Source organism: Haliotis asinina, chromosome 13 (assembly GCF_037392515.1).
Source record: "Haliotis asinina isolate JCU_RB_2024 chromosome 13, JCU_Hal_asi_v2, whole genome shotgun sequence".
NCBI classification, from domain to species: domain Eukaryota; kingdom Metazoa; phylum Mollusca; class Gastropoda; order Lepetellida; family Haliotidae; genus Haliotis; species Haliotis asinina.
In genome coordinates, this window is record NC_090292.1 from 33,453,736 (window position 1) to 33,525,824 (window position 72,089).

Below are 72,089 nucleotides of genomic sequence, written 5' to 3' on the forward strand. Positions count from 1 at the left end.
AGGATATGGTGATGTTGCCAACTTCAGTTCCAAAGTTGAGACACTTAACAACTTGTACCAGGTCGTTTATATACATGGAGAATAGTGTTGGAGAAATTGAACATCCCTGCTTCACTGCCTTGGTTAAGTTGAAACTCGAACTTGTATAGTCATTCACTCTCACGGAGCAGCGTGCGTCCATGTATAGTCTTATGGACTTCTGGAGTGTGTTGTCTGTCAGAGAGAAGCCTGAGAATTGCTGCATGCAGGATTTTGGCATAAGCTGAACACATTCGGTAATGTGGACCTGGCTGACTCCTAAGATGTGTTGTTCCAAGCCGTAGGAGCAGTTTGTCTACAACTGCAGATTTCATCAGTTACTGGAGACCACAATCACAGGCTCGACAATCCTTCCATGGTTGGACTCTTGAGCACACAGAGGAAAATACCACGTAATAAGTCAACCCAAATAATTTGTGGACACGAAGTCGACCTTTTGGAATTTTACTATGGCCACAAAGTCGACCCGAAGTTAAGTTTGATGTTGAAGGTGTTGCTAGAGTGACATTTGTCCGTTAGTATATATCCGCATATAAATATTTATATGACCATGAGTTTCACAATGCTGACCGTATTTCATTCAGTTTGACCATTACATCAAGGAAAGAACTCGCGTAGATTGCGTTCATTTTCGAAATGGTAAATAAAAAGTCACATCAATGGCTTCTTCCAACACCTCGTGACCCGTGAAAGTCCCGGAGTAGAATAGGTCTTCAGCAACCCATGCTTGTCATAAAAGACGACTATACTTGTCGTAAGAGGCTACTAACGGAATCGGGTGGTCAGGCTCGCTGACTTGGTTGACACATGTCATCGGTTCCCAACTGCGCAGATTCATGCTCATGTTGTTGATCACTGGATTGTCTGGTCCAGACTCGATTATTTACAGACCACCGCCATATAGCTGGAATATTGCTGAGTGCGTCGTAAACCTAAACTCACTCACTCCCTTCTACACCTCGTTGATGGATTTATGTACCTAATGAAGAGAAATTTGATAGCACGTAAGTTCACAGAAAAGAAGCCTTATATCAGATAAAGTAGATCTATCAGACTTTAATCTTAACTGAACAGTGAAACTTCATCGAAGGGTGGACGGCTTGCGCAGACACCAACTCTAATGCCCCAGATCATCAATGAAGATCTCCCTTCTCAAAACCGGTATTGTCTATGTTAAAACAGTGTTCGTGTTTTAAACCCTAGAACTTGTGTATTGGGGGAATTAAGCTCGGGATTTCCACGCCTTCAAAAACAAACAGAGAGGGATCTCAGGCAAAGCAGGAATCTTTATTCTTTAGACAATCAATAAATCAATAAACCAATCAATCAATATACAGAACAATCAATGAATCAGGTCAATCAGTTGCAGTCACTGAATATTCGAGAATAACTAGGTAAGACATGTAATCAGCATCATAGGTGTTATGACGCAATACCTATAAATGACTGATTATAATTCACTGACGAACCTAAAGGATCAGTCATTAACTTTTACTTTAAGAATAAAGGTAACTCGAATACTTAATTGAACAGTGACAGCTATAACAATTTTATCATCGTCGACTATTAGAGTAAATAGAGTAAATGAGGGTCAATATTATGTAAATACTTCAACGTGATAATTTATTTGAAACATTCAGAGTTTCGATTTCCAAATGAAACGATAACTGGCATACATGACAATAACTAACGAAGCGGTTCACTTAAGTTTACAGTTGCCATGGTGACGATGAGGCTAAGCCTCACAATTTACATACTGCCCCGACGCCCCTGTGTGCGCCTGACCGAATATGTGTCTTATAACGAAAAGTGGATACTCTCTGATTATTTCATACTGAGACTGATAATAAGGAAACTTGCCTGTATATTTTGAACTATTCTAGACTACTACTACATCGCCGCAGCGTCTTGATTACATGAACATACATTTATAAGACATTGCCAGAATGTGCGCGTTTAGCTAGAAAAGTTTACATAAAGTATTATTATATTCTAGAAAAAACTGGATATGAACTTGAACGCAAGTATATGTAAGCTTCTGGCGTAACATGTCCTGACACTCATTTATTATTATGAAAACGAACATACATTGGAATGTTTTGAAACACATGGTAAAGTTTCACAAACATGTAAAATGTATCTGAAGACATTTTTTTAAACACAGGGCAACAAACACTTGAACAACAGCTTTCTACTACTAAGCTTCAAACGTAACCCGTGAAGATGTTGGTAGAATGTGGCTTAATGCGGATAAAACTACACTCACTCACTGTAAAGAGAAGAAAAAGGAGCACAGCTGTGACGCTTGTCAAATGATCTGTTTTTTGTAACGATTCTGTATTCAAAATTTGTGGAAACAACCTTTCCTTTAATCACCGGTTGTATTTATCCTACCGAACATCTCAATGTTTATTTTGAAATGTCTGAGGCACGGGTACAAAGCATTTTGTAGTCATCGCTAGATTTTACAGACAGGAAGAAATTCCATCGATTTGCATTCGCAAAACATAGGTAATGTCCGTACATCATACGTCATTCAATGTTATTCGAGATACTCCCAAGAAGTACTACAAAGAAATACCAAATGAGTTCGGCATTCCCAGCAGGGAACATAGAAATGTTATTCGCTTGAAAATAATAGAAGCGCGCGAGCGCGCAACCAATCAGAAAATGACATTTATGTGTGAGGTACGATAAACATTTCTGTTGCCCTCGAATTAGTCAATCTCAAATTCTCCCATGATCAGTAAGAAGGAATTTTTAATACAGTTACCAGAATTACATAGGTATATGTATCAATATTACATATTTCCTTGTTGCTTACTTAACCATTTGATCTCAACTAGCTAAAACTGATTCCACACCTTTTGGGATAAAAATTCTTCAGCCTACGCGAGAGCGATTTCAGGGAATATGTCTGAAATTTCATTGTTTAAGTGCATAACATTGTACTGACTGCACTTGTCATTAATTAATTAATTTACCCATTAATTCCTAACGCGACGACCAACAAGTGCCATATTTTAACGTCTTTTGGTATGTCGATTCCTCACATGGGTACAACGTATGGAGCCCATTTCTGACGTCCCCCGCCGTGATATTGCTGGAATATTGCTAAACCATTCTTACATTCGTTAGTAATATACATGAAATATTAAAGTTTGGCTGTATATGTAGACAGACTGGAGCCCATCGTTTGGCTGATATGTGCGTGGGATTGTAAGAAAGGACCAAGCTTGTTCCAGTTTTACAAACATCTCTCGTAGCATATTGACTTCGAGACAGAAACGTTAACATACATTTAACTATTATCTGAAACCAAACAAAGTGATTTTTCTCCGGAGGTTGTAACATTGTATTTGTAATATATATCACACAACTAACCATTATAAAACATATACCTTCATCTGAATCATATTGCTGACAAAATACAGATAACGTTAACTATACTGAGGGAAAAAAATAAGGTGTCATATAAAAACTCGAGTGTTCGTTTACGTTTTCCCAGGTTTCTTCACAAGCTATGAGATACACAAGCTTTTGAAAATCCTACAACAGAATATGGAACAATGTTGCTTTCATGCAATCCCTTATTTTTCCCCAGTATATGTATGTATGTGCCTATATGGGATTAAACAACACAAACAGAAACATGATAATATTGGCTGTTGCGATAACACCTTATCAACCGCTGGTGCACGGTTTCTTGTCCAGCGCTTTCAGAGCCCCAAGGTACTCTTGACCCAGCCACTTGGTGTAATCTTGTTTGGTTTCCGGTACAGGGGATAGGAACGATGTTGCGTCATCAAAGATGGCGTCCTTCCCTTCGTATGTCGCGAACATTTTAAATACGTCGCTGTCCCTCCCAAATTTGAGCTGAGCCTTTCTTAAGATGGTGGAGTAGTGACGTCTTTCCGACATTGCCTTCGTGCCACTTGTGACGACGGTGTGAGAAGGGACTTTAGCCAGGTTGCACTCTCGCCATTTATCCACTGGCTTCCGAGACCCGTCGGGACAAAGCAGTTCAAAGTCCGCAGAGTTAAGAGATCGCGCCCAGTCCTCGTTCAGCTTCCCATCTGTGTAGCTTTGAACTGTGGAATGTTTAACAAAAGCAACGTCGGCGTTCTTTTCAACCAAGCATCGGAAGGCTCCTTTGTAGCTGTAGTACTTGTTGGAACTGTCTCTCTGACAGAACTGTTTTCCCCCACACAGTTCACAGAGGCTACTAGGGTTCTTCCCTGTGGGGTTGTACTTGGGATCCAAAGCACCGGGGACACAGCTCTTGGAGAAGAAATTCCCCACCGCGTTAATGATGCCACACTGTGTGGACGAAGACGATATTGACCTCTTCTCAATCAAGGTTCCAACTGGAATGTTCCAGCCTGATGTCTTCATGATGCCCGTATGGCAGGAAGTCTTCCCTGAAACACACAGCACATTATAAACAAACAATCCATTGAAATAACCCAGATTTACATGATTGCAGATCAAGTCAAAACATTGACTACATAATAGTCTCGTTTCCTGTTGACAGGGTCCCGTTCTATTACGCAGCTTAGCGCAATAACCAGTCCAGAGTTTTCAACTGGATGCATAAATAGTAATGTGTATGATTTGATACATCTAAGCACTTGTATATTGCAACACTACCTGGAAACCTGGAAATCGTGGAAAGCTCAAAACGAGGCTGGAAACGTTTGGGGTCTGCTACGGAATTGATATTATACCAATCTCATATTAATCTCGTTACAGAACAACACTGAATAAGCGCAAATTTTTAAAAAAACCAAACACATATCATGTGTAACCAGTGAGCCAGATGTATTCTGAAGCATTTTACGACTTCATCAAAAAGGGGCAGTCTGTGACGTTTTAGTTCAGGTCATGCTGCCTAAACCTCGACATAAAATATAGAAATACGATGTTTTTAAATTTTAAAATTAAAATTTGTTTGTAAAGACCATTTTCTAATGAAACAAGGAATTGGAATTCAGTCTATCCAGAGTTGTTTGTGATGTCAGTTTTCACCTTCACACAAGAAAATTCGGATCGGCTGAACAGTAGGTCATTGTCTGAGTAGGTCTGAGACTCATGTTCCGGGTTGTAACGAATCACGAGTGAGGGAGTATGTTTTACGCCGTCTTGAGCAATATTCCAGCAATATGACGGCGAGGGACCCCACAAGTGGGTTTCACGTGGGGATTCAAACCCGGGTCTTCGACGTGACGAGCGAACACAATAACCTCAAGGCTACCTCCCCTCCTCCAACGAATCGTGGTGTGCAGAATTGTCGTAAATGACGGTAATGGCCAGAAACATGGGGTGTTCAGAACAAAGGGGGTTTGATCATACTTGTGGAAAAATATATTGAAGAGACCAAACCATGTCCAATTCCATCTCTAAAAGCATTTTAAATATTGTCCAAAAGGAACGATTATTTTAAAACATTTTTCAATATATTATTTAACGAAGTATTCCATTTTGCACCAAAACATACTTCCAAACGAAATGTATTCGATCGAAAAATGCAGGGACATTTGATCAACTAAGCAAATAACACTTTGCCAAAACGATGTCACGTCCCGTAGCACGAACCCCTTATCAAACCGTCAACTCGTTAATACGCTGGCACGTTTGGTTCACAGCAAAAAAAGCACACTGTCACTTTCTTTGCACACTTCCCTCGGAACAAATAGTGAGCGGCGTCAATATTGTAATGATAGTTTGTTACACAACTATTGTATGTTTAGGGCTTATATTCTGCAAAACATATCACAGAGTTTGTCTGATCGTTGATTATAATGAGTCATTCTTTGAGTATTTTATGTTTATTAGCTTTCCGGTTAGATAGCAATTCGTCGGTTCTCCACTGAGTCAAACAGACTGGAAATATAAAGAAGATGATGGGAAGAAAATGTACTTTTTGTTAAGTCACGAATCAAAGCAAATCAAAGAAAATTATATGTGTAAAATTCATATCATAGCAGCAATGTGTCAAACTTTTGGATTTTGTGTTTTTGGGGAAACCTGAGCAAGACTGACACTACGGACTGACACCAGAAGAATGGTCCCAAATGAACGTGAGCATTGGGGTAGCCTAGTGGGTAAAGCGGTCGCTCGTCACACCGAAGACCCGGGCTTGACTCCCCACATGGGTTAAGTACGTGAAGGTCATATCTGGTGTCCTCCGCCCTGATATTCCTGAAATATTGCTGAAAGTGGCAAGCAACAAAACTAACTCACTCCAAATAAATCTCCACTGTCAGGAATGGAGAGCTACATGAACGTTACCCTCCACATAACAAAGGAATGGCAGGATGAACGCAGCCCTAAGTAGGGATCGGGAGCACGCTTGAAGCGCCATACAATCCCACCTACGTGACCGTGATCAAGTTAGTTTTTCTCTATCGGCAATATTCCATCTATATGGTGGCGGTCTGTATATAATCGGGTCTGGACCAACACCTCCACTGATCAACAGTATGATCTATACAAAATTGGGAACCGATGACGTGTCAGCAAAGCCTGACCATCCGAACCCGTTAGTTGCCTCTTACGACAAGCATGGGTTGCTGCGGATCAGGTCCAACCTTGGTCTTCACGGGTGATAAATACAAGTACTCATGATCTTAAGTTTACCTTTCAGGTTGGTGAAGCTGACGCCAGTGTTGGACTTCTTGGCGACAGCTACAGCCCAGTAGCTAGCGTCGCTTGTGTCCGGGAAGTTCTCCGCCATCACGGGAACAAGCTTGTGATATCTAAAATAATTGATTGATTTCTTTTTAACGCCGCACTGTGCAATATTCCAGTTTTATGGCTGTAAATAGTCGAGTCTGGATTGACACTCCGGTGATCAACAGCATGAACATCAATTTATTCAATTGGGATGACTTTTGGCAACCAAGTAAGTGAACCTGACCGGCTGATCCCGTTAGCCTCTTACGACACGCATGGGTGGCCGCAGACCATTTCTAACCCGGATCTTCACGGGTCGAAGAGTGGGTGAGTGAATTAGGTGATAAACATACTGTGTTGGAAAATCAGAGGTATATAGCGAAATTATAATAGCTCTAAATCTGATTTAAAACCGAACACGTAGCGTGAGGTTTTAAATACAAAATTTAGAGCTATTTTAGAATATTTCTTAACGCCGTAACAGAGTGAGTGAGCTAATATTTAACGTCACGTTGAGCCTTATCGTGACAAGAGTAATCTATACATTAAACCTAAGTACATGAAGGCAATGAAACCAGCAATGAACAGTAAACAACCAGAGCATCACAGTTCGAATTAGAACCAGTGTGCAACACTAAAGTCTTGCGGTTGTTGACTTTCAGTAAGGTCTCAACCTTTTGCCACAATTCCAGCACTACCACGGCGAATGGCACAAGAAATGGATTCACACCTTCTACCCATGTTGGGAAGTGAGCCCGTGTCTTGGGCTTGAACTCTTTAGCCAGTAGTCTACCCCACCAGCCCTTTATCTGCTGGCGTCGACTGTAACAAAGACCAGTGCCTGCGAGTCGACGATGTATTTGGAGAATGTTTCAGCTTACGTCCACTCGTAACAGTTACCATGTGTGAAGTCCATTTCTGGTGTCCCCCGCCCCTACATTGCTGAAATATTGCTGAAATATTGCTAAAGGCGACGTAAACCTAACTCACTCACACGACATAGTGGATGAGGTGCGGGGGCACAGAGTCGCTGTCGATCGTGCTGAAGTTGCATAAAACCATACTCACTCACAGTTTATAGTTTCCTTTTATTTTTGACACAAATCCGACTGATCGTAAAGTCTGATAAACCTAACAGCATTATTGACCAACATGAATTTGTCCCAGTTTTAGTTGAAAGCGCCCAATGAAAGCCTAAAGTCATTAAAAGGTGGCCTTACTTGCCGGCCGTGTATACATCCCCTCCATCCAAGGTGACCAGGTCTGCGTCTCCAGCCTCAATCTTCTCCATACATTCCTTGTGTGACCCTGCACGCACACAGGTCATCTGGCTGGTGATCCGGCCAGCGGCGAACGCTGCACTCATTTGTAAACATTTGTGTGCTTCCGCGTCAGAGACCACGCACCACCTGTTTGTGTAGTCGCACTTTACGTAGTACTCCAGCGTGTTCAGGTACCCCTTCCCCGGAAACACGTAAAGTCCAGACTGCATTTACTAAATGTAAAGCTGAGATAAGGTGATGCACGGCGTGTAAAGTCAAGCGTAAACGTGTAAAGTCATCTGGGTAATTGTGATGTTGCACAACAAGTAAGGCCAACTATGTTATTGAAATATCATGCAAGATGTAAAGCCAGCTAAACTAACGAGCAAAAGAAAGTACACGGGTGTAATTGTTCCTTTAATCCCAAATTTGCGTTCTAGCTGGTAAAATTATTGACGAACACTGATTGTGTTGAACGCAACTATCATGTTCCATTTCCCAAAGTGCAACCCAAAAAAATTGTACCTGATTTGCATGAATTTTGCGAAATTATAATTATTGTCCCATGCACGATCAGTTTAAGTACAGAGGGTATACAACCTGTTTGTCTTGAAGAGTGAACAATCACTTGACAAACATATCACAAGAAAATACCGTTATCGACGAGAACGGACCACAGGAATGTCACAAGAGGGTGCTTCCAACAGCCATCTTGCAAGGACACTGGGTTGCGCAAGACAAACATTAATTCGGCTGTTCAACTGTTTCAATATGACAGACCAGACATCTAATCGTCCCAAAAGTGAACGTCCCAACAATCGCTATCTGCGGGATATTCATCTACGTAACCGGATGTTCATGGTGACGTCATCAGCCACCACGTTATTGGGTCATCGCGTGAGCCGATTCACAGTGGCAAGGCGACTTCGCGCTGCTGGCACATGGCCTACTGACCGTTGCGTAGAATGACCATGACTTTCCTGCATCGTAGGAACCGTCTGCAGTGTTCATAACTACATCACTGTTTACTATTATATTTTGATTTCGCTGATAAAGTAGGTGTGCTTCTACATACATTTTCCATTTGCTACTTTTGTTTTGTTATTTATATCTTATTGGAAGAAACACAACCTGTGTACTTTCATTTGCTCGCCAATTTATGTTATTGTGATGTTATGAAATCACCTGTCAGAGTCTGGGCCCATTCACCATTATCAAGTAGTTATTGGCACACGGAACCATAAGACAGAATATGTTGCGCGAAGGCCGGTAGTGTCACAAAGATTTTGTTTTTCTTTCTTCGAGACACTCGCACGTTTAGAACTGCTGACAAACAGGTAGCATGTGAAGGACGGAATCATATAAAACATAATTTCCGCTTAATGCGAAACACGGAGTGTTATAAGCAAGATACTGTTACAAAGACATTCGGGTACTTCGTTGTTGAATGTGGATAGACTCAGTTCTGTTTACTCACCTAAGTAACTTGCGTAGTTCGTTTCTCTAACTCCAAGTAGTCGTTTCGTTCCGTCTGTAAACAACAGATCAGATCCACCGGACGAACTAAACATGCTGAAAGATCCAGAGCCATTAAACTGTCTGGCGCCACTTTCAAAGATGTTCCGCAGTTCGTCTATTGTTGCCTGGGGTAACGTTGGTGACGTCATAATAGCGTCAGTAGGTCTGGTTGCCCATGAACAAATGTCCCACTCGTCCACAAGTGCAACTCGACCATCAGGGCAAAGAAGTCGGAAGTCATCCTTACGGATGGCCGTGTTTTCGCGAGCAAGTTCGTCTATGGTGGAGTGTTTGGCGAAAGCTACTTCACCTTTGTTCTGGAGGAGGCACTGCACTGCTCCAGCGTAGCCACTGTAGGTGTCGTTAGACGGGCACTTAGAATTGCCACATATCGCACACACTTTCTCCGGGTTGTCTCCTGTGAAGATACCAGTAAACCGTCAGTATATACACAGTATGAGAGGCGGAGGGGTACCCTAATGGTTAAAGCGTTCGCTGGTCACGCCGAAGACCTGGCCTCGATTTCCCAAAAGGGTATGTGTGAAGCCTGTTTATGGTGTTCCCCGAAGCGATATTGTAGGATTACTGCTAAAAGCGTCGCGAAACTTGTGTACTTTCTTTTGCTTGCCAAATTATGTTATTGTGATGTTATATATACAGCATGTAAAGTAATCTGGGTAAATGTGATGTTATATATACAGCATGTAAAGTAATCTGGGTAAATGTGATGTTATATATACAGCATGTAAAGTAATCTGGGTAAATGTGATGTTATATATACAGCATGTAAAGTAATCTGGGTAAATGTGATGTTATATATACAGCATGTAAAGTAATCTGGGTAAATGTGATGTTATATATACAGCATGTAAAGTAATCTGGGTAAATGTGATGTTATATATATAGCATGTAAAGTAATCTGGGTAAATGTGATGTTATATATACGTGTTCATTTCCGTTGTCATTTGGCCATTATAGTGATGCTGTGTAACATGTAAAATATTCCGGGTTATTGTGAATTTGTGATTGTTTGTATGAAAAAGAATACTTTTAAGTTCAGTTCTATTGATTCCTTGGTTCTCAAAGCATCATTTCAGTTTTTGTTTAAATTTTGGTCATTACACTGATGTTCTATAACATGTAAAGCATTCTGGGTAAATGTGGTGTTACATAACATGTAAAGTATTCTGGGTAAATGTGGCGTTATATAGCATGTAAAGTGATCTCACTCACTTATAATATGTTTGACACGACCAGGTGGAAACGAAGTGGGTGACTGTTGTGCACCGATTTCAGTGATATTCCAGCAAGATCTCGCCCTGCTGACACCGCACATCACAATCGAACCCAGGCGAGACGAGTGAACGCATTAACCACTGTGCTATACCGTCCATTACCCATGCGTAATGTATGACAGATTTATTATGGAAGAACATTTTGAAAAAAGATCAAAGATGTTTTTGTATAAACAATGCTTAAACAAATATATATACATACTGTTATCGAACACCGTTGTGGCAATTATAATCATTACCCTCCGTTTAAGTGCGTTTAGACTCATGAAGATCCGGGGCAGAATTAATCTTCAGTAACACATGCCCGTCGTAAGAGGAGACTAATCGGGATCGGGATCGCTGACTTGGTTGATAGGCGTCATCGTATCTCAGTTTTGTATAACGATGGTCATGTTGTTGATCACTGGATTGTCTGGTCATGGCTAGATTATTTACAGACTGCCGCCACAGAGTTGGAATACTGCCGAGTGCAGCGTAAAACTAAACTGACGCGCTTTTAAGAACTACTGTACAGTTCAAAAATATTCTCACGGTTACTTGCCTAATTTTAGTCCCTTCTTCTGTGACACAGGCTTCTGGGCTGAAGCCGAACCAAAAACCCAGTTTCGATTTCCATGTTGGTGCAATGTGTATTTGGAGAGGAATATGTCTGCATTAACGCCACTGTTTTATGCCACGTTCAGAAATATCCCAGAAATGTCATGTTTGTCTTGATATCGAGCCAAGACAAGTCGATCCACACAGACGGTGAATGATAATACACCTTCAACCAATAAAAACATCGTAGCCATCCAATTCTCTAAGTAGGTGCAACCTTTTACTTTGTCATGGATGACGTAATCTCTCCAACACATTCACTGTAGCCATCCGATTCTCTAGATAGGTTCAAACATCCCGCGTTGTCACAGAGGACGTAATCTCCCTCTCCTCCTCCGATAAGCATGGCACAGAGGACTTAATACTCCCCAACACATTCACCGTAGCCATCACTCACGTCTAACGTTGGCACAGAGGACTTAATACTCCCCAACGCATACACCGTAAACATCACTCACGTCAAACGTTGGCACAATGACTTAATACTCCCCAACACATTCACCATAGCTATCACTCACGTCAAACGTTGGCACAAGGACTTAATACTCCCCAAAACATTCACCGTAGCCATCACTCACGTCTAACGTTGGCACAGAGGACTTAATACTCCCCAACACATTCACCGTAGCCATCACTCACGTCTAACGTTGGCACAGAGGACTTAATACTCCCCAACACATTCACCGTAGCCATCACTCACGTCTAGTGTCGGTACAGATGACTTAATACTCCCCAACACATTCACCATAGTCATCATTCACGTCTAGTGTCGGCACAAAGGACTTAATACTCCCCAACACATACATCGTAGCCATTAGGGCTGGGACGAGTCCAAATTTTCTACCCGGGTTCCCCACCTCCTATTACTCTAACCTATCCTTATACCCGTTCTTTTAATTCCTGACATCAAATTTGCAGAGAAATTGCAATACATTCTTCAGCTCCGAGGCTAAAATTTCGAGATTTTAAATATCTTAACTATGCATTATATTAAAAAAAGTGACTGTAAATTATGCATAAATCTTCAATAACAATACAACCTTTTAATCATAAAAGAATAACATTGTTTCATCTATTAGTCATATGATCACACAGCGGGGTCCGGGCACTAAGACGGGTACCCGGGTCCTATTTATCCCATCCCGGGTATACCTGTTACCCCCTTCCAGCACCAATAGCAGTCTAATTCTTTAAATCGGTTCCAACGGCAAGCGTTGGCACAGAGGACTTAATTCCTTTCCAGATTTACCAAGATGTACATTACTTGCCCTCAAGATTATTTTTCTCTTCAAAAGCGCCAGGAGCGCAGCCCTGGCTGAAGAAGTTGGCCACGTTTTTCACAGTGTTGTCGCAGTCGCGGATTGAAACGATTCCTTTTGCCTGCATGTTGGATACAGGCACCGTCCACCCACCGTCCGGCCCACACCGGTGTGACATGACTTCTTCTGTCGCAGACCCTCCAGTGAGGTGATGCTGCTGTCCTTCCTGATGACGATCACAGCCTTGTACAGAAACAGACCGTCATTTGTATCTGAAACGACACCGACGTCACATCACAACAAACAAATAAACAATCAAAAAGAGATTAGACCACGAATCTTTAACTCATTGATATTTCGTTGATTTATATTTTAGGTTTGTAAATCCTCAATGCAACTACAGCAGTTGGTCACAAGTGAGTCATTACAGGTAAAAGTTAAATTAACTCTTGCAAGAATAATTCTTTTTAAATTTAATTTTGGTCCAACTGCTTTCAGTGCTCGTCTCATCTACACCCACAAAATTTCCAATCCCCCCCCCCCCCCCCCCCCCGATGATTATTAAGAAAATTGCTACTATTTAGACAAATTAGCCATACCAATTACGTGTAACACGGCTTCTGGTAAATTTGTACTTATTTATGATGCTTTATCAATTGTCATTTGATAACCAGTCAACCAGTCAACCAGTCAACCAGCCATCCGATAACGGAAAGATGAAAGAAAATTATATAGACGTAGCTAAGATGATTTCCAAGATGTTTGTCGAATCATGGCCAGTAAAACCAGTGGTTAACAGCATGAACAGCTGTCCGACTTACTAAGACTGTTGGATTCCTTGAGGATGGGGACCAGACCAAAATATTTCCCTGCTGCGTATATGTCCGTGTCGTCGACCGGCATGACTTCCGCCTCCCCGGCCTTCACCTTCTTAATACACTGGTACCGGCCTTCTGTCTGTGAAGGTAAGTTGGGAGCCAATATATAATCTTGAGCGCTCGATTCATTGTTAAGATAGATATCTACTCAAAAACATCAAAGTACTAACATGTTACGACCTCTGTTACAACCTGTTATGGCCTGTGTTATGGCCTGTGTTATGACCTGTGACCACTTGTGTTATGACCTGTGACGACCTGTGTTATGACCTGTGTTATGACTTGTGACGATCTGTGTTATGACCTGTGACGACCTGTGTTATGACCTGTGACCACTTGTGTTATGACCTGTGACCACTTGTGATATGATCTGCGTTAAGACTTGTTTTATGCCTGTGTTATGGATTGTCTTACGACTTGTGTTATGATCTGTATTGTATTAGTTACACGGTATTTTGACAGGGTGTGCGTGACTTAAAGTGCAGCCGAAGGAAATACGGAATTACGCCCACCCTTCCAAAACGCCATGTGACGAATTTATTATCTTTGAGATCTCTTAATTTAGCTTATCTTTAAACAACAACATTCAACCTTCGGCAGAGTGAGACACAAAATGTTTCGCCATGATGTTTTCTGAACAGTCATAAAGGGAGATAACTCGGGATGGCTTAGTTTATGGTAGAAATGATCAAATTTGAGGTTTGGTTAAACGACAAGTGAAATACAGAAACAGTTTATTTCTTGGATATAGTTATTGACACAAACAATAGGAAATTGTGGCAACAATTTTATTCCTCGGTTTATATTCATAATTGTATACGTCAACTCGTATACGTCAACATTTCGAAGAGATCAACCGTTGGCAACACTCCATCTAAGTCGAGGTCATTCGTACACCCTGGCAAATCCGCCTACCTGGTTTTGTATGCTTTGGCTGTTGACCAATCAGAATTCGACAGATAACAATAGTCTGTGTTATGCCTGTTTTCCTACCAGCGTTATCATCTGATTGTCTGTGTTGTGGTGTGTGTTACGACCTGTGGTATGGTCTGTGTTATGGCATGTGTTACGATCTGTGGTATGGTCTGTGTTATATCCTGTGTTATACCTAGGCTGGTGCTTCCGCTGTCTTTTGCATATCTGATGTTAATTAAAGGTCACATGCAACATAACGCATGCGTAGTCAGTAGGTTCACACAGCTTGAAACAGTATCCCTGCTCTGAGCAGTAGTCTAATTTTCGTTGTGTACAGAAACAAGTAAATAATCGTCTCGTTACATAAAAAATACCATGTCGAATGTGATAAGCAAACTCTGTCACAGAAAATACTCAATGTCTGGTTTATTGACGTCTATATGACTGCCTGCCTGTCTGCTGATAACAATAAGCAATGCAAAACTTCAATCAATGACCACATGCAATTTGAAATTAACACCTATCGGGTTTTTAAGTCATGAACAAAGAGCAGACTAAGCGTAACGACAAATGAATCAGTGGCAAATGACAAGGCGTCGTTACGCATGAGTGCACACCACCAGCCCTGACTGGGTTCGGTATCGTTTCAAGGTAGGTAAACCCAGGTACTAAATATTGCACTTTTGATTAGCAATTATACACTTATAAGTTTGTTTATTGTTTTTTTTTCACAGCCACCAATGCATTTTATATATCATGAAAAAGTGCAGTCTAAGTAAACTTGTCCTCAGTGTACTTTCGTTACACTCCACTATTGAGTCTAACAAAACCTAGTAGAGGTCGCGTCAGGTAACCTTTGAGGACATGACGTCAATCAAAGCACGAGCTTAACCAAATCGCGAAAGTGACAATCTGGCACGGATGACCTTTTGAACTTTTCAGGTCTCAAAAGATTCGTGTTTTGAAAATATTCAAGGATAAGTTATCTTGAGTCCGCATATAATACAGTTACTTGACCTGCAGTATATATGTTTTGTGGATTCTATTGGCATGGTTACCATTAGCTAATACTTCCTCAAGATAACATCCTTGAATATTTCCAAAAACACACGAATCTTTTCGAGATAAAAAGTTCAAAAGGTATGTGCGAATGTCCACTTTCGCGATTTGGTAAGCTGTGCTCTGATTGGTCAGTCTCAAAGGTTACCTGACGCGACCTCCCATAGGTTTTGTTAGACTCAATAGTGGAGTGTAACGAAAAGTACTGAGGAAAAGTTTACTTAGACTGTGAAAAAGTGATAACTGTGTTTTAATTATGTTTGATTTTTTGGTTGCATGTGACCTTTAAGGAAGAATTCTTTCATCAATGCTGAGTTCCAAACATAAATATATCAGGTTTGTCCACAGGCGGATTTCCACCCTCATCAGACACACACTAATTAAGGTAAATGTGATTTTGAGAAAGCAGGAGTATATCTAGAATGTATCTGCAGAAAGAAAGAAAACAAATCCACTATTTCTTACCAAAATGTCATCTTTGTGTAATTCTGTGTAAACAACTTCAGTGCCCAAATTTCAATTTATCCCCCCTGCTTTAGAAGCATTTGAAAAAATGTTCTCGAGAACACCACCGAGAAAACATGCATATGAGGTATTGATCATTTCAAAAAGGGAAATATAGTGCTTAATTTTGTCATTCGTTGTTTCCTGGAAAAGAGGAAAACATCATGCCACGACTAAGAACCGCCAATGGAAACATCGTCACGGATCGCCTTGAAGCTGGGGAGTCTGCAGCTTCCTGACATGTCAACGTTCACGAGAGCACCATATCCGGCCTTTGGCATCGTTTCCAGCAGACCAATTCTGCCCAAGATCGCCCGAAAAGCGGCCGTCCAAGAGTTATCACCCACGCCCAGGACCCCTACATCTGTGTTGCTCTCTTGCGTCATCGTCTTGCCACAGACGTGGAGACAGCACACCGCATCCCTGGTTTGAGAAGAATTTCCAACCAAAGTGTCAGGAATCGATTCGACCAGGAAGGACAGTTGTCGCCCCTGTGTTGAAAGCCTTTCATCAGTGCAGTCGCTTGCGGTGGTGTCGTAAGGTCGGGAAGTGGCACCTAAGAAACTGGAGGTGAGTCTGGTTCAGTGATCAATCAGACTTTATCCTTTAACGACGAGAAGGAAAACAGCGTGTTTATCATCGGAGAAGTGAATATTTCGCCCCTAATTGCATTCGACAGGTCTTTTCAGGTTCGACAGACAGAGTGTCATGCTGCTGGGTGCGATACCCAGCATTCACAGATCTGATTTAGTGGTGTTTCAGGGAAATTTGACAGCAAGTCGGTACATCAACGTAGTCCTTGCACGTCACATACTTCCAGTTATGGACCGATAGAGGGAGTTCTTCCAGAATGACAACGCTTCCTCACGTCACGGACCGCTACCTTGCCAGTTCTAACGTCAATGTCTTGCCATGACCTCCCCAATCACCAGGTCTAAATCCGACAGAACATCTATTGGGTGAACACGACCGAGGTGCACGTCAACGTCAAAACACGCCTCAGACACATCTACAACTGGCCATCGCACTGCTGTGTGGAAGAATTACATAGTTTGTGCCGAGACGGTGCCGAACAATAATTGCTGCCAATGAAGGTCATACAAATTACAAGAAGTGAGAAATGAATCATAATTTCTCGCAAATGTGAAAGGATTGAAATAATGTATAGTTTTCAGCAAAGGTTTAATCCGTGAATATTCGTGTAAGAATTTATCATCAGTAACCCATGCTTGTCGAAAGAGGCGACTAGCGGGGTCGAGTGGTCAGGTTCGCTGACTTGCTTGATGCATGTCATCGTATCTGAATTGTGTAAATCGATGTTCATGATGTTGATCACTGGATTGTCTGGTCCAAGCTAAAAGCGGAGTAAAACTAAACTCACTAATTTGCCCATCCAACCTTCACACAGCCGACCTGGCGCAGGCCAACTCCATCAAAGGCTGTCTTCATTGCATTACATTTTGCCATGGCTGGGTCGGACGTTACACAGAAACGGGCTGAAACAAATACACATACAGACATTCAGACACTATCGGCCACGTACGTTAATAAGTAGATGAGATGCCATCTCAACAGAGAAACCTGACCACGTCATGATGTCTCAGGTCCGAACACAGTAATGTTGTAATATGCTACACTACACCACACCACACCACACCACACTGTTCATCACACCACACCCCATAACCGCACCACACATCACTCCACACCATATAGCAACACCGTACATCACATCGCAGCGTACATTACACTACACCACATAACAACACTGTACACCACACCATGCAGTCACATTTTACACGAGACCACATCAACACCATACAGCACACCACACAACAACACTTTACATCATACCACACCACACAGCCACATCGCACATCACAGCACAATCACACATAACCACACCGTACACCACAGCACAACACACAGCCACACCATTCATCAAACCACACCACACAGCAACACCACGTAGCACATCACAGAGTCACACCATACACCACACCACACCACACCACACCATATAACCATATCGTACATCACATGACATCACATCACACCACACAGCAACACCACATAGCACAGCACAGAGTCACACCATACACCACACCACACCGCAATACACCACACCACACCACACCACACCATATAACCATATCGTACATCACATGACATCACATGACATCACACCTCACAGCCACACCATACATCCCTGAACACCACAAAGCCACACCGTACATCACAGTACACAACATTACCAAATGACCCAATATCAATACCAGCAATACCAGTCTTAATACTTGTCAACTGTACCGGCCCAGCAGAGACAGTAGATGAGTGTCAGATTAACAAGTGGCGAGGAATCAGTACATGACTCGGAAATGCTATTTTATCAGTATGTGTTTGGGAATGCTGGGTACTTTTGTCAGGCAAAACAAGTGTTTCAGTAAAATCGACTTTTTAACGAAGTAAGAATCAATTGTAGATGGACGTTATGTACATTTCTTACTCATTCATGCACATAACAAATCAAAGATACAATACTTGAGAAAAAAAACCGTTTCGAAGAATCGATCAACGATGTCGCCTGTTGAGCAAGCGTATGAAGTGTCAGCCTGTTTCCTGACATACTTTATTGCAAAACATGTTGTATCTATAAATGATCCGCGAAGCAAATTGCGTCCGGATGCCGCGGTACTATACCAGAAACCACTCAGAAAATATGACAGCAAATTGAATGTTCTTTTTTTATTTATTTATTTATTTTATTTTATTTAATTATTTTTTTGCATCTTCGATCATAACATTTTTGTTTTCAATTCTAAAGTGTAAGCACTTGCTTGTTTGTACTGCCCATCAGCTACGCCACTGCTGGATCCGGTATGACAACTTACACGATGCTCTGATGTGCATCTCAACTAGGTCAGGCTGCATTTTGAAATACAAAACCGGGCTTTTGTTAACTGCGCATTTCTTGGGTCCGTCACATGCATATATAGTTACTCCTTCTACGATCTGATTGTTGGATGGAGTGAGTAAGAGAGTAGGCGAGCAAGTCAATCGCGAATCAGGCACTAGATTCATTCAAGTGAAATGACATCTCCTGAAGGTATGTAGCAAAACAAATGATCTTATTTGGCGTGACAATTTGTGATTTCTATTCTAAGGCGCAAATCCAAAGCAGAGAGTCTACTAAACATACGTAATCGCTGGAATTGACATGCATTACCTCGAAAAATATGGTAAAATGTCACAAAACACTTCCTGAAACTGTAACAATCTTGGCTATCTAGCCTGAGAATGTGTGTTATTAGTTTAGAAAATGAACTTCATTCCATACTCGTATAAAAAACAAGCTAATAGCCATTGTAACAACCCGTGAAGATCCGGGTTAGAATTGATCTTCAGTAACCCATGCTTGTCGTTAGTGGCGACTAATGAGATCGGGTGGTCAGACTCGTTCCAATTGTGTAGATGTTCATGCTGTTGATCCCTGGATTGTCTGATCCAGACTCGATTATTTACAGACCGCTTCTATATAGCTGGAATATTGCTGAGTGCGGCGTTGAACATCCAACCAAACATTGTTCAGTTCTCATGTTAATGCATAGAGAATCACAACCGAGTGTCCTTTGATATCGACTATACCGCCAGTTTAACCACTAGGCTAACACTTAGTTTATGTAGTTACAAACAGTCGATGCTGGCCGAGGACATTTTACTTTTATCAACGAGTGTTGATATATTTGATATCAGAAGACACGAGGGTGATAATCTGTTTATCATTAAAAAAATCAGCCTTTATTAGTTTTCAATAAAAAGATGTACTTCTCTGAACTTGGAACTGCCATTAGATTTGCAGCGCTGCGATGCCATTGCATTGTGATGTCATCAGGTATTTTACGTCAGAGCATCGTGAGTCATGTAATTACATGAGTACACATAATGCTAGTTGCTTCTCAAAAAATGCCATTACCTATCTGTCCACAGACACAGGAGTAAATACCCAATTACTTGAAAAAATATCTGGAGCTCTATGGGTAAAAAATAATAATAGGTCTTACACAAGCAATATATCCCGTGGAACACAGTTTGGGGTCATGAAGAAAAACATTTACCATGTTTATTTCTGTTTTAGAAAGTTTGCCGTTCTGACAATGACAACATGAAGGATGAAGTTCATTGCTTAGGTAAAAACGTGTAATTCAAACACTGCAGTGCACAATACAGTGCAATTCAAACATGAACAAATATTGTCGGTGGCCTGGACCCGCTGATGAATATTAATGCTTTCTGTGCACTTAAGACCATTGTGCATTTCAGGGCACCACAAACGTCAACTTAGTAACACGAGACAGGACATACAGACCTTGCAGATCCAGCTACATTGTTGTATACAGGTCATAAACAAGCTCACTGTGATAAAGCAGACATTCAGAGCCATTAACAGCGTTCAGAATCCTCGCCTGGCCGACCACCAGGAACGGGGTATTTTCATCTCGGACTGTCTAATTTCAAAAGTAGCCTGTCCGGTGGTCTGTTAGACCGGACTGACAACGGCCATGCTGACTCCGATTATGAATCAGATCTCTCTCATTTTGACTGTGCGGCAGAAAATGCAACACATTTCTGGTTTTTAAAGAAATCCACGTAGCTTAGCCTTAACATTATCTAGTAATACATGCATTATAATATTACATTTTTTTATCTTTAGATTGTTGAAAATCAGACAGGAAACTTTGTATCCGGACTGGTATTTTGTTAAAGTTACTAATCCGGCCGTCTGGATTGGAATTTTGGGAGTTTTAAACACTGACATTAACCAGAATGTATTGCTTGTGCTAGGTCTTATGTATCCCACTGAGGTTGTTTTGTGTTGCATAAACCATCCAGACATTTCTGTGTAAATGGTATGGGTTGGGGCATCAAAATGCCTCCACTGTCCTACAAAACGACCGTAGACCTGTCATTGAAATTAAATTTTCTTTTCACAATGGTGGTATGTCGTTTTGTAATGATTTCGACTTGGTATGATTTCTTTTGCCTGTTAGTTTAACTCTAATGGACCTGCGTTCCAAGTGTATTCAGCATTATGAATATCTTAAGTGATAACAGATTGTATATAGTTGTAAACATGCTACACAGTAAAGGAATTACTTTGATATGACCTCCTTTGTCAACACAAAATGTCATCATGTACCTGTTGCAGCAGGGCATAACAGTGACGTCGCCACACCTCAGTGACGTCACCACACCTCAATGCGATTCAAAGCAGATAATAAACATGCAGAAGAAAATACAAGTTCATTTTATGCTCAAAACGTATTGCAAAACTGCCATTGTAGTAATGTCAAGACGACCTAGCTGTGTGAGATGTTGACAAGCGTCTCTGGGAAGGGTAACAGTTAATGAGGAATCACTCAGCCATGCAGTTTGTGCATTATTTAACAACAATGTGACAAAGTTTGGATTTAAAAAAAAATATTATCAAGACTGACACTATGGACTGACATTCTGACCTGAACCTGGGCTGTTTTGGTAGCCTCGTGGTTCAAGGGTTAAAGACCCGGGTTCGATTCATCATATGAGTACAATGTGTGAAGTCTTTGGATCTTTACACCAGTACCAACAAAGTTGTTTTGAAGCTTGTCTCAGATGGTCAAATGAACACCAACTCGAAAAGCCAAGAATGTATGGAAACGTGGCCGCAAGTCCTGTACATTAAAATAAAAAATGAAAAGTTGACTTTTTCCCCCAGGACTTTTTTGCCGGTACTGTTACCGAACACCTTATTTTTGAATTTTTGAGTCTACTCAACCTCAACCAGGAGAGGGAGAGAGAGAGAGAGAGAGAGAGAGAGAGAGAGAGAGAGAGAGAGAGAGAGAGAAGAGAGAGAGAGAGCGAGAGAGAGAGAGAGAGAGAGAGGCGTGGTTAGTGTAAATTGTTCACTCGGTACCGATTTTTGTACACGCAGGTGTTATAACACGAGTGTAGGAACATTGGATACAAGGTACTTACCAGTAACGTCAGCAGTTGCCAGGTAACCAACATTTAGGATGACGAGAGCGACTGTAATGGCGTGCATGTTGATGTAGCTCCAGACCGTGCCTCGGGTCGATCTACAACTGTGTACTGCCTTGTGCGGATACGTGATAAATGGTCTCCCCAAACCGGACGCTGTTGTTAGCTGACGGACAACAATTCTGAACGCTGCACGAAATGTTCAAATCGTGTTCAACACAACATTGCCGACTTAATCGACACAAAAGCAGAGGTTTATTTTTGTACGAAAAGTATTGAGAATTTTTATTACGAGCAACGTCCAACCAGTGGACTATTCACATAGCTAGAGCAGAAACATTGGGCCCAGATTAAGTATTCCTTTCTAAATGTTATCTCATCTAGCTGAATGTGTTTCGCTTGAGCGAATTGAGACATTTATTATTCTTACATAAGAAGTGTATGGTGTAGATTTGTCGCTGCTCTGAACTGCGTAATACCCATCTGCTTTTGCTGAGGCTACGTTACGTTCCCGGTGGCAGCCTCGTGTTGGCGAAACGTAGTTGAATAGGGACAAAGCGGGATTGATGTGAGACAACATTGGGTGACTGAATGAGTGACCCACACTCACACTCACACTCACACACACACTCTCTCTCTCTCTCTCTCACACACATACACACACACACACACACACACACACACACACACACACCGAAACGAAGTCATCGGGAGACCGAACCAAGTCATAGCGGGTGGATATGCACTCAAGTGTAACAGCGGCTTCTGATTGGCTGTTTCATTTGCTGATATGCTGAGGGTTCATTGTGTGTACAGAAAGATGATCTGTTTGATGGGCATTTTAGAAGTATAGCGAGTCACAACAAAGTAAGATTCTTTATGGATAACAACTTCTTTTTGTGTACTTGATGCGTCGTTTCAGTATGGATTCATACACAGTTATCAAACAAAATCATACACACTAAAAGAAGTCGTTATTCATGAAGAATGTATATAGAGATGTTGAGTTTTGAAAATGCATGTTCTCTGAATTTGCGCTCGATCCAATCAAAAATCATGTCAGTAGATATGGTATCAGCCACTCGTCCAAGTACAAAGCAGGACTTGAAACTGACAAGAGTTTGCACCAGTTTCCGTCAGATCCAGTCATCCGAAAAAAGTGAATATGTAGTTTGTTTGCAACCCACAGACATAAAATGTGTATCACACGTGCCTAATTACATAATGTGGCAGAGACGGGACTCGGGTGCACGAGTCATAAATCAACTTATTTTCTTTATGTCGTATAGTCTGATAGGTGTTAAGTTCAAATTGCACGTGGTCAATGATTGAAGCTGTGTACTGCATGCTGTCTTTAGCAGACAGGCAGACAGACATATAGGTGTGAATAAACAAGACACTAAGATTTCTCTGTGACAGAGACTGCTTACCACAATCAACAAGTTTATTTTACGTAACGAGTAGATTATTTACTTGCTTGTGTACACAACCAAGATTAGATTGCTGCTCACGACCTCAGACGCTGGGCATGCATACTGTTTCAAGCTCCGCGAACCTATTCACTGCGCATGCGTTATGGACGCAGCGCAGCACAGCTGTTGAAACCAGTTTTCCCCCCAGCGCTGGGGGGAATTTAGTGAAACGTTTGAACTCCGATTTCGCGGGCTTTTTTTCATCGCGTTTTTTTTTCAACTTTATAAGTTGAATTGGCATTTTTTATGATTTGTTTCGGTAAGTGCATACCGAAAGGTACCTTAATCTGCAAAGTTGTGTTTTACGTTGCATGTGACCTTTAAGAAATACACGTCCTTACAACCAAACCACATATACCTACAGCCACTTGCACACACTCACAGACACTCTCTCTTTCTCTCTCCGCTTCCCCTCCTCCCCTCACACACACACACACACACACACACACACGCACGCACGCACGCACGCACGCACGCACGAGCGCGCGCAACCTGATTCACTTACACAAGAGACACATTCACACACATTCAAAGAGACACAATGTATTGGGATGACTGAATGTGTTTAGGTTTACCACGCACTCAGCAATATTCCAGCTATATGGCGGTGGTCTGTAAATAACTGGGGCTGGACAATCCAGTGATCAACAACATGAGCATCGATCTGCGCAGTTGGGAACCAATGACATGAGTCAACCAGTTCAGCGAGCCTGACCACCCGATTCCGTTAGTCGCCTCTTACGACAAGCATAGTCACAGTTAATGGCAAGTATAGATTGCTGAATCCTGTTCTTACCCGGGACCTTCACAGGTCTAATATTTTCATAAGCAGAATATACTGAATATAGCGATATGAAGTGTTCATATATATTTAACTTTTTATTCTCGGGTACATCCTATCAATACAGTTGACTAGATGTTGTTGTATTTCAGAGCACTGCATCACATATATTAACTTTCCGGTAGAGTTATTGTTTGTGAAATTGTACAGTTCGGTGATCACTGTTAACAAGCTCATGTCTAATATCTGTGTACATAGGACAGTCTATAAGAAATGTTCTTCGTCCTCGGTGATAGCTGTAGAGAATGGACAGTGGTGGTATTCAAGAGTGTCGGTGGTCGAGCGTATTTGCCAGTGTTTCTATACACAGTGGGAGAGTCTCACATCGTAGTTTAGTTAATAGTTTTGTTTTCGCTGGTATCGTGACATGGGGTAGTTTTCTGAAATTCTGTCCTTTTAAAACTTTCTGTAAGTTCTTAATTTATTTCTGTGTTGAAGAGATTTGTTCGTCCACAAGTCACTGAACCACTGTTCATCGTAAACATGACATCTGTGTTTCACTTAGCGCATTAAACAGTCCGTAGGTAAAGTATTCATAAAATCAGTCTTTACGGACTTTACGTAGCTTTCTGAAACTTTGTCTTGTTTTGGTCGTCCACAAGTCACTGAATCACTGTTCATCGTCAACACATAGCGCATTAAACAGTCAGTAGATAAAGTGCTCATAAAATTCGTCTTTACGGACATTCTGACTGTAGGGGCGGTAACTCGATGGATGTAAGATTTTCTTTTCCGACGTGACCAACTGAAAGCTGATCTTGAGAGAGTTCAAGTCCTGCCCTCAAACGTTACTTTTGCAAACAATATTAATGAACAATTTGATGCGTTGTTTTGTGTGGGATCGCTTCTAGCCCAATTCTCAATGGATGGCACAATTTGCAAGCTCTATTCTGAATTGAATTTATGCAGCGGTATTTCTTCATACCTCATACCATATATACTCTTCAAAAAAGTAGGGGAACCTGAACTTTGAAGTCTGATAGAAAGAAAAACCATTGAGGAACAGGACAGAGCCCGACTTGCTGATTTGGGTATTTCCCTCATTGTGACACGTAGATATAAGTGTTCATCGAACCATAGTCCTAAATATTTATATTTATTCACTATTTTAATGTTTTCACTTCCTTGACTTGACAATATTGTTGGGACGAAAATGAACAACTTTGGTTTTGTCTGTATTCACTGTAAGTTGCCAGTTTGAACACCGCTGGTCAATAGCATAAAACATTGCAGGCTTCCTTCGCTTGGAACATCAACAGGGATATGGTGATGTTGCCAACTTCTAGTCCTAAATATTTATATCTATTCACTACGTTTATGTTATCACTTCCGCATGAATAATTAACAGCAGTAACTTGACAATTGTTGGGACGAAAATGAAAATTTTGGTTTTGTCTGTATTCAATGTAAGTTGCCAGTTTGAACACCGCTGGTCAATAGCATAAAACATTGCAGACTTCCTTCGTTTGGGACCGTTAAGCAACAAGGATATGGTGATGTTGCCAACTTCAGTTCCAAAGTTGGGACACTTAACAACTTGTGTACCAGGTCGTTTATATACATGGAGAACAGTGTTGGAGAAATTGAACATCCCTGCTTCACTGCCTTGGTTAAGTTGAAACTCGAACTTGTATAGTCATTCACTCTCACGGAGCAGCGTGCGTCCATGTATAGTCTTATGGACTCCTGGAGTGTGTTCTCTCTCAGAGAGAAGCTTGGGAATTGCTGCATGCAGGATTTTGGCATAAGCTGAACACATTCGGCAATGTGGACATGGCTGACTCCCAAGATGTGTTGTTCCAAGCCGTAGGAGCAGTTTGTCTACAACTGCAGATTTCATCAGTCACTGGAGACCACAATCACAGGCTCGACAATCCTTCCACGATTGGACTCTTGAGTACACAGAGGAAAATACCACGTAATAAGTCAACCCAAATAATTTGTGGACACAAAGTCGACCTTTTTGGAATTTTGCTATGGCCACAAAGTCGACCCGAAGTTAAGTTTGATGTTGAAGGTGTTGCTAGAGCGACATTTGTCCGCTAGTATATATCCACATATAAATATTTATATGACCGTGAATTTCACAATGCTGACCGCATTTCATTCAGTTTGACCATTACATCAAGGAAAGAACTCGCGTACATTGCGTTCATTTTCGAAATGGAAAATAAAAGAAGTCATATCAATGGCTTGTCATAAAAGGTGACTAACGGGATCAGGTGGTAAGGCTCGCTGACTTGGTTGACACATGTCATCGGTTCCCAATTGCGCAGATTCATGCTTATGTTGTTGATCACTGGATTGTGTCACAAACCAAAAGTAGACCTTGTGGATAATTAGCACATATTGACACAAATGAATACAAAATCTTTTAGGCTACATACATTTATTATGATACAGCCTAATTTTGGATTGTTCTTGAAGGGGAGGCACTCTTCACAAGGGAATGATAACAACCAATGTAACAATAAATATGCAAAAGCTTTCACATAAGCAAGGATAACAATTATAAAGAGTCCACACAAAGTTCCATAAACACAGGAAAAGTGTTCACAAAGTCATTGAGTTTCCATAAACACAGAAACAGTTCACAGGCGTGTAGATGCACAAATGATATGTTGTCACCTTCCAGAACCACGGAAGCTACTACTCGAGTTATAAAATCAGATGTAGGAGCAATTCCCCTTAAGCCTGAAATAAATAACAAAATACCTACTCGCTAGTCATGTGATAACCCAACAATATGCCATATCAATACATCTAAGATAATAAACTTCTTAAAATAATATCCATGACGCAACTCAAAACTTGTACGAGAAAGAACATTGCAACAAAACAATTATTCTCATACCTTCACCATCAACTGACAAATTACTCATTTAACTTCGTTTAAAGAAACAAAACCATATTCACAAAAAGGCCTTCTCCTAAGGATTCCCCTTGACAGTAAAATTCAACTGTGATTGACTTAAAGTACTCTGACCTTAAATAGCAGTTGGCGAGCTAAATGCATGCTTTCCACAGGGATGAAAAGATGTGTTTGGGAGATATGTTCCCACCTTAAGGATGATAACCACCCCTACCAAAATACATCCCAAATAACTTTAGTAAAAGGGCATGAAGTGTGACAGATTGTCTGGTCCAGACTCGATTATTTACAGACCACCGCCATATAGCTGGAATATTGCTGAGTGCGGCGTAAACCTAAACTCACTCACTCACTTCTACACCTCGTTCGTGGATTTATGTACCTAATGAAGAGAAAATTGAAGCACGTAAGTTCACAGAAAAGAAGCCTTATATCAGATAAAGGAGATATATCAGACTTTTATTCTTAGCTGAACAGTGAAATTTCATCGAAGGGTGGACGGCTTGCGCAGACACCAACTCTAATGCCCCAGATCAACAATGAAGATCTCCCTTCTCCAAAACCGCTATTGTCTAAACTACTGCAGATGTGCATGCACAATTCGGTCAAGTTTGTCTGGCCAACTCACTTGCTTCTGAAAGTCTGTCCCAAAATGTAGATACATGATCTAAAGGACTGATTTCAGGACTGTGATTGAGCCATTGTTCTTTTAATTGTTTCAGTGGCCCGCGCACACCGTGACCAAATACAAACTCAAAGGGGGTGAACCCTCAATTTTCCTGAACTGACTCTCTGACAGCAAACAACAACAAATGTACACCCTTATCCCAATTTTTCTCTGTCTCAAAACAGTAAGTCTTGATCATATTCTTCAAAAGTGTGATGAAACCTCTCTAAGGCTCCCTTTGATTCTGGATGGAGTAGTATAGGGAATGATAGTTCTGGCTCACTTTCAAGAAATGTCTCTACAAAGCCTTATTTACTAAATAAGGCTTTGGTTGGGCCATTAGCTCTTGCTACTATTACCCCTACTACAAAAAAGTTGGCGGTAATTACTGTGCCTTGGTTGGAGGTAACACTGTGCCGTACGGTACGATCAATAATTCTTCTCTTACAAAACCCCTACCCGGCCCATCCCTCAAGTAGTACAAGTTAGGTTCGTCGGCTTTCATATCCACTTTATCTATGTTGTAAGTTTTGACTGACCATATAGGATCGGTGGCCCGCTTACGGCTATCGCCCTCGTGTTCCCCCGGCTGGTATAGATACCTCACTAGGGCCCTATCTGGTATCTGTTTCTCCTTCCCACGCAATGGAGCGGCCGACTCTGCAACTATTGATTTTAGTTTGATAGCGTCTGCCGGTTTCTTACCGGTGAGACGGGTGACTTCATGGTTGATTGCCGACACCACCTTGGGTAACCTCGTGACCCATTCAGTCGATCGTTTTCCAGGGGTGGCCATCTCCCTAGCATACTGATAGCCGAACAAGCGCTCAGCCAAAGTCCTATTAAATCTCTCAACTATGGCTTGGCTGCGATGGGCTCCGGCCGTGCCACGCCTGACCTTTGTATCGTGTTTGGCTAGCAGTTGTGACACGGCACCCATGAACTCCCGTCCGGGGTCAACTTGCAGCTCTGTTGGCCACGTCAGCGGGCTGCGTTTGTATATGCGTTCGAATCCTCTGGCTACCTGGGCCGAATCTTTCGTGGTCAAGGGTTCGGCTTCCTTGTAACGACTGGCTACGTCCACTACGGTTAAGGCATACTTGTACCTCTTGTCGTGGGGTAGGAACAGTAGGTCTGCCTGGTGAACGCTATTAGGTATGTTAATACCGAACCTCCTTCTAGGCACGTAGCGTGGTGCCGGCAAATAGATCTGCCACAGGGCTTGTTTTTCAAGCCACGCTTTGGCTTCCTCCGGGGGTACTCGCGCTATTTTAGCTAGCTTATCTACTGCGCTAGCTCCTTTCCAGTACCCACGCGGGCTGTAGTAAATAGCCTCAAATTTTTTCATGTCCATATGCATATGTGTTTATCCCATCAATAGCTATCCAACGTTTCGTGTCCATAGGCGACAGGGACGTCTTGTTTATAGTCAGTCCGTATATCTTATGTCCATCACTTCTAAGTGTGTTCATTTTATGCCTAAAGGTACGGGTCTTGAACAGGGCTTCCTTGAATCTGCCGTGTTTGATGTGTTGTTTCACCACATACTTCTTAACCCCCTTAGCCTTCCGGATCTCACTATTGTCGGCTTTCAGTATGGAGTACATCTTCGGTCTCAACCCTATGTACTCGGCTATGGGCGTGCCAGCACACTCGTCCTTCATCTTACCTAGGACCTTTTTATTTACAGTACTGTGTATGGCATGGGTCTTAGGGTAATCGCTGGTGTCGTATAAATCAAGGTGTTTTTTCATGTCCTCGTACACGTCCTCGGTTCGAATCTCCATCAGCAGGGAATCCGTGTCAGTGTACAGCACTTCACACCTGTCGCCGTACTGTTTCTTGAGCTCGTTGTAGTAAAAGTCGTACATCAGGTGTTTGGATAAATCGAGGATGCTCATCCCCACGTAAACAGGCCGGTTGAATTTTATGTGACTTTTCTTCATGTGTAGGGCAACCAGGTTGTCTGTGAATATCTTACTACGGTTGAATGCCGGACTGGCTATCAATCTCCTGAGCTTGTCTTCCTCACTCGACCGAACCAGCTTCACGGTCACGCGTTTCCTCAGGTTCTCCATAGTCTTACCAAACACCGAGTTGTTCATGAGCTTGTAGAGATTTTTCTCAAAATCACTGGTGGCTTTTTTTCGTAGGTCTGTGTTCATTCTGATGTAGGGCTCCATCCATGGGCTCTGGTCGAACATGAGCACCCTGTGTATTTTGGTCAGCCTCATACCCAACGACAGGTACAGCTGTAGGTTGCGATAGTGAACGATGTACTTGGTCTTATTCATTAAGTTAGGCACGAGTTTTTCAACGTCTGTCACACGCCCACCTGACAAGTTATGTTGATACTCAGACATCCAGTCTGGGTTAACCCTCATACGTTCGGGGGCCAGGGGGTAGCTGTTGTGCGATGTGTGTAATTTCTTGGGGTACTCTAAGTCAACCTCGAGGATATACCCTTTGTTCGAATCTGGTGCAACCCCCATAACATCAACGTGGGGTACCCATTCGAATCCCCCTGTAGGTAGATACTGGCTCATGGCCCAGCCGTACAGGTTGTTTGCGTCTAGGTAGAGAATGTGATTGGTTGGTTTGTTAGGATCGTAACCTTTCACGTATTGATTATTTGCTTTCGCGTATCGTTTGGATGCCATGGAAATCCCATCTCGCAAGCCTTTCTCAATGAATAGGTGCATGTCGTAATCTGTGAGCAATTCCAAATTAACTCCGGTCTTTTTAAGCAAGGCATCCCACGACAGACCTGGGCTGGTGTAATACCATGCGGGATCGAGTTTATACTGCTTTAAACATGTCCACCTAAACGTCTCAAACACGTCGGCTAACAGCAGTACATCTGTCCTCAAGTACAGGTCGTGATAATCACCCAGGTTCTTACAACCCAGTTTATTCCATACGTTAGTCGCGTGCGAGTAATCATCTCGTGAGACGGACGCCTCATTCAGCTTGCTATAAAAGCAGTCAATAGGGGGTAGTCTGGTCTCAGTGAACTTGGCCCAACTATCCATGTACTCATAGGGGTACACACCCTTCCTCATAAGCAGGGGTCTAGTCTCGGCGTCTGTGTATCGATCGGTGATAGGGAAGGTATTGTTAGCCTTGACCAGACTGTCGAGTGATGACAGGAGGAACTGAAACGAGTCAATGAACCTAAGTCCGTTTAAGCTGAAGGAGATGTATCTCTCCATGTTGTTGGGGATGCACGTTATATTACCATCGATTTTCGCGATGGCCTGCATGATCAAGTGTGAGTCGTACCCTCTCAAGTTGTGAAAGACAACGGGGATGTTTATTGTCTTAGGGTTGATTTTAAGCTTGAGGTTGCACGCGTTGTGAGCGGCGCCTCTATACTTACCAGTTATGTGGCAGTGATCTCTCACCGAATCACCGTTAAGTGGTGAGTCACACACGTGACAGTTAGTGCTACTAGCGTGGGCTAGCCTGTCGACTCGGGTCAGACGCATGGGAGCGATTTTATACAATGCATTCCTAATAATTTTTTCTTCCTCCTGCAAACACTTTAGAAACCTTTCAGCCGCGTCAGGCCCCCTATACACTACCGGAGCTTTCGTTTCCCCGTCACAACGGACGACAATGTATCCAAACGAACAGGCTTTATGCTCTTGTGTCTTGTGGGTAAAGGTACCACTGGGGGAATCCCCACCCACAACCAAGGCTTCGAAGTCGGCGTATATAATATAAGGTACAGACATTTGGTTCTTGTGGTTACTGAATTTTAGGATATTTTCACCTTCCTTAGGCATGTCGACTCGTATGGCCGTCTGCCCCACACCTTGGCAATCATCCCGGTGGGATTCTAATAAATCAGCTCGACTGAAACCGTGTAGGCATCGTACACAAAAGTGTTTTTCCCCAACGTGTTTCGACTGGTCGTGCAACAACCGGCTGAGATGTTTTATCCATGTGTAGTGATACTTTTCACCTCGTTGGATCATGAATATATTGATAACTTGGCGATCCTTCACCGGGCTGACCCTGTGTACTATTGTTGTGTTACCTTCGTGCCCAAAGACATTTATAGCCAGATTATTCTGTTTTTCTACTTTAGTGATCTGGGATATGGGGGTGGGTTCATCTATACCATCCCAGTTGAGCCCATCATCCTGAGGATAATTAGAAGGCCTGTTCGGATTAGTGTCAGCTGGAAATAAGGCTGACCTGATAGCTAACCTCAGGCAATCGTTTCCTCTATTCTTAACGTTTACTATAGCATGTTTGTTCCTATAGTAGGGAGGCAAGGCTAGGTATGACCCGCCTCTGAACGGCACGTAGTTAGCTATGTCTAGATAGACATTATCGATTTTATCTACAACCCACCCGGACCCCAAGTGTGTGTAGCGTTCTAGGTATTCTCGTATCTGCTGAAAACTGGTATCGATTGATGCGTCAATGGTCTCTGTATGTGTGGCGACCTCTTGTTGACCTCGGAAGTAAGGCTGAACATACTCAGTGGTACTCCCAACCTGCTTATCGAGCGACATTTTCACTGTGATCTGAAACTTGATACTTCCTAGGTTATTTAGTTCCTGGTTGACCTTATCAGCTATCAGAGGCTTGATATCTGTAATGTCTATGTTTCTATCAACGTGCATGCGCCAACCTCTCAAATAGTTGCCTACAGCGCGCTCAGTGCGCACGAACTGTAGGTCAATAGCTCTATTCTGTCGTAATAATTCTACAAGCTGTGGTTTTCTCATACGGGAATACCCACCTAAACCCAAATCGTGTGCCTCGGCTTTCAGTTGTTTTACAGTGGGAGGTTTTGCTACGGGGGCATGTGATAACAATGCGGTTAAACAACAGAACCCCTGATTCCTGCATTTCCTACCACAGGCCTCGGTCTTCCCCATAAGTATGTATTCGCATCGGTATGGAGCGGGTCTCATGTTTACTTATATAGGTATTTTAATTTAATTGCTTCGCAACCAACGCAGTAGCTGCTATACCCAACACTATGAAGCCCAGTTCACGATTCATTTGTCCCTTGGATGGTGTGTAGTATTGAGCGAGTGTGGGTTTATTGAGCGGTTCCAATTGTTTACCAGTTAGTAGGTAGTATTCTTTCATTGCTTTATCGACATCGTTGAATGTTTTAATGGCATGGTTTTCACGCTTGAGTTGTTCGTTAATAAAATCGATCCTCTGGAGGCGTTTTTTAGCGTACTCAGCCTGTGCCCTTTGTAATTTCTCAGTAGCGAGATCGTGCCGCTTCCTTTCTTCCTGTATTTCAGCCGCGTGATCATCTCGTAGTTTCGAGAAGAGGAAATTACTCCCGGAAAATGCCAGGGCATTCACTAACGCCCCACCGACCATCATAGCTATCGTGGCCATCCCTATATTTATTTCATTATATTATCAGGTATTATTCCTTGTTTTACTAGGATGTCTTTTGTGGCCATCGCCATACCAAGGTTCATTATGAGCATACCCATATCCTGCAGGTTGAAATCTAGCTTGATAGTTGGTTGTTTAAGCACCATTTTAGTCAACCGAGCGTACCCTACGGCTAGACTGGCGACCACTGTGGCGTGGTATGCGTCGTTGACGAACGTTTTCCCCTCAGACATTATGTATATGATATAAAATATTAAAATTATAACATGATATGCGGGTCAATAGTGGGGGATACCCCCACACCCCCACTGTTGGGGGTTACCTCACTGTTGGGTGGTGGCTCACTGTGGGAGGGTACCCCCACGTATAACCATGTTATAACCACGGCAGCAGTTACGCCTACAGCCAACAACAGTCGGGTTGGGTTGGTCACTTTATGTTGGTTACACCACCGTTTTTTACCGGCAGCTACTCTCTTAGGATTCTTCTGCCTGGTTACTGTTTGTGAAGGGGTCACTGTTGGGGGTATCACCTCGGGAGGGGTTTCCCTCACTGGTTCCTGTGTCACTTCCGTCACCTCGGGAGCAGCATCCATCTATACTATTATTATTATTCTTTCTCTCAAATTGACAATGTTTTGCCGTGATAATCGCCGCCGTCACTGGAGCCAACAACATACCATATTTGTGGTACAGCCCGCAGCTGATAGAACTCACGGCGTGTTCGATAAAAGGGTCTTTCTCGAGGTCCTCCCACAGGTAAAGTCGGCGCTCTGGTGGAATGGGAAGGAAGTGTGATACAATACCGGTGTATATCTGGGTCATAGCCGATCCTATTGTCTTTGTCATTTCTGCTCCGAGCCGGGACTCGTATCTAGCGTACAGCTTATCGATTTCTTCGGCTGACATTTTGTGAATTTTATCAGGAGTGTAGTCTCCAAAGTAATGTTTGGCTTTGCCGCCAACAGCCAACGCCGCCAGTTTCTCTCGCTTGTCATCAGTGGGGCCTGCCGGCGGCGTGGGGGAACCCTCCAACGACAATTGTTCGAGCAATTCCTCACACTCCATCTTATAATATAACAAGTAAGATTTAGTTTTAACTATATAATACCCGATGCAGACAAAACACAGTGAAATGAAGGTTAAGTTGCACACGACAAATACTTCAAATATCATAGCTATGCTTAGCTTTGCTTAGCTTTGCTTAGCTTTAGCTTAGCTTTGCTTAGCTTTAGCATACTATATATGCTACTGGTTGGTCGGTCTTTAGCACGAGCTTAGCGTGTTTAGTTTCAGCGAGCTGTTTCTTCACCCGTTCCCGTTCTAATTTGCTCATCACATCGTTCTCTCTCAAACACTCCTCGAACGAATCCCTGTCCTTGCAGTGAAATAAGGCCACCCATCGCGTCTGCTCCCTGAGGTCTTTCAGCACCGAGTTGAACTTCTGCGTTAGCACCCAGACGCTGTGATTTGCATGCCGGCCGGAGAAGGCCAGGTACGATAGCATGTCTCTCTTTTTTGTTATCTCGCGATTAGCGCTGCAGTCGTCCAGTATGAACAGCGTCGGTTCCCCTTTAAATTTCTCGTGAAGAGCTTTCAACCAGTCCTGCAGGCGTGTTCCAGGGTCGATTTTGTGTACGTCCGGGTCCGTCATCACCCAAGGTCGCGCGTACGTTTTATTCATACTCAGAGTAGGGCACATGATAACGATGTTATCGAACACATCCTTGTAGTAACTCTCCAACATATCCAACACGAAAACGGTCTTCCCACAGCCAGTCTGCCCGCACACTATGGCGCAGTGTGGGTCAGTGGGGAGGTGGGGGTACCCCCCACTAGTAGATGGCTTGCACGAATCTCCCATTGTCTATATTAAGTTGCGCGTCCATAATAACGTACAGATATAATTTCAACTTACCAGCGGTTTGAGCCTTCTTAGTAATCTGGATGGTTATCCCTTCGCTGCCGTTATCTATACGGCGCCCGCTACCGTGCAGTTTATCATCATCCGTGGATCGCATGTCCAACCATAGGGCGTACTTGGTGGTCAGGTATTCACCGATCTGCACGGAGCCGAGGTCCAGGTCCTTTGTTATGTAATCCCCCACTGGTAGCTTTTTTATCTCATCCCACTGCTGGTGTGGTCTCATACCATGACTGAACAGCTGGTTGGGCACGCCCTCGATGGTAACTTCCACCTTTTCAATCTCGGGGTTGAAAAACTTCTCGCTGTCCCTCCGGAATGGCTCGTAATCCTCCACGGGGACGACCAGGATACCTTTCATCGATCGCGCCGGCACGTTCAGGTTGATATTCCACACAGTGTCGCTCTTATCTCGCACGACTGATCTATGCCTCAGTACGCGATCGTACAGGATAGCCATCTTCCCAGAGTACTGGCTTCGAACCTGCCTGGCCAGCTCAGGGCTAGTGACCATGTCGAACTCCAGAGAGATGTTGTCTATGGTATAACTAGCCTCATCACCGTTCGGCGTACGCACTACTTTGCTATAGTCGTTAAACGTGAGCTCGTATTCAAGCCTATCACCCAGCGCGGCCTGGTAAAACGGCGCGTGTCCCGTGAGCAACTCGAAGTCGAGCGGCACGCAGAATCGATTCCCGTATGCTCGAGCGATGGCCTTTTCACCGTCCGATAGCTTGTCTTGCTGGTCTTGCGTGAAGACATATCCTATGCGCGCCCGGGTTGATTTGCTGATGCCCTGGTACACATCATTGACTCGTTCTCTCTCGCTTTTCCAGAGATCCTTGTAGCAGTGAAACACGTCGCTGTCGTCGATGCTCAGCACCTCGTTACCGCTGATCTTGACGGTCGTTTTCTTGATGATAGCTCGACCCACGTTCCGCACTAGCTCGCGTTTGTCGTTGTCGGAGGTCAACGTGATATTGAACGCCAGTCGAACAGTGCCTGGTACAATGAGGTCATTCTCACCAAGGTTTGGAAATCTAACCAGCAGAGTTTGATTCTGGTCTATCTTGATGGGATTGTTGGTGATGGTCACCGACTGGCGCACGGCTCTGGCTCCTAATGGCTCTCTCAATCTTCTGAAAGGATCTAATTTTCTGCCGTACATTGTTATATAAAAGAAATATATTTTTAATACTAATGGATGAAGACATAGATATGACGGAGATACCGGGCGCTAGTGCCCAGGCATTCGATGATGAGCAGGAGACCTCATTTACTAGTTCACCATTGAACCAAGAACTCTTGGAAACAACGGTAAATGATTATTACGAAAGTTTAAGAAGAGATAAAAACTACGTTGAACCACAGGGTCGATACCATAAGAATTTTTTTATTGATACAAAGGGTGTTCTACGCCTTAAGTCTGACCCAGGGGTTGACCTCTTCAACAAGAGCAATAAAAAACCACTGGCCTTGTCAACTCTAGCCAGCCGCCATGGTGTCGAATTTATCCGTAAAAATCTAAACATGAATGATTACGGTGGTGCAATACCTAAGGCCGTTGTTGAAGATCTGCAAGCTACCAGATCCCACCTCACCACTAGAGATGAAATGACACCACAGCGTGCTACAGAAGCCTCGGACAGCATAGAAAAACTGTTGAGCACCTACTGGGACAAACCGTTACCGGGGTTTGACTTTCCGGTAAGGGAACAGCGCGGCTTAGACGAAGCCGTGAAACGCGTGCGTGGAGAACTCGTGAACAACATGGGGAAACTGAACGAAATCGACGAGCACATCGCTAGGGAAAAAACCAAACTCAACGAAACTGAAAACGATGATATGAAGCATCGTATCAATGAACGAATACGTGATTTAGAAGACGAGAGACGTACACGATTGGAAGCCGCTTCCTCGAATCGTGAACAGCTTCGATCCCAGATCAGTCGTATTCGGGAAACAATCGATAGAATACTGAATGAGGATACAACTTTAGCCAACAGGATTCGGATATTGTTCCGGGAGCAAGGGATCACCATCGCCAGCATTCTAACTGCATTGGGTTTCATCATATCAACCCTGGTGGTGTCACTGACAGGGGGAACCCCCACACCTGGCGGCGGGGGAACTCCCAGCGGTGGTGTTAAAGACTGGATAAAAAAACTCGGGGAAGGCCTAGCTAAACTGGCTGGTAAAGCCGCCGAAGCCCTTCCCGGCATCCTGGGTAGCATCGTCTCGTGGTTGTTGAGCGCTCTGTCTAAAACTGCCATGTGGCTCAGTCAAAACCTGTGGGCAGCCATAGTCGCCGTGGCGGGTCTGGTGTACGTAGCGGCTAAGAAATCTTTAACCAAATAAGTCCCAAAGTTACCCCACCAACCACCAGGGCTGTTTTATTATCGATGTGATTGGAGGCCTGAATATGGGGGTGTGTGGGGGGTACCCCCACATGAACTTTAGGCTCCGGGGGTGGCTCCACTATACCATTTTCACGTGGTGGGATGTGTGGGATATAGGGGGTGTTAATATCGGGGTTGATACCCATCTTTTGGTCCGCCGTGGCTATGACTATTTTGTTGTTATAACCCACCACTTTTTTTATTCTCAGTTGCATATCACTCGGAGCCATGTACAACCCCACGCCGAACACGTAATTGACTTTCGATCTGGCGTATTCTAACACGTTTTGGTAACGGTCGATGGCCCTCGGGAGATCAACTGGAGAATTAATAGCATCCTCAACGTTGGCAATGAACTGTTTCTGAGCGTCGTAAGCAGTTCCCTTACCGATGATGTTGGAACGCGTTTGCGACTGCGCACCCAACAGCGCCCACACGTACGTTCGAATCGAGTCGTTCAAGCGTATTGTACCAGCACGAGTGAATCCTTTCGACGTGTCCAGCATGAACATTTTCCACCCGTCTGCGGTTGACTGCTCCACTTTCTGGACTGTGAAAGCAACACCACCTTTAAAGTTCATACGATCATCCCTCCATTCATTACTCGACAAAGCAAAGTCCTGGCGTAGTATATCTCGTTTCAGTAAATCATCACTGACTTCTTTCACTGGTCGCGCGCCATCATAAGGAATACCCAACCCGTGGTTCGGCCCCGGCAAACGCCAATCCGTCTTCGGGTTTATTTCGAATTCATTGCAAATACGTTCGTAGGCCCGTCTATCGTACGGGTTGTTTGTTGCGCCCCACGCTTTGTCCTGTGGGAGGGGGGCGCTGATCTCTTTAAGGATACGTCTGACCTGGTAGTACATGTGGAACTTGAACACAGACTGACTCAGCGGTCCACGCCGAGTGTCGGCCAATGTCACACCACACCCCGTTGTAGCGCACCACACGGCAAAGTTTAATTGATTCTGCCAGAACTGCATAGGGTTGTTGAACCAAGCGTGGACTGCCTCAATGTTAGTCACCGAAAGCTTATACTGATCGAACACATCTAAAAACTGGGCATTGAAATACAACCCAGGAGCAACCACGATCTTCATGGGGGAGAAATCTACGTCCAGTTTAGGGTAAAACACACCAGGGGAATACATTTTAAAACTATTATATAATGAACATATATACTCTAACATGTACATAACACTTCCAGGAATAACGAGCGGTGAGGCCGTTCAGCTGACGCACGCGATCGATAACACGTCAGGTCAACTCGAAGTCGCACTCTGCGATATCACCTACCTACCGCAATGGACTAACATCAACATCAGCAACAATAAGCTGTTCGTCAGTGGAACTCGCAGTCAGATAACTGACGGCTACTACAGCGTTTGCTCTCTAAACGACGAGGTCTTCAAACCCCTGGGAGCCGAACTCAAGATGAACGACTCAAACGGTACAGTGATGTTAATCAACAACGGAAGAAACCCCTTAAGGTTCGGCCGACCATTAGCGAGGATACTCGGTATGTCTCCTGACGAGATAAAACCAACAACAACCGTCACAGGCACGAAGTTACCCGATCTAGTACCGTACCGAGAGCTGTACATTCATCTCGATCAGGTGAGCACAACGTACAACATTCAAGGAGGTCACCCTTCCACTATACTGAGAGCAGTGCCGGTGAAAACTGAGAAATTCAACGACGGTAGAACCGAGTCGTTTTCACCACGGCAGTATAAGAGATTAACCCAGGGCAACATACCTGAGCTGACAATATCGGTGTTAGATATAAATCATAATCCTGTAAATATAGGATACCTCAGCTTAACGCTTCATGTAACATGACCAGCGCACAAGGGCCCGGAGTGAAAAAATGCGTCAATATCGGGATCTCCGACCTTGGAGACACGCGCGGTTTCGACGCTCCCGGAGTAGATGGTAAATCGTACGCCTTGCAACTGAAAAACAACATTTACAAACGCGTTGAAATCCCCTCCGGTGGAACCCTAAGTGATATAGTAGATACCACAAGAGCAACAGTCAACACTAAGTACACCCTTGTCAACACCGGTGATAATAATTGGGTAATATACCCATCGTTCGGAGGTAAACTGTTCGACTTAGACGATGTTGAGAGCACTACCGTCGCCCGAAACAAGCCATATATGCTCGTCTTCACCGAAGATGACAAGTGGGTGTTGTTACCCGATAACAACTGGTTTATCAATATTAGACTCGTCTCCCCTTACGTGTTCACGGATAACAAAGACAACCACCTAAACAAAGTCGTGAACAATGGAATCCTGCTCGTGGCTTACGTCCCAACTCAGAGACGTAGCGTAGTCGTCAGCCCCGTCAACAATATAGCAGCCCACATGCTATCGAGTAAACCGGCCATACAAAACGTGAAATTGCAGTTGGTGTCTGAATTCGAAGGCGTGACCAAGATACTAGAGAGTCTACCGGCAAACTCAACACTGATCATCAAAGTCTACCTAGGGGAACCATCGGTGAATGATGTCGAGATCGTGAAGGGGATCAAACTCGGGTGGGTGAAACGACACCAGTATCAAGTTTGCAACGTTTACGTGCGGGTGGGTGTCGACTCCAAGACCAGTCTGCAGGGGGTCAACGTGATCGTGGAAAACAAGATATCACTAATCAATATCTTCCTGCCTGACAACATACACTTCATGGGTATGAAGTTAACCCCTGAATTATTATCAGAAAACCAGTTGGAAATTATATCATAATAGTATAATAATGACCAGTCATCATCCCAACACTACGCTTAACGACCTGGGAGATACGGAGGGATTCGATCAGCCTGGTGAGGAAGATGAATTATACATCCTGCACTTCAAAGACAACGTGTACAGACGGGTGCCGTTACCAGATTTAAAAGAGCCCAAATGGCTGATCAACTTAACACTCGCCTCACCTTATATCACATTAAAAGAGGGGGGTGGAGGATTGGGGTTTGTCTCTAAGATTAGGAATAACGGTATCTGGCCCGGGGATTTCATTCTGGAGCATAACGTGAATAAAGTAGCTACGATAGATTTTAGGGAAGAAAAAATTTTGTTAAGTACTGGAACAGTAGATCATAAATTAACATTTAACAGTAATCTTTATCCCCAGAGGGTTCTTGATAGAACATCCTACTCCTACACAATCATCATAGAAGTCGTCTTTATGTATTTTGACAATGAAAACTCCTCGAAAGGACAACAAATTTTACCCGGGTTGGTAATACACTGGTATACCGAACACGTAGGTCAATATTGCCGTATTGTTATACAACGGGATACCCCCACGGGTCCTATAAACCGTTTAATAAGCCTCCGTGGGGTTTTTATTACAACAGAAAAGTCTATTAGCCTCTCACCTCTTAGCATTAGTTATAATCTATCCCTTGTAGGTTTCAAATACATTGATAGAGTATTAACTGAAACCCAATTAAAATATCTTTCAAAATATATATTATAGGATGGGTCTGTACCCAGTCGTAGAGGAAGTAGCGAAGACGCTGGAAACCGTAGATGGGTTCCGCTTGAGGCAGTTATGTGATGTGAAACGTCAACTAGAACAAGACCGTGACACGCGGAAAGCACTATGTAAGAAGTACAATAGAGCTTTCAATATCGTGGACGGGGCTGACACTACCCTTATGGCAACCAGCATGGGACTAGGGGCGGCAGGCGTTGGGTTGTTGGCTACCATCGTGGCTGCACCTATAGTGCTAGGTATTGAAATAACGGCTGGGGTGACAGGGTTGGTAGGGTTGGCGCTTAAGTTAGTATCACGCAGACTTAATCGTAAGGCATTGAAACACGACGAGATCAGGGTTCTGGCCGAAGCAAAGCTGAACACAGTGAGTGAGCGAATTTCCACGGCACTCTCTGACAGTAAGATCTCAGAAGAGGAGTTTCGTTCAATCCTCTCTGAACTCAAAAAATATAACGGAATGAAACAAGATATTCGATCCAAGTCTCGTAAGTCTGCTATCAGCGAGGACGAGAAAAAAAAGTATATAGAACAGGGGATACAAAAAGCCCAGCAAGCCTTTATTATGAACACCAAAGAGATCGTAGGCGGTTCACGTTAAACTGTTTCATCGATATAAACATGACATAGGCCGCCAAAGTGAGGTATCTATACCAGCCGGGGGAACACGAGGGCGATAGCCGTAAGCGGGCCACCGATCCTATATGGTCAGTCAAAACTTACAACATAGATATGAAAGCCGACGAACCTAACTTATACTACTTGAGGGATGGGCCGGGTAGGGGATTTGTAAGAGAAGAATTATTGATCGTACCGTACGGCACAGTATTACCTCCTACCAAGGCACAGTAATTACCGCCAACTTTTTTGTAGTAGGGGTAATAGTAGCAAGAGCTAATGGCCCAACCAAAGCCTTATTTAGTAAATAAGGCTTTGTAGAGACATTTCTTGAAAGTGAGCCAGAACTATCATTCCCTATACTACTGATGGTAAGCATTAGACTTCACTTGCTTAATATCCAACTGGTACATAGCTTGTTGAAACACTTTAGACATAAAGTTTCAGCCCTGATGAAACTAAGGTGAAAAACATGACCAAAGTCTTGACAGTCACAGGAACAACAATCCCCAGAAGTGGAATTGCTTCAGAAAATCCGGTAGAAGCACATGATAGGGAGCATAAACCATATACCATGTATGAATAAAAATACCTAGGGATAGGGAGCATAAACCATATACCATGTATGAATAAAAATACCTCGAACATGAACTTATGTGTATATAAAGATGTACACACATTTATTATTATAAAGACGAACATACATTGGAATGGTTTGGAACACAGGGTAACGTTTCACAAACATGCCGTAAAATGTATCTGAACCAATTTTGTATACATGGGGCAACAAACACTTGAACAACAGCTTTCTACTACTAAGCTTCAAAGGTAACCCGTGAGGATGTTGGTAGAATGTGGCTTAATGCGGATAAAACTACACTCACTCACTCACTCACTCACTCTAAAGAGAAGAAAAAGGAGCACAGCTGTGACGCTTGTCAAATGATCTGTTTTTTGTAACGATTCTGTATTCAAAATTTGTGGAAACAACCTTTCTTTTAATCACCGTTCGTATTTATCCTACCGAACATTTCAATGTTTATTTTGAAATGTCTGAGGCACGAGTACAAAGCATTTTGTAGCCATCGGTAGATTTTACAGACAGGAAGAAATTTAGAGTTACCTCCCTTCCGTCGATTTGCATTCGCAAAACATAGGTAATGTCCGTACATCATACGTCATTCAATGTTATTCGAGATACTACCAAGAAGTACTACAAAGAAGTACCAAATGAGTTCGGCATTCCCAGCAGGGAACATAGAAATGTTATTCGCTTAAAAGTAATAGAAGCGCGCGTGCGCGCGCAACCAATCAGAAAACGACAATTATGTGTGAGATACGATAAACATTTTTGTTGCCCTCGAATTAGTCAATCTCAAATTCTACCATAATCAGTAAGAAGGAATTTTTAATACAGTTACCAGAATTACATAGGTATATGAATTAATATTACATATTTCCTTGTTGCTTACTTAACCATTTGATCTCAACTAGCTAACACTGATTCCATATCTTTCTGGATAAAATATTCTTCAGACTACGCGAGAGCGATTTCAGGGAATATGTCTGAAATTTCATTGCTTAAGTACCCGACTCAGTAACATTGTACTGACTGCACTTGTCTTTAATTATTTAATTTACCCATTAATTCCTAACGCGACGGCGAACAAGTGCCATATTTTAACGTCTTTTGGTATGTCGATTCCTCACATGGGTACAACGCATGGAGCCCATTTCTGACGTCCCCCGCCGTGATATTGCTGGAATATTGCTAAACCATTCTTACATTCGTTAGTAATATACATGAAATATTAAAGTTTGGCTGTATATGTAGACAGACTGGAGCCCATCGTTTGGCTGATATGTGTATGGGATTGTAAGAAAGGACTAAGCTTATTCCAGTTCTACAAACATCTCTCGTAGCATATTGACTTCGAGGCAGAAAAGGTACATACATTTAACTATTATCTGAAACAGAACAAACTGATTTCTCTCCGAAGGTTGTAACATTGTATTTGTAATATTTATCACACAACTAACCATTATAAAACATATACCTTCATTTGAATCATATTGCTGACAAAATACAGATAACGTTAACTATACTGAGGAAAAATAAGGTGTCATATAAAAACTCGAGTGTTCGTTTACGTTTTCCCAGTTTCTTCACAAGCTATGGGATACACAAGCTTTTGAAAATCCTACAAAAGAAAATGGAACAATGTTGCTTTCATGTAATCCCTTATTTTCCCCCAGTATATGTATGTATGTATGTGCCTATATGAGATTAAACAACACAAACAGAAACATGATGATATTGGCTGTAGCGATAACACCTTGTCCACCGCTGGTGCACGGTTTCTTGTCCAGCGCTTTCAGAGCCCCAAGGTACTCTTGACCCAGCCACTTGGTGTAATCTTGTTTGGCTTCCGGTACAGGGGATAGGAACGATGTTGCGTCATCAAAGATGGCGTCCTTCCCTTCGTATGTCGCGAACATTTTAAATACGTCGCTGTCCCTCCCAAATTTGAGCTGAGCCTTTCTTAAGATGGTGGAGTAGTGACGTCTTTCCGACGTTGCCTTCTTGCCACTTGTGACGACGGTGTGAGAAGGGACTTTAGCCAGGTTGCACTCTCGCCATTTATCCACTGGCTTCCGAGACCCGTCGGGACAAAGCAGTTCAAAGTCCGCAGAGTTCAGAGATTGCGCCCAGTCCTCGTTCAGCTTCCCATCTGTGTAGCTTTGAACTGTGGAATGTTTAACAAAAGCAACGTCGGCGTTCTTTTCAACCAAGCATCGGAAGGCTCCTTTGTAGCTGTAGTACTTGTTGGAACTGTCTCTCTGACAGAACTGTTTCCCCCCACACAGTTCACAGAGGCTACTAGGGTTCTTCCCTGTGGGGTTGTACTTGGGATCCAAAGCACCGGGGACACAACTCTTGGAGAAGAAATTCCCCACCGCGTTAATGATGCCACACTGTGTGGACGAAGACGATATTGATCTCTTCTCAATCAAGGTTCCAACTGGAATGTTCCAGCCTGATGTCTTCATGATGCCCGTATGGCAGGAAGTCTTCCCTAAAACACACAGCACATTATAAACAAACAATCCATTGAAATAACCCAGATTTGCATGATTGCAGATCAAGTCAAAACATTGACTACATAATAGTCTCGTTTCCTGTTGACAGGGTCCCGTTCTATTACGCATCTTAGTGCAATAACCAGTCCAGAGTTTTCAACTGGATGCATAAATAGTAATGTGTGTGATTTGATACATCTAAGCACTTGTATATTGCAACACTACCTGGAAACCTGGAAATCGTGGAAAGCTCAAAACGAGGCTGGAAACGTTTGGCGTCTGCTACGGAACTGATAAATTATTATACCAATCTCATATTAATCTCGTTACAGAACAACACTGAATAAGCACAAATTAAAAAAAACCCCAAACACATATCATGTGTAACCAGTGAGCCAGATGCATTGTGAATCATTTTACGACCTCATCAAACAGGGGTAGACTGTCACGTTTTCGTTAAGGTCATGCTGCCTTAACCTCGACATAAAATATAGAAATACGATGTTTTTAAAATTTAAAATCAAAATTTGTTTGTAAAGACCATTTTCTTATGAAACAAGGAATTGGAATTCAGTCTATCCAGAGTTGTTTGTGATGTCAGTTTTCACCTTCACACGAGAAAATTCGGATCGGCTGAACAGTAGGTCATTGTCTGAGTAGGTCTGAGACTCATGTTCCGGGTTGTAACGAATCATGAGTGAGGGAGTATGTTTTACGCCGCCTTGAGCAATATTCCAGCAATATGACGGCGAGGGACCCCACAAGTGGGTTTCACGTGGGGATTCAAACCCGGGTCTTCGACGTGACGAGCGAACACAATAACCTCAAGGCTACCTCCCCTCCTCCAACGAATCGCGGTGTGCAGAATTGTCGTAAATAACGGTAATGGCCAGAAACATGGGTTGTTCAGAACAAAGGGGATTTGATTATACTTGTGGAAAGATATATTGAAGAGACCAAACAATGTCCAATTCCATCTCTAAAAGCATTTTAAATATTGTCCAAAAGAAACGATTATTATGAAACATTTTTCAATATATTATTTAATGAAGTATTCCATTTCGCACCAAAACATACTTCCAAACCAAATGTATTCGATCGAAAAATGCAGGGACATTTGATCAACTAAGCAAATAACAGTTTGCCAAAACGATGTCACGTCCTGTAGCACGAACCCCTTATCAAACCGTCAACTCGTTAATACGCTGGCACGTTTGGTTCACAGCAAAAAAAGCACACTGTCACTTTCTTTGCACACCTCCCTCGGAACAAATAGTGAGCGGTGTCAATATTGTAACGATAGTTTGTTACACAACTATTGTATGTTTAGGGCTTATATTCTGCAAAACATATCACAGAGTTTGTCTAATCGTTGATTATAATGAGCGTTTCTTAGAGTATTTTATGTTTATTAGTTTTCCGGTTAGATAGCAATTCGTCGGTCCTCCACTGAGTCAAACAGACTGTAAATATAAAGAAGATGATGGGAAGAAAAGGTACTTTTTGTTAAGTCACGAACCAAAGCAAATCAAAGAAAATTATATGTGTAAAATTCATATGATAGCAGCAATGTGTCAAACTTTTGGATTTTGTGCTTTTGGGGAAACCTGAGCAAGACTGACACTACGGACTGACACCAGAAGAATGGTCCCAAATGAACCTGAGCTTTGGGGTAGCCTAGTGGGTAAAGCGTTCGCTCGTCACACCGAAGACCCGGGTTTGACTCCCCAGATGGGTTAAGTACGTGAAGGTCATTTCTGGTGTCCTCCGCCCTGATATTCCTGGAATATTGCTGAAAGTGGCAAGCAACAAAACTAACTCACTCCAAATGAATCTCCACTGTCAGGAATGGAGAGCTACATGAACGTTACCCTCCACATAACAAAGAGTGGTAGGATGAACGCAGCCCTTAGTTGGGATCGTGAGCACGCTTGAAATGCCGTACAATCCCACCTACGTGACCGTGATCAAGTTTGTTTTTCGCTATCGGCAATATTCCATCTATATGGTGGCGGTCTGTATATAATCGGGTCTGGACCATCACCTTCACTGATCAACAGTATGATCTATACAAAATTGGGAACCGATGACGTGTCAGCAAAGCCTGACCATCCGAACCCGTTAGTTGCCTCTTACGACAAGCATGGGTTGCTGCAGACCAGGTCTAACCTTGGTCTTCACGGGTGATAAATACAAGTACTCATGATCTTAAGTTTACCTTTCAGGTTGGTGAAGCTGACGCCAGTGTTGGACTTCTTGGCGACAGCTACAGCCCAGTAGCTAGCGTCGCTTGTGTCCGGGAAGTTCTCCGCCATCACGGGAACAAGCTTGTGATATCTAAAATAATTGATTGATTTCTTTTAACGCCACACTGTCCAATATTCCAGTTTTATGGCTGTAAATAGTCGAGTCTGGATTGACACTCCGGTGATCAAAAGCATGAACATCAATTTATTCAATTGGGATGATTTTGTCAACCAAGTAAGTGAACCTGACCTGCTGATCCAGTTAGTAGCCTCTTACGACACGCATGGGTGGCCGCAGATCATTTCTAACCGGATCTTCACGGGTCGAAGAGTGGGTGAGTGAATTAGGTGATAAACATACTGTGTTGGAAAATCAGAGGTATATAACCAAATTATAATAGCTCTAAATTTGATTTAAAACCGAACACGTAGCGTGAGGTTTTAAATACAAAATTTAGAGCTATTTTAGAATATTTCTTAACGCCGTAACAGGGTGAGTGAGCTAATATTTAACGTCACGTTGAGCCTTATCGTGACAAGAATAATCTATACATTAATCCTAAGTACATGAAGACTATGAAACCAGCGATGAACAGTAAACAACCAGAGCATCACAGTTCGAATTAGAACCAGCGTGTAACACTAAAGTCTTGCGGTTGTTGGCTGAGTCAGTAAGGTTTCAACCTTTTACCACAATTCCAGCACTACCACGGTGAATGGCACAAGAAATGGATTCACATCTCCTACCCATTTTGGGAATTTAACTCGTGTCTTGGGCTTGAACTCTCTAGCCAGTAGTCTACCCCACCAGCCCTTTATCTGCTGGAGTCGAATGTAACACAGACCAGTGCCTGCGAGTCGACGATGCATTTGGAGAATGTTTCAGTTTACGTTCACTCGTTACGCCGAAAACCTGGTTTCGATTCCCCACACGGTTACCATGTGTGAAGTCCATTTCTGGTGTCCCCCGCCGTTATATTGCTGAAATATTGCTAAAGGCGGCGTAAACCTAAACTTACACACATGACATAGTGGATGAGGTGCACGGGCACAGAATCGCTGTCGGCCGTGCTGAAGTTGAAAACCATACTCACTCACTCACTCACTCACTCACTCACTCACTCACTCAATCAATCAATCAATCAATCAATCACTCAATCAATCATTCAATCAATCACTCAATCACTCACAGTTTATAGTTTCCTTTTATTTTTGACACATATCCGACTGATCGTAAAGTCTGATAAACCTAACAGCATAACTGACCAACATGAATTTGTCCCAGTTTTAGTTGAAGGCGCCCAATGAAAGCCTAAAGTCATTAAAAGGTGGCCTTACTTGCCGGCTGTGTATACATCCCCTCCATCTAAGGTGACCAGGTCTGCGTCTCCAGCCTCAATCTTCTCCATACATTCCTTGTGTGACCCTGCACGCACACAGGTCATCTGGCTGGTGATCCGGCCAGCGGCGAACGCTGCACTCATTTGTAAACATTTGTGTGCTTCCGCGTCAGAGACCACGCACCACCTGTTTGTGTAGTTGCACTTTACATAGTTCTCCAGCGTATTCAGGTAGCCCTTCCCTGGAAACACGTAAAGTCAAGACTTCATTTACTAAATGTAAAGCTGAGATAAGGTGATGCACGGCATGTAAAGTCACGCGTAAACGTGTAAAGTCGTCTGGGTAATTGTGATGTTGCACAACAAGTAAGGCCAACTATGTTATTGAAATATCATGGAAAATGTAAAGCCAGCTAAACTGACGAGCAAAAGAAAGTACACGGGTGTAATTGTTCCTTTAATCCCAAATTTGCGTTCTAGCTGGTAAAATTATTGACGAACACTGATTGTGTTGAACGCAACTATCATGTTCCATGTGCCAAAGTGCAACCAAAAAAAATTGTACCTGATTTGCATGAATTTTGCGAAATTATAATTATTGTCCCATGCACGATCAGTTTAAGTACAGAGGGTATACAACCTGTTTGTCTTGAAGAGTGAACAATCACTTGACAAACATATCACAAGAAAATACCGTTATCGACGAGAACGAACCACAGGAATGTCACAAGAGGGTGCTTCCAACAGCCATCTTGCAAGGACACTGGGTGGCGCAAGACAAACAATAATTCGGCTGTTCACCTGTTTCAGTATGACAGACCAGACTAATCGACCCAAAAGTGGACGTCCCAACAATCGCTATCTGCGAGTTATTCATCTACGTAACCGGATGTTCATGGTGACGTCATCAGCCACCACGTTATTGGGTCATGGCGTGAGCCGATTCACAGTGGCAAGGCGACTTCGCGCTGCTGGCACATGGCCTACTGACCGTTGCGTAGAATGACCATGACTTTCCTGCATCGTAGGAACCGTCTGCAGTGTTCATAACTACATTATATTTGAAGATCATGAATATGGCAGTGACATCGCCTCTCACCGTTATCAAGTTCAAGCTACTTATCGACACAAGGAACTATAAGACTGAATATGTTGTACGAAGGAAGATTGTGTCTCAAAGATTTTGTTTTTTTCTTTCTTCGAGAAGCTCGCACGTTTAGAGCAGCTGACAAACACGTAGGACGGAATCATACAAAACACAATTTCCGCTTAATGCGAAACACGGAGTGTTATAAGCATGATACTGTTACAGAGACATTCGGGTACTCTGTTCTGTTTACTCACCTAAGTAACTTGTGTAGTTCGTTTCGCTGACTCCAAGCAGTCGTTTCGTTCCGTCTGTAAACAACAGATCAGATCCACCGGACGAACTAAACATGCTGAAAGATCCAGACCCATTAAACTGTCTGGCGCCACTTTCAAAGATGTTCCGCAATTTGTCTATTGTTGCCTGGGGTAACGTTGGTGACGTCATAATGGTGTCAGTAGGTCTGGTTGCCCATGAACAAGTGTCCCACTCGTCCACAAGTGCAACTCGACCATCAGGGCAAAGAAGTCGGAAGTCATCCTTACGGATGGCCGTGTTTTCGCGAGCAAGTTCGTCTATGGTGGAGTGTTTGGCGAAAGCTACTTCACCTTTGTTCTGGAGGAGGCACTGCACTGCTCCAGCGTAGCCACTGAAGGTGTCGTTAGACGGGCACTTAGGATTGCCACATATCGCACACACTTTCTCCGGGTTGTCTCCTGTGAAGATACCAGTAAACCATCAGTATATACACAGCATGGGAAGCGGTGGGGTAGCCTAATGGTTAAAGCGTTCGCTCGTCACGCCGAAATCGTCACGATTTCCCAAAAGGGTTTAATGTCTAAAGCCTGTTTATGGTGTTCCCCGAAGCGATATTGTAGGATTACTGCTAAAAGCGTCGTGAAACTTAACTCACTCACTTATAATATGTTTGACACGACCAGGTGGAAACGAAGTGGGTGACTGTTGTGCACCGCTTTCAGTGATATTCCAGCAAGATCTCGCGCTGCTGACACCACACACCACATTCAAACCCAGGCGAGAATTGCGAACACATTAACCACTGTGCTATACCGTCCATTACCCATGCGTAATGTATGACAGATTTATTATGGATGAACATTTGAAAAAAGATCAAAGTTGTTTTTGTACAAACAATACTTAAACAAAAATATATACATACTGTTATCGAACACCGTTGTGGTTCTGGTCTGAAGTGTTTTCAGAACCAGAAACCCAGTTCCGATTACCATGTTGGTGCAATGTGTATTTGGAGAGGAATACGTCTGCATTAGCGCCATGTAATGGGCTTTCTTACATACGTTGTAGCTAAATGAAGTATGTGTTTCAGAAGAAGCAAGATATCTTAAATCATTGGAGTATAGGCCGTTAGTCCCCTATTACTGAATTAATGTCTGTCTGCCTGTAATGTGTGACTGGAGCAGAATATGTCTACATTAGCGCCATCGCTTCTAACAACAAGGAAGCACCGAACATACGTTGCTTTTTAAATGAAGTACGTGTTTCGGAAGGAGAAACGGATGGTGGCATCTTGAAATAAAGTTTTCGATTTGAGGGCCTGTCCATGAAGTGAGTGAGTGAATACTGTTTTATGCCACGTTCAGAAATATCCCAGAAATGTCATGATTGCCTGCTTGATATCGAGCCAAGACAAGTCGATCCACACAGATGGTGAATGATAATACACCTTCAACCAATAAAAACATCGTAGCCATCCAATTCTCTAAGTAGGTTCAAACATTTTGCGATGTCACAGGGGACGTAATCTCCCTCTCCTCCTCTAACGATAAGCATGTCACAGAGGACTTAATACTCCCCAACACATTCATCGTAGCCATCACTCTCGTCTAACGTTGGCACAGAGGACTTAATACTCCCAACACATTCATCGTAGCCATCACTCTCGTCTAACGTTGGCACAGAGGACTTAATACTCCCCAACACATACACCGTAGCCATTAAGGCTGGGACGAGTCCAAAGTTTCTACCCTGGTTCCCAACCCCCTATTACTCTACCCTATCCTTATACCCGTTCTGTTAATTCCTGACATCAAATTTGCAGAGAAATGGCAATACATTCTTCAGCTCCGAGGCTAAAATTTCGATATTTTAAATATCCTAACTATGCATTATATTAAAAAAAAGTGACTGTAAATTATGCATAAATCTTCAATAACAATACAACATTTTAATCATAAAAAATGACATTGTTTCATCTATTAATCATATCATCACACTACGGAGTCCGGGTACTAAGACGGGTACCCGGGTTCTATTTATTACCCATCCATCCCGGGTATACCTGTTACCCCTTCCAACACTAGTAACTGTCTAATTCTCTAAATCGGTTCCAACGACAATCGTTGGCACAGAGGACTTAATTCCTTTCCAGATTTACCAAGATGTACATTACTTGCCCTCAAGATTATTTTTCTCTTCAAAAGCGCCAGGAGCGCAGCTCTGGCTGAAGAAGTTGGCCACGTTTTTCACAGTGTTGTCGCAGTCGCGGATTGAAATGATCCCTTTTGCCTGCATGTTGGATACCGGCACCGTCCAACCCACAGTTCGGCCCACACCGGTGTGACATGACTTCTTCTGTCGCAGACCCTGCAGGGAGGTGATAATGCTGTTCTTCCTGATGACGATCACAGCCTTGTACAGAAACAGCCCGTCATTTGCATCTGAAACGACACCGACGTCCCCTCACAACAAACAAATCAACAAACGAAAAGAGATAAGACCACAAATCTTTAACTCATTGATTTCGTTGAATTATATTTTAGGTTTGTAAATCCTACTTGTAAATCCCCAGTGCAACTACAGTAGTTGGTCATTACTGGTAAAAGTTAAATTAACTCTTGCAAGAATAATTTTTAAAAATTTAGTTTTGGTCGAACTGCTTTCAATACTCATCTCATCTACACCCACAAAATTTCCATTTCCCCCAGATGATTATTAAGAAAATTGCAACTGTTTAGACAACATATATTAGCCATATCAATAACGTGTAACACGGCTGCTGGTAAATTTGTACTTATTTATGATGCTTTATCCATTGTCATTTGAAAATCAGTCAACCAGTCAACCAGCCATCCGATAACGGAAAGATGAAAGAAAATTATATACACGTAGCTAAGATGATTTCCAAGCTGTTTGCAAAATATCAAAATAAAATGACTTCGACTCATTTTATGAAAATTATTATGCATTATGGCAGGTAAATAAGATTGTAAGTCTATGGTATTTTCGCTAATGGCCAACAATTGTTTGTACAGCCAGTATACCAAATAAGTGAACGAGATTGATCTTCATGCCACTCTCAAAAATGAATGTCGAATCATAGCCAGTAAAACCAGTGGCTAACAGCATGAACAGCTGTCCGACTTACTAAGACTGTTGGATTCCTTGAGGATGGGGACCAGACCAAAATATTTCCCTGCTGCGTATATGTCCGTGTCGTCGACCCGCATAACCTCCGCCTCCCCGGCCTTCACCTTCTTCATACACTGGTACCGGTCTTCTGCCTGTCAAGGTAAGTTGGGGGCCAATATATAATCTTGAGTGCACGATTCATTGTTAAGATAGATATCTACTCAAAAACATCAAAGTACTAACATGATGTCCCCCTGTCTTACGACCTCTGTTACAACCTCTGTTATGACCTGTGTTATGACCCTGACGACCTGTGTTATGGCCTGTGTTATGACCTGTGACCACTTGTGTTATGATCTGTGTTAAGACCTGTTTTATGCCTGTGTTATGGATTGTCTTACCACTTGTGTTATGATCTGTGTTAAGATCTGTTTTATGCCTGTGTTATGACCTGTGACCACTGGTGTTATGATCTGTGTTAAGACCTGTTTTATGCCTGTGTTATGACCTGTGACCACTGGTGTTATGATCTGTGTTAAGACCTGTTTTATGCCTGTGTTATGACCTGTGACCACTTGTGTTATGATCTGTGTTAAGACTTGTTTTATGCCTGTGTTATGGATTGTCTTACGACTTGTGTTATGATCTGTATTGTATTAGTTACAGGGTACTTTGAAAGGGTGTGCGTGACTTAAAGTGCAGCCGAAGGAAATACGGAATTACAGTTCCGCCAACCCTTCCAAAACGCCGTGTGACGAATTTATTACTTTTAAGATCTCTTAATTTAGCTTATCTTTAAACAACAACATTCAACCTTCAGCAGAGTGAGACACAAAATGTTTCGCTATGATGTTTTCTGAACAATTATAGAGGGAGATAACTGGGGAAGGCTTAGTTTATGGTAGAAATGATCAAATTTGAGGTTTGGTTATACGACAAGTGAAATACAGAAACAGTTTATTTCTTGGATATAGTTATTGACACAAACAATAGGAAATTGTGGCAACAATTTTATTCCTCCGTTTATACTCATAATTGTATACGTCAACTCTAAAATTTCGAAGCGATCAACCGCTGGCAACATTCCATCTAAGGTCAAGGTCATTCGTACACCCTGGCAAATCCGCCTGCCTGGTTTTGTATGCTTTGGCTGTTGACCAATCAGAATTCGACAGATAACAATAGTCTGTGTTATGCCTGTTTTCCTACCTGCGTTATCATCTGATTGTCTGTGTTATGGTGTATGTTACGACCAGTGGTATGGTCTGTGTTATGGCCTGTGTTACGATCTGTGGTATGGTCTGTGTTATATCCTGTGTTATACCTAGACTGGTGCTTCAAGCTGTTTTTTGCATATCTGATGTTAATTAAAGGTGACATGCAACATAACGCATGCGCATTCAGTAGGTTCACTCAGCTTGAAACAGTATCCCTGCTCTGAACAGTAGTCTAATTTTGGTTGTGTACAGAAACAAGTAAATAATCTTCCCGTTACGTAACAAAATACCATGTCGAATGTGATAAGCAAACACTGTCACAGAAAAAAACTCATTGTCTGGTTTATTGACGGCTATATGTCTGCCTGCCTGTCTGCTAATGACAACTAGCAATGCAAAAATCAATCATTGACCACATGTAATTTGAAATTAACACCTTTCGGGTTTTTAAGCCATAAACAAAGAGCAGACTAAGCGTAACGACAAATGAATCAGTGGCGAATGACAAGGCGTCGTTACGCATGAGTGCACACCACCGGCCCTGACTGGGGTCGGTATCGTTTCAAGGGAGGTAAACCCAGGTACAAAATATTGCACTTTTGATTAGCAATTATACACTTATAAGTTTGTTTATTTGGGTTTTTTTTATCACAGTCACCAATGCATTTTATATATCATGAAAAAGTGCAATCTAAGCAAACTTAGTCTCAGTGTGTTTCGTTACACTCCACCATTGAGTCTAACAAAACCTAGTAGAAGGTCGCGTAAGGTAACCTTTGAGCGACCAATCACAGTCCAATCAAACGCGAGACGGTTAAATAGATTTAACCAATCAGACAACGGCTACTATTTAGAAATCGGAGGGACTTTTCAAAACTATCAGGTCACTGAAATAGATCTCTCCACAAGCATATAATACAGTTACTTGACCTGCAGTATATATGCTTTTGGGTTTCTGTTGACATGGTTACCATTACCATCCGTTTCCAGCAGACCAGTTCTGCCCAAGATCGCCCGAAAAGCGGCTGTCCAAGAGTTAGCACCCAGGCCCAGGACCCCTACATCTGTGTTGCTCTCTTGCGTCATCGTCTTGCCACAGCCGTGGAGACAGCACACCGCATCCCTGGTTTGAGGAGAATTTCCAGCCAAAGTGTCATGAATCGATTCGACCAGGAAGGACAGTTGTCGCACCTTGTGTTGAAAGACTTTCATCGGTGCAGTCGCTTGCGGTGGTGTAAGGTCGTAACTTAAGGTTGTCGTAAGGTCGGGAACTGGCACCTTAGAAACTGGAGGGGAGTCTGGTTCAGTGATCAGTCAGACTTTATCCTTTAACGACGAGATGGAACGACAGCGTGTTTATCATCGGAGAAGTGAATATTTCGCCCTTAATTGCATTCGACAGGTCTTTTCAATTTAGGCAGAGAGAGTGTCATGCTGTTAGGTGCGATACCCAGCATTCACAGATCTGATTTTGTGGTGTTTCAGGGAAATTTGACAGCAAGTCGGTACATCAACGTAGTCCTTGCACGTCACATACTTCCAGTTATGGACCGATAGAGGGAGTTCATCGAGAGTGACAACGCTTTCACACACACAGCACGGGTCACGGTCCGCTACCTTGCCACTTATAACGTCAACGCCTTGCGATGATCTTCCCAATCCCCAGGTCTAAATCCGACAGAACACCGGTACCTATTGGGTGAACACGACCGAGGTGCACGTCAACGTCAAAACACGCCTCAGACACATCTACAACTGGCCATCGCACTGCTGTGTGGAAGAATTACATAGTTTGTGCCGAGACGGTGCCGAACAATAATGTCTGCCAATGAAGGTCATACAAATTACAAGAAGTGAGAAATGAATCAGAATTTCTCGCAAATGTGAAAGGATTGAGATATTGTATAGTTTTCAGCAAAGGTTTAATCCGTGAATATTCGTGTAAGAATTTATCATCAGTAACCCATGCTTGTCGAAAGAGGCGACTAGCGGGGTCGAGTGGTCAGGTTCGCTGACTTGCTTGATGCATGTCATCGTATCTGAATTGCGTAAATCGATGTTCATGTTGTTGATCACTGGATTGTCTGGTCCAAGCTAAAAGCGGAGTAAAACTAAACTCACTAATTTGCTCATCCTACCTTCACACAGCCGACCTGGCGCAGGCCAACTCCATCAAAGGCTGTCTTCATTGCATTACATTTTGCCATGGCTGGGTCGGACGTTACACAGAAACGGGCTGAAACAAATACACATACAGACATTCAGACACTATCGGCCACGTACGTTAATAAGTAGATGAGATGCCATCTCAACAGGGAAACCTGACCACGTCATGACACACCACACCACACCACACCACACCACACCACACTACACTGTTCATCACACCACGCCACACCACACCACACTACACCACACCACACCACACTACACCACACCACACCACACCACACCACACTGTTCATCACACCACACCACACCACACCACACCACACCACACTACACCACACCACACCACACTACACCACACCACACCACACCACACCACACCACACTACACTGTTCATCACACCACGCCACACCACACCACACCACACTACACCACACCACACACACCACACCACACCACACCACACCACACTACACTGTTCATCACACCACGCCACACCACACCACACTACACCACACCACACACACCACACCACACCACACCACACCACACCACATCACACCACACCACACCACACACCACACCACACCACACCACACCACACCACACACCACACCACACCACACCACACCACACCACACCACACCACACCACACCACACCACACCACACCACACCACACCACACTGTTCATCACACCACGCCACACCACACCACACCACACTACACTGATCATCACACCACACCCTATAACCGCACCAGACATCACGCCACACCATATAGCAACACCGTACATCACATCGCACTGTACATTACGCTACACCACATAGCAACACTGTACATCACACCATGCAGTCACACTTTACACGAGACCACATCAACACCACACAGCACACCACACAACAACACTGTACATCATACCACACCATGCAGCCACATCGCACATCACACCACACCACACAGCCACATCACACCACACCATGCAGCCACATCGCACATCGCACCAAACCACACAACACCATACATCACAACACAACACATAACCACACTGTACAGCACAGCACAGCACACAGCCACACCACATGGCATAGCACAGAGTCACACCATACACCACAGCACACCACATAACCATATTCTACATCACATGACATCACGCCACACCACACAGCCACACCATACATCCAAGAACACCACACAGCCTCGCTGTACATCACATCACACCACACCACATAGCCACACCGTACATCACAGTACACAACATAACCAAATAACCCAATATCAATAACAGCGAAACCAGTCTTAATATTTGTCAATTCTACCGGCACAGCAGAGACAGTAGATGAGTGTCAGATTAACAATTGGCGAGGAATCAGTACATGACTCGGAAATGCTATTTTATCAGTATGTGTTCGGGTATGTTGGGTACTTTTGTCAGGCAAAACAAGTGTTTCAGTAAAATCGATTTTTTAACGAAGTAAGAATCAGTTGTAGATGAACGTTATGCAGATTTCTTACTCATTCATGCATATAACAAATTAAAGATACAATACTTAAGAAAAAAAAACGTTTCGAAGAATCGATCAACGATGTCGCCTGCTCAGCAAACGTATGACGTGTCAGCCTGTTTCCCGACATACTTTATTGCAAAACATCTTGTATCTATAAATGATCCGCGAAGCAAATTGCGTTCGGATGCCGCGGTACTATACTAGAAACCACTCAGAAAATATAACAGCAAATGGAATGTTCTTTTTTTATATTTTATTTTATTATTATTTTTTTGGTGCATCTTCAATCATAACATTATTTGTTTTCAATTCTAAAGTGTAAGCACTTGGGTTTTTTTTGTGCTACGCTTCAGCTACGCCACTGCTGGATCCGGTATGACAACTTACACGATGCTCTGATGTGCATCTCAACTAGGTCAGGCTGCATTTTGAAATACAAAACCGGGATTTTGTTAACTGCGCATTTCTTGGGCCCGTCACATGTATATGTAGCTACTTCTACGATCTGATTGTTGGATGGAGTGAGTGAGAGAGTAGGCGAGCAAGTCAATCGCGAATCAGGCACTAGATTCATTCAAGTGAAATGACATCTCCTGAAGTTATGTAGCAAAACAATTGATCTATTTGGGGTGACAGTTTGTGATTTCTAATCTAAGGCGCAAATCCAAAGCAAAGAGTCAACTAAACATACGTAATCGCTGGAATTGACATGCATTACCTCGGAAAATATGGTAAAATGTCACAAAATACTTCCTGAAACTGTAACAATCTTGGCTATCTAGCCTGAGCATGTGTGTTATTAGTTTAGAAAATGAACTTCATTCCATACTCGTATAAAAAACAAGCTAATATCCATTGTAACAACCCCGAATTGATCTTCAGTAACCCATGCTTGTCGTTAGTGGCGACTAATGAAATCGGGTGGTCAGACTCGTTAACTTGGTTGACACATATGATCGCGTTCCAATTGTGTAGATGCTCATGCTGTTGATCCCTGGATTGTCTGATCCAGATTCGATTATTTACAGACCGCTCCTATATAGCTGGAATATTGCTGAGTGCGGCGTTGAACATCCAACCAAACATTGTTCAGTTCTCATTTTAATGCATAGAGAATCACAACCGAGTGTCCTTTGATATCGACTATACCGCCAGTTTAACCACTAAACTAACACTTAGTTTATGTAGTTACAAACAGTCGATACTGGCCGAGGATATTTTACGTTTATCAACGAGTGTTGATATATTTGATATCAGAAGATACGAGGGTGATAATCTGTTTATCACAAAAAAATCAGCCTTTATTAGTTTTCAATAAAAATACGTACTTCTCTGAACTTGGAACTGCCATTAGATTTGCAGCGCTGCGATGCCATTGCATTGTGATGTCATCAGGTATTTTACGTCAGAGCATCGTGAGTCATGTAATTACATGAGTACACATAATGCTAGTTGCTTCTCAAAAAATGCCATTACCTGTCTGTCCACAGACACAGGAGTAAATACCCAATTACTTGAAAAAATATCTGGAGCTCTATGGGTAAAAAATAATAATAGGTACAAGGTCTTACACAAGCAATATCTGCCGTGGAACACAGTTTGGGGTCATAAAGCAAAACATTTACCATGTTTATTTCTGTTTCTATTTCAGTTTGCCGTTCTGACAATGACAACATGAAGGATAAAGTTCATTGCTTAGGTAGAAACATGTAATTCAAAAACTGCATTTCACAATACGGTGAAATTCAAACATGAACAAACCCTGATGCTTCAGGGCACCACAAACGTCAACTTGGTAATACGAGACAGGTCATACATACCTTGTAGATCCGGCTACATTGTTGTATACAGGTCATAAACAAGATCACTGTGATAAAGCAGACATTCAGAGCCATTAACAGCGTTCAGAAAGTTTTGGGAGTTTTAAACACTGCCATTAACCAAGATGTATTGTTTGTGCTAGGTCTTATGTATCCCGCTGAAGTTGTTTTGTGTTGCATAAACCATCCAGACATTTTTGTGTAAATGGTATGGGTTGGGGCATCAAAATGCCTCCACTGTCCTACAAAACGGCCGTAGACCTGTCATTGAAATTAGCTTTTCTTTTTCACAATGGTGGTATGTCGTTTTGTAATGATTTCGACTTGGTATGATTTCTTTTGCCTGTTAGTTTAACTGTAATGGACAAGTGTAATCAGCATTATGAATATCTTAAAAGATAACAGATTGTATATAGTTGTAAACATGCTACACAGTAGAGGAATTACTTTGATATGACCTCCTTTGTCAACACAAAATGTCATCATGTACCTGTTGCCGCAGGGCATGACAGTGACGTCGCCACACCTCAATGACGTCACCACACCTCAATGCGATTCAAAGCAGATAATAAATATGCAGAAGAAAATACAAGTTCATTTTCCTTTTGTACTTAAAACGTATTGCAAAACTGCCATTGAAGTATACGTAATGTCAAGACGACCTAGCTGTGTGAGATGTTGACAAGCGTCTCAGGGAAGGGTAACAGCTAATGAGTAATCACTCAGCCATTCAGTTTGTGCGTTATTTAACAGCAATGTGACAAAGTTTGGATTTTAAAAAAATATTATCAAGACTGACACTATGGACTGACATTCTGACCAGTACACGAGAAGAATGGTTCCAAATGAACCTGGGCTGTTTTGGTAGCCTAGTGGTTCAAGGGTTAAAGACCCGGGTTCGATTCATCATATGAGTACAATGTGTGAAGTTAATTTCTGGTGTATCCCGCCGTGATATTGCTGGAATATTGCGGCCTAAAATTAAACTCACTGTTTATCTTTGGATCTTTACACCAGTACCAACAAGGTTGTTTTGAAGCTTGTCTCAGATGGTCATATGAACACCAACTCGAAAAGCCAAGAATGTATGATAACGTGGCTGCAAGTCCAGTGAATCAAAAAATGAAAAGGGGACTTTTAACCCAAAAACTTTACTATGTTACCGAATACCTGATTTTTTAATTTTAGAGTCTATTCATCCAGGAGAGAGAGAAGAAGAGAGAGAGGAGGGGGGGGGGGGGTGTTGGCGTGGCTAGTGTAAGGGGAAGGGAGTTCAGACTGTTCGCTCTGTACCGCTTTTTGTATATGCACGTGTTATAACACGAGTGTAGGAACATTGGATATAAAGTACTTACCAGTAACGTCAGCAGTTGCCAGGTAACCAGCATTTAGGATGACGAGAGCGACTGTAATGGCATGCATGTTGATGTACTTCCAGACCGTGCCTCGGGTCGATCTACAACTGTGTACTGCCTTGTGGGGATACGTGATAAATGGTCTCCCCAAACCGGACGCGGTTGTTAGCTGACGGACAACAATTCTGAACGCTGCACGAAATGTTCAAAACACAACATTACCGACTTAATCGACACAAAAGCAGAAGTTTATTTTTTGCACGAAAAGTATTGAGAATTTTTATTACGAGCAACGTCCAACCAGTGGATTATTCACATAGCTAGAGCAGAAACATTGGGCCCAGATTAAGTATTCCTATCTGAATGTTATCTCATCTAGCTGAATGTGTTTCGCTTGAGCGAATTGAGACATTTATTATTCTTACATAAGAAGTGTATGGTGTAGATTTGTCGCTGTTCTGAACTGCGTAATACTCACCTGCTTTTGCTGAGGCTACGTTACGTTCCCGGTGGCAGCCTTGTGTTGGCGAAACGTAGTTAAATAGGGACAAAGCGGGATTGATGTGAGACAACATTGGGTGACTGAATGAGTGACCCTCTCTCAAACACATTCATTCTCTCTCTCTCTCTCTCTCTCTCTTCTCTCTCTCTCTCTCATACACACACATCATAATTGCAACCCGATTCACTTACACAAGTGACACATTCAGACACATTCAAAGAGACACAATATATTGGGGAGAGTGAGTGAGTGAGTTTAGTTTTACGACGCACTCAGCAATATTCCAGCTATATGGTGTCGGTCTGTAAACAACTGAGGCTGAACAATCCAGTGATTCACAACATGGGCATCGATCTGCGCAGTTGGGAACCGATGACATGAGTCAACCAATTCAGCGAGCCTGACCACCCGATTCCGTTTGTCGCCTTTTACGACAAGCATAGTCACAGTTAATGGCAAGTATAGATTGCTGAATCCTATTCTTACCCGGGACCTTCACAGGTCTAATATTTTCATAAGCAGAATATACTGAATATAGCAATATGAAGTGTTCATATATTTAACTTTTTCTTCTCGGGAACATACTATCAATACAGTTGACTAGATTTTGTTGTATTTCAGAGCACTGCATTACATATATTAACTTTTCGGTAGAGTTATAGTCTTTACGGACATTCTGGCTGTAGGGGCGGTAACTCGATGGATGTAAGACTTTCTTTTCCGACGTGACCAACTGAAAGCTGATCTTGAGAGAGTTCGAGTTCTGTCCTCAAACGTTAGTTTTGCAAATAATGAATAATTTAAGTCTTTGAAGGGCATTTAGTAGTGATATACATAAGAATGAAGATTTTTGTGGATATCAGCTTCTTTATTTTGAGAACACAACGTTTCGGAGTTAATGCTTGCTCCTTCATCAGGTGAATGAGAATGGGGTACAGAGCTATATTTATATGTGCAGGTAAAACAATAACAAAATAACAAGTGGAATGAGTTAACGAAAGCTGGAAGCCAGTATAAACAAGCACTGATAGGGAGCCGACAGTTATGATGACAGTGATGGAAGCCAATGGTAAGATTATGTTTACATAAAACAGATGGGGATTAAGGACGATGTACATGATTGGGGATTAAGGATGGAAACCAATGGTGATGACATACACATGATTGGATGAGGATTAAGGATGATGTACATGATAGGGATGATGATAAAGGATGTACACGGGTGGATTGTGTAAACACTAATGAATTTCATGGATGGAATGTACACAGATAGAAGAGATTAATTTATCAACAAGTCCCAGGCACTTGGTAGGTACACTCCTTGTTCCAGCAATCAACCGTGACCGGGGAGTGTACCTACCAAGTACACGATAGGAAACGAGACTATTATGTAGTCAATGTTTTGACTTGATCTGCAATCATGTAAATCTGGGTTACTTCAATGGAAGCGATAAACGCAACTTAGTGCAATAACCAGTTCTGCATTTTTAACTGGATACATAAACATTAATCAGTATGATTTGATACACCTAAGCATTTGTATATTGCAACACTACGTTCCTCCTAAACCGTGCAAACACGTCGTACAGCGTGCTCTGTCGTACAGCGTGCTCTGTCGTACAGCGTGCTCTGTCGCACAGTGTGCTCTGTCGTACAGCGTGCTCTGTCGTACAGCGTGCTCTGTCGCACAGTGTGCTCTGTCGTACAGCGTGCTCTGTCGTACAGTGTGCTCTGTCGTACAGTGTGCTCTGTCGTACAGCGTGCTCTGTCGCACAGCGTGCTCTGTCGTACAGTGTGCTCTGTCGTACAGTGAGCACTGACAAACGGAAACCTGGAAGTAGTGGAAATCTCAAAACGAGGCTCTGCTGCTAGAAACGTTTGGTACCGAATTGATATTATGTCAGTCTCATTGTGCGTTATAGAACAATACTGATTAAGCGCAATTTGAAAAACACATAACATGTGTAACCAGTGAGCCAGATGCATTGTGAATCATTTTACGACTTCTTCAAACAACGGTAGTCTGTCACGTTTCAGTTAAGGTCATGCTGCCTACATCTCGCCATAAAACATAGAAAATTTAACATTAAAATTTAAAATTTGTTCGTAAAGACAATTTTCTTATGAAACAAGAAATTGGAATTGAGTGTAAGCAGAGTTGGTTGTGGTGTCTATTTTCACGTTCACACGAGAAAATTCGGACCGGCTAAAAAGTAGGTCATTGTCTGAATAGGCTAACGAATCGTAAGTGAGTGAATATGTTTTTTACGCCGCTTTAAGCTATATTCCAGAAACATGAAGGCGAGGGACCCTAGAAATGGGCTTCACGTAGTTTACACATGTGGGGATTCAAATCCGGGTCTTCGGTGTGACGAACGAATGCTTTAACCTCCACCACCCTCCTCAAACGAACCGTGGTATGCAGAACTGTCGGAAATAACGGTGATGGCCAGGGTTTTCAGAACAAAGGTGGTTTGATTATATTTGTGGAAAAATATAATATTAAATCCCTTTGTAATTTCACAGATCAAGATTCACCGATATATTCCAAAACGATGCCAAACTTTTTTGCAGTATACTATTTAATTAAGTATTCCATTTTGTGCACAAAACATACATTCAAACCAAATGTATTCGGTCGAAAAATGTGGGAACATCAGCTAAGGAAAAATGCGAACTTTGCCCGCACGATGTTGTATTTCGTAGCATGAACATTGTGTAAAACCGATGACTCGTTTATAAAAACGCCGGCACGTTTGGTTCAAAGCAACAAAAAGTACACTGTCTCCTTCTTTACATACTTCTCTCGTAACAAATGGTGAACGGTGTCAATATTTTAATGATAGCTTGTTAAACAACTATTGTATTTTTAGGGTTTATGTTCTGCATATAAACTTGACAAGGTTTGTCTGATCATTGATTACGATGAGCGTTTCTTCGAGTGTTTTATGTTTATTAGTTTTCCGGTTAGATTGCAATTCGTCGGTCCTCCACTGAGTCAAACAGACTGTAAATATTAGGCAGATGATGTCAAGAAAATGTATTTTTTTATAAATCAAATATCAAAGCAAATCAAACAAAATTACATGTGCAAAATTCATATTATAACCGTTATCAGGAATGTGTCAATACTTCGGATTCATTTTGGAAAAATTGACCAAGACTGAGACATTCTGACCAAGACACGAGGAGAATGATTACAAATGAATCAGGAGCGATGGGATAGCCTAACGGTTAACGTGATCGCTCATCACTCCTGAGGCACGTGTTCAATTCCCCACACGGGCACAATGTTTGAAGCTCATTTCTGGTGTTCCCCACTGTGATATTGCTGGAATATTGCTAAAAGTGGCATAAAACCAAACTCAGTCACTCCAAATGAATTTCCACTGTCAGGAATGGAGAACTACTTGCATGGACATTGCCCTCTACAAGATGACAGGATGAATACTGGCCCAAGCTGGCATCGGGAGCATTCCTTGGAACGCCATACAATCCCGTTTACGTGGCCATGATTAAGGTGGATAAACACAAGTTTGTTTGTCTGTTGTTTAACATCGCTATGAGAAATATTCCAGCACATGGTGGCGGTTTGTAAGTAATCGAGCTAGGACCCAAACCGCCACTGATCAGCAGTATGATCAACGCATTTAGGAACCGCTGACATGTGTCAACCAAGCCTGACCACCCGTTAGTTGCCTCTTACGATAAGCATGGGTTGCTGAAGACCAGGTCTAACTTTGATCTTCACGGGTGATAAATACAAGTACTCAAGATCTTAAGTTTAACTTTCAGGTTGGTGAAGCTGACGCCAGTGTTGGACTTCTTGGCGACAGCTACAGCCCAGTAGCTAGCGTCGCTTGTGTCCGGGAAGTTCTCCGCCATCACGGGGACAAGTTTGTGATATCTAAAGCAATTGATCGACTGTTATTTAATGCTGCACCAGCAACAATATTCCAACTGTAACCGAGTCTAGATTGACAATCCGGTAACCAACAGCATGAGCATCAATCGAAACAAATGGGATGATATTTGTCAGCCAGGTCAGCGAGCCAGGATAGCTATTCTTGGAACATTCGTAGCCTTACGAACTTCTTAAGCCCATTCTTAACACATTGGCTACAATCAACGCTACGAATTCTTAGGGCTACGAACATTTCGAGAATAAGGGCCCTGGCCGCTCGTTAGTAACTTCTTAGTATGGGCGACTGAAGATCTTTTCTAGCTCAGACGTTCACGGGTCGATATCTGAAACGAACACTGAGTGAGTGAATATTTCTTAACGTCGCAATAGAGTGAGTGTGCCTTATCGTGACAAGAATAATTTATACATTAAACCTAAGTACATGTAGACAACGAAACCTACAATGAACAGTAAACAACCAGAGCAGCACAGGCAGAATTAGAACCAGTGTGTAACATTAAACAAGTCTTGCAGCTTTTGGCTGAGTGTGTCAGTAAGGTTTTAACCCTTTACCACTATTCCAGCACTACCACGGCGGATGACACAAGAAATGGCTTCACATCTTCTACCCATGATGGGAAGTGAACCCGTGTCTTGGGCTTGAAGTCTTTAGTCAATAGTCTACCCCACCACCTCCTTATCTGCTGGAGTCGACTGTAACATAGACCAGTGCCTGTGAGTCGACGATGTATTTGGGGAATATTGCACTTTCTGTTCGTTTGTCACGCCGATGATCCGGGTTCGGTCCCCCACACGGTTACCATGTGTGAATCCCAATTCTGGTGTCCCCCGCCGTTATATTGCTGAAATATTGCTAAAATATTAGGAAACTCACTCACATGACATAGTGGATGAGGTGCACGGGCGTAGAGTCGAATCCGACTGATCGTAAAGCCTGATAGACCTATCAACGTTATTGACCTACATAAAGTTGAAGGCGCCCAATGAAAGCCTAAAGTCATTAAAAGGTGGCCTTACTTGCCGGCCGTGTATACATCCCCTTCATCCAAGGTGACCAGGTCTGCGTCTCCAGCCTCAATCTTCTCCATACATTCCTTGTGTGACCCTGCCCGCACACAGGTCATCTGCTGGTGATCCGACCAGCGGCGAACGCTGCACTCATTTGTAAACATTTGTGTGCTTCCGCGTCAGAGACCACGCACCACCTGTTTGTGTAGTCGCACTTTACGTTGTACTCCAGCGTGTTCAGGTAGCCCTTCCCTGGAAACACGTGAAGTCGAGGCTGCATTTACTAAATGAAAAACTGAGATAAGGTGATGCACGGCATCTGGGTAATTGTGAATGTTACACAACATGTAAAGTATTCTGGGTTATTGTGATGTTATACAGCATGTAAAGCCAGCTATGTCGTTGTGATGTTATAGTTATCTGGGTACCTGTGATTATTCCAGCAGAAATATTCCTTGGTTCTCATTGTATCCTTTCCGTTTTCATTTCAACTTTGTCAAATATAGTGATGCTGTATAACATGTAAAAGGTTCTGGGTTATTGTGATGTTATAAAACATGTAAAATATTCCGGGTTATTGTGATGTTATACAACATGTAAAGTCATCTGGTTATAGTGTTTGCAGATGTGAGGATTTGTCTTGATCGGCTCCGTCGAGATGTGTCACTTACAGTGTGTCATGATATGACGGTCATGATCCAACAAAAGATCTTTGAAGATCATGAATATGACAGTGACATCGCCTTTCACAGTCTGGGCCCTTTCACCATCATCAAGATCAAGCTACTTATCGACACAAGGAACTATAAGACTGAATACGTTGTACGAAGGAAGATTTTGTTTTTTCTTTAAGACGCTCGCACGTTTAGAGCTGCTGACAAACAGGTAGCATGTGAAGGACGGAATCATATAAAACACAATTTCCACCTAATGCGAAACACTAGTATGGAATCCGAGAAGGGACATTGTCGCGTTGTCGCATTGTCGCGTTGTCGCCCTCTCAAAAACAAGCAAAATGAGGCAAAAATTAACCAAAGCGCGACAATGCGACAACGCGACATTTCGCCTATTTGTCGCATTGTCGCGATGTCGCGTGTCGCGTTTCGAATAACATTTTCTCTGTTCCTCCAAAGTGCGACACGCGACATAGCGACACTTTTCAAGGTCAAAATATGTCGCGTTGTCGCATTGTCGCCCTATCTAAGATATGTAAGAGTTCACTAAAACGCGACACACGACAATGCGACAACGCGACATTTCATCAAAATGTCGCGATGTCGCACTGTCGTGTGTCGCGCTTTGTTAAAATATTGACCATAGTATGCATTTAACAAATTGACTGAAACGCGACACGCGACAATGTGACAAAATGTATGTCGCATTGTCGCGTTGTCGCCCTTTTTGTTACCGGTGCGCATGTGTAGAAAGTCAATTAATCTACGCATGCGCAGAAAATGTTATACTCTATTCATTTTGATGAAATGTCGCATTGTCGCGCGTCGCGTTTTGTTAAAATAATGACTACAGTGTGAATTATAAGATATTAACTAAAACGCGACACGCGACAATGCGACAACGCGACATTTTGATGAAATGTCGCATTGTCGTATTGTCACGCGTCGCGTTTTGTTAAAATATTGACTACAGTGTGAGTTATAAGATATCAACTAAAACGCGACACGCGACAATGCGACAATGCAACAATGCGATATTTTGATGAAATGTCGCATTGTCGCGCGTCGCGTTTTGTTAAAATATTGACTACAGTGTGAATTATAAGATATTAACTAAAACGCGACACGCGACAATGCGACAATGCGACAATGCGACAATTTGACTACAGTGTGAATTATAAGATATTAACTAAAACGCGACACGCGACAATGCGACAACGCGACATTTTGATGAAATGTCGCATTGTCGTATTGTCACGCGTCGCGTTTTGTTAAAATATTGACTACAGTGTGAGTTATAAGATATCAACTAAAACGCGACAATGCGACAATGCAACAATGCGATATTTTGATGAAATGTCGCATTGTCGCGCGTCGCGTTTTGTTAAAATATTGACTACAGTGTGAATTATAAGATATTAACTAAAACGCGACACGCGACAATGCGACAATGCGACATTTTGACTACAGTCTGAATTTTAAGATATCAACTAAAACGCGACACGCGACAATGCGACAACGCGACATTTTGATGAAATGTCGCATTGTCGCGCGTCGCGTTTTGTTAAAATATTGACTACAGTATGTATTATAAGATATTAACTAAAACGTAGTCTGTCGTACAGACCCTGAAGTATATATATATCCAAGAGAGCCCATGCAAGTCTAGAAAATGTGGCAAGTCTAGATTTTCATAGCTTCAGGGTACCAATTTGCTGAATTCATAGCCAGTATATGGCTAGTAATTATCAGTTGATCTCTAGCTGTCACTGGTGTTTAGTATAAATTCATGGGTAGGTCCCCCTACAGCTCCCCCATGGCCCCACACTTGGCTAAGACCTCGTGCCCTGTCCTCTCACCGCTAGGCAACATGTGTAGGGTTTTATTCAAGATCCCTGATCTTCCTTCCTGGAATACTGACATTCTGAGCGAGTCCCTCAACTCACAATGTCATCGGTAGACTAAGAACTACTCTCTCAAATGAACATATTTTACTGGGAAAAGGTCATAGTAAAATAAAATAAGAACAACATATTATTAATAAAATGGAGACTGAGACCTTCTTCACTTTCAGAAGCTAAGGGAATCTAGACTTGCCACATTTTCTAGACTTGCATGGGCTTTCTTGGATATATTTGCTTCAGCATCTGTACAACAGACTGTTTTTTTTATCTCAGTTGTTTTGTGACTTCAGTTCCACAGGACAGATACAAATCGATGGCAGTCTTTTCAAAGGGTTTTACAAGACGGCACAAAGTATTGTCGGTATGAGTGGCATCTTGAACATTTTCTACACGCTGTGTGTGTTGAACATTTTCTGTTAACTGTTACTTGTAAAATATTTCAATCAAAGACATGGATGGCTCTGTCTTACTACTTCCAACAAACAGTTTTCTCCTGTACCATGTGATTTCAATCAAACTGCCGTTTATAATGCAGACAGAATATTTTGATTTGACAGAAAAATTATATTTGATATCTTTGTTGGAGTTTTGGATACATCCAGTTTTCCAGCCATAGCATTAGTCTCAAGAGATGCTAACCCTGAGTTCTGAGCTGCCCACACCACACTGAGAGGGAGTATGGGTCCGGCTGGGTAGGGTGATGTTGGGGCAATAAAAAGTCCTGAAAATGAAGAAAGTCTCAGGACTCCATTTCATTATATTATTTTTTTCCCTATGAACGTTTTTCAGTAAAATATGTTCATTTGAGAGACTAGTTGTTAGTCTAACTAAAACGCGACACGCGACAATGCGACAACGCGACATTTTGACGAAATGTCGCGTTGTCGCATTGTCGCGTGTCGCGTTTTAGTCATTAAGCTACAATACATACATTGGTCAAAATTTTAACAAAGCGCGACGCGCGACAATGCAACAACGCGACATTTTGACGAAATGTCGCGTTGTCGCATTGTCGCGTGTCGCGTTTTAGTCATTAAGCTACAATACATACATTGGTCAAAATTTTAACAAAGCGCGACGCGCGACAATGCAACAACGCGACATTTCGTGAAAATGTCGCGTTGTCGCATTGTCGCGTTTTATTAGTTACGGAGGAATCCAAAAACTATCACAAGCATGAATATTTTTATATGCTTTTTAAGAGCTGAGATACCCGTGATTCGAACTCAGAACAATGATAAATGAACATCCATGTTGCCGTGTTAGTGTGTGGGCTAAGGGTGAGTGGTTAATGGAATGCCGTATTCAAACTGTCCATTTTGCTGAAGAATATTATGATTCAGTAGGTGCATGTTTGAAACCATTCAAGTACATAAGTATCGCTTGATCAAGTATCCATATGAGAAAAGTATGAGATATATTGTGAATTATCTCATATGCAGGGTTAATAAGACAGGATTCAGATAGAACTAAAATCAGATATGACAACACATTATTGTATTGAAACACCTTGCTAATTTGCGAAGCTTCCCAAACCTTGAGAGAGTGCAGCGGTGGAGGAGTGAGGAGTGGTGTGGAGCGAAGCGGAGAGGAGTGGGTTAGGGACGGAGTGGAGTAGAACGGAGCGCCGCAGGAGTGAAGGAGGAGGAGGGGAGAGGAGAGGTGTGGTGTGGAATGGAGTGGAGCGTCGCAGAGTAAGAGGAGGGAGGGAGGGAGACTTTGTTTCTGGCACTTCAAGGGTACGCAGCACTACCAGGCTATTTCATCGTTTCTAATAAACCATCACTCCAGAAGAAACGCATAGGCCATTTGTATTTTTACAACTCTTCTGTTGCCAGGCGTCTGAATGTTAGTCTGAGCAAGATATAATGACTTGCAGCTCGTTGCAGCCAAACAGATATAAGAAATCACCGCCCCTTTTAAGGCAGACCTAGAGTTACCACTGCAGCTCAAATAGGTACATGCGGGTACTACAGTTGCGTGATGATACTCCCACGGGTGAGAGCACAACAGCCAGGGCACCTGGGCTTCAGAGGATGTCAGGTCAAACTGTACGGAACAGGCTGAAAGAGATTCGTTTGAGAACCAGAAAACCCGACGTCAGGGTCGTGCTACGTCGTCATCAACGTCTTTACCTTCTTCTAAAGCACATGCACTCATTACTGATGTAAAATTCATGCACTAAAGTCTATTTATGGACGAGTTATACACGTTTGAAACTTTTCTCAACAGATTTCTCGTCTATGCGTTTATTTCATGGGATAGTATATCACAATGATAACAGTCCATTTGTATGGCGTTTTCCCATTATCACGTTCAAAGCCGACCTAAACTGCCTTTGGCGTGTCGGGTGGTTACGTGATATTTCATTCTACTTGGTATCCATCCACTGCTGGCTGAACAGAGGCAGATCTCGAACAAATTCATCAGCGTCGGACAGGACTGTACCATGAAACTGTGTCAGGAGCCACATTATGGAACATAGTGACCCATTCGAGGACATCACCTGATGTTTCTGCCGATGTGGCTTGAATTTTAACAATATTTCAGTTTTTCACAACCTGGCATCTGGATATCGGCGAAATGTTCAAAGTGATTAATGTGTATGGTGCTGGGATTCGAACTTTTGATAATAACTATCTGGTGTGACAAAGAGACATTAATCTGCACAGCAACTTGCCCCGCCTTGAATGACAAGGCAAACGTGTCTTGCTGTTAAAACACACTTCATTCACTAAATACATTTATGTATGAAATAATTTTCTAACCAACAATGAAGATTTGCATTAAGCAGCCCAACTACCATTTCAAGCACTACTTCACTTTAAAAACCATTGGAAGTATCAAAAGGACCATTGAAGTGTGAAATAGAGTTTAACTTTTCCTGCGCATGCGTACTATAATTGACTTTCTACGCATGCGCATCGGTAATCGAAAAGGGCGACAACGCGACAATGCGACATTTCAATAGTTCGTTTCTGGTGGAGTGTTTGGCGAAATCTACTTCACCTTTTTTCTGGAGGAGGCACTGCACTGCTCCAGCGTAGCCACTGTAGGTGTCGTTAGACGGGCACTTAGGATTGCCACAAATCGCACACACTTTCTCCGGGTTGTCTCCTGTGAAGATACCAGTAAACCGTCAGTATATACACATTATGAGAGGCGA

At 42.7% G+C, this 72,089-nt stretch overlaps 1 protein-coding gene, 1 long non-coding RNA gene and 1 pseudogene across 3 annotated transcripts; 1 reads left to right on the forward strand and 2 right to left on the reverse strand.

Moving 5' to 3' along the window:
• Positions 1-1,307: 1,307 nt before the first annotated feature.
• LOC137259770 (melanotransferrin-like) lies at positions 1,308-22,353 on the reverse strand (annotated as a pseudogene). Its single transcript, XR_010954712.1, has 9 exons — positions 22,017-22,353; positions 17,400-17,497; positions 13,467-13,602; positions 12,655-12,917; positions 9,450-9,912; position 9,284; positions 7,935-8,173; positions 6,679-6,797; positions 1,308-4,460 (listed from the first exon to the last, which is right to left on the reverse strand). The product of XR_010954712.1 is annotated as a melanotransferrin-like (transcript).
• LOC137259961 (uncharacterized) lies at positions 18,271-20,997 on the forward strand. Its single transcript, XR_010954721.1, has 2 exons — positions 18,271-19,107; positions 20,137-20,997. It is a non-coding gene; the product is annotated as an uncharacterized lncRNA (long non-coding RNA).
• A 19,991-nt stretch (positions 22,354-42,344) lies between the features above and the next one.
• Positions 42,345-61,443, reverse strand: LOC137260460 (melanotransferrin-like). The gene is made up of 9 exons (XM_067798122.1): positions 61,389-61,443; positions 60,911-61,102; positions 56,197-56,294; positions 52,858-52,993; positions 51,887-52,150; positions 49,709-50,167; positions 48,363-48,606; positions 46,997-47,115; positions 42,345-44,774 (listed from the first exon to the last, which is right to left on the reverse strand). Exons 2-9 carry the CDS (start codon positions 60,975-60,977, stop codon positions 43,975-43,977), a joined length of 2,187 nt encoding a protein of 728 aa, XP_067654223.1. The 5' UTR covers positions 60,978-61,102; positions 61,389-61,443; the 3' UTR covers positions 42,345-43,974.
• Between the last annotated feature and the right edge of the window lie 10,646 nt (positions 61,444-72,089).

Bases quoted from the DNA above. Each gene is read 5' to 3' on its own strand.
- LOC137260460 (XM_067798122.1), bottom strand. From the start codon at position 60,977: ATGCATGCCATTACAGTCGCTCTCGTCATCCTAAATGCTGGTTACCTG. The intron at 52,994-56,196 runs GTAGGATGAGCA...TTACCTTGACAG, and splicing joins GCCAGGTCGGCTGTGTGAAG to GCAGAAGACCGGTACCAGTG. The intron at 47,116-48,362 runs GTAAGGCCACCT...CAATTATTTTAG, and splicing joins GATGTATACACAGCCGGCAA to ATATCACAAGCTTGTTCCCG.